At 42.3% G+C, this 72089-nt stretch overlaps 1 protein-coding gene and 2 long non-coding RNA genes across 9 annotated transcripts; 1 reads left to right on the top strand and 2 right to left on the bottom strand.

The window, feature by feature from the left end:
- Window positions 1–14616: 14616 nt before the first annotated feature.
- On the bottom strand, window positions 14617–21734 carry LOC117497580. The gene is made up of 6 exons (XR_004557441.1): window positions 21651–21734; window positions 19123–19379; window positions 18825–19022; window positions 18601–18691; window positions 15387–15556; window positions 14617–15160 (listed from the first exon to the last, which is right to left on the bottom strand). It is a non-coding gene; the product is annotated as an uncharacterized LOC117497580 (long non-coding RNA).
- Window positions 20799–25748, top strand: LOC117497578. Of its 4 annotated transcripts, XM_034149547.1 has the most exons (5): window positions 20799–21740; window positions 21832–21966; window positions 22451–22516; window positions 24355–24553; window positions 24978–25748. In XM_034149547.1, exons 1-5 carry the CDS (start codon window positions 21636–21638, stop codon window positions 25280–25282), a joined length of 810 nt encoding a protein of 269 aa, XP_034005438.1. In that variant the 5' UTR covers window positions 20799–21635; the 3' UTR covers window positions 25283–25748. The 4 variants fall into 4 exon arrangements, 2 of the variants coding, with proteins under 2 accessions (XP_034005438.1, XP_034005439.1); XM_034149548.1 differs by lacking the exons at window positions 24355–24553; window positions 24978–25748 and having other exon boundaries at window positions 21832–22025; window positions 22369–22515; XR_004557435.1 differs by lacking the exon at window positions 22451–22516 and having other exon boundaries at window positions 21650–21740; window positions 21832–22025; window positions 24355–25748.
- On the bottom strand, window positions 23014–32339 carry LOC117497579. Of its 4 annotated transcripts, none has more exons than XR_004557440.1 (10): window positions 31916–32339; window positions 28537–28843; window positions 28342–28443; window positions 27845–28034; window positions 27642–27697; window positions 27419–27531; window positions 27119–27207; window positions 26799–26993; window positions 23870–23959; window positions 23014–23778 (listed from the first exon to the last, which is right to left on the bottom strand). It is a non-coding gene; the product is annotated as an uncharacterized LOC117497579 (long non-coding RNA). The 4 variants fall into 4 exon arrangements; XR_004557437.1 differs by having other exon boundaries at window positions 26799–27015; XR_004557438.1 differs by lacking the exon at window positions 31916–32339 and adding an exon at window positions 29199–29620 and having other exon boundaries at window positions 26799–27015.
- Window positions 32340–72089: the final 39750 nt, after the last annotated feature.

The following is a 72089-nucleotide window of genomic DNA, read 5'->3' on the forward strand; positions in this document are numbered from 1 at the left end:
TTGGGTCATAGGTTCCTCAACAAGAGATCTATCAATATCTGTGTACCTCCACCATTAAACTGTCCTATTCTGCACATTTCTTATTCTATCTACATACATCTTATAAGAGTATAATAAATATGTATAATATCGGTTAAAATAAGTGCTTCAACATAGTTAACATTGCAGGAAAGTTGATTGTCGAGTCCCAAAACAAACCATGCAATATATTAAAGTACTTTGTCAGGCTTAATATAGATACCCCCAAAGCTTTTTGCTTACATGTATATAAAAGAAGACCTTAACCTAAAGTATTATTTAATGTTTAAATAAAGCCTAATTAGTTTGTCTGTTTTGCACATCCTCCTATTAATATCTTTGTACATCCGGCACTAAACTGTTTTATTCTAGATACCATTTACAGTATCTTCTTGATATTTTCTATTCTATATTTCTATCATTGACCTTCTACTTTCCTCCTATTTTGTATATACTCTTAATATTTAAATGTTTTCAGAAAAATATAACACATTCAAAAGTGCTTTACAAAAATGAAAGACATTACGAAAAAGGCATTTTAAACAGTCATTAAAAAGCAACCCAATCTACCTGCATTGCATGACTCTAAACGTGTAATAACGTGCTTTAACCAGTAGGAGGTGCGGGTTAAAAAGCTGTCAAGTTTACAGTGTTAACAAAATAAAATATACTGCTGTTTCTGGTTTAGTTTACGACGGATATATTCTGTTATTGTTTTGATATTTGTAACAGAAAAGCGATGTAAAAAACCCACAGCAACACAGAAAAGATGGTCTTAACATGACCCAGCGGTCTATAGTTAATAAAAAACAATAATATCAAAACAAAATATTACTACTAACTTTATTGTGAAATTAAAACAGAACGGTAAAACAATAGTTTCTGGTCTATTCTGAGTCCCGATCTCTGTAGATAAATAAAGAAGTACGACAGATGTGTAATGTTTAATGCAGCCGAACCATTTATTACAATGCATTCATGTGATGACTTTCAAAGAGTAAAGCAAGCACTGCTGAATAAAGTATGATTTTATCTTTTACGAAACGTTTTTTATATGGAATGCAGTTGGAGGTCAACCAATCACAGAGCTTGAGAACTAATCACGGGGTTTGTCAAACAAAGCACATGGTGTAGTCCTACACGATAGCTGAGGATTCTGGGTAGTGTAGTGTCTTCTGCCATCCTAAACTCCGAAAAAATATTTGTTTCTCCGAATCGAAGGGGGAAAAATACAAAAGCATTGCACACAATTTAAACCAATCAATGTTGTGTAATGAACAAGGATAATCTGGTGTTTTTGAGTTGATGAGTAGTGCAGATATCACTGTCAAATCAATCGACAGTAAGGAGAATAGTTACTTCCGGGTGTAAAATCCTCCGTTATCCAATGGGAATGGACGCTCACATTGCCTTTAACTGCCGCCGACATGAACCGATGCGGTGCTTCCCTGAGCGTCAAATACCGCCGCCGACGGGAATACATTGCAATCAGTTAAAAGCTCTTTGCCTCCGTTTATAAAGCTGAAGGAGCCTCTGCGCGTCCCAACTGCACGCCACGGGACCCTGACCAAGCGTCGCTCCTGGACGTTTAGGGAGTGAGAGTGTGTTGCACGGGCAGCGGCGGCGAGGGCTCTAGTGTGGCTCGTCGCCATGACGACCACAGAACATCTCGAGCATGTGCTCTCAGAGTGTTTCTCAGAGTGTTTCTCAGAGTGAGCGCGTGTGTCTGATGGACAGATGGATGAGCAGGCTGATCAGCAGAGGGTACACCCTGCAGTTCGCCTCTCGCCCCCCACAGTTCAATGGGATACAGGAAACACTCCTGTCATCCCAGGAACAGTGTCTTGCGCTCCAGAGCTGCAGGAACTCCTGTTGAAAGAGGCTGTTTCCAGGGTTCCTAAAAGGGAGGAAAATCAGCCTTCGTCCCCTCATGGAGAATATTCATGTTATGCTATATTCCAGGGACTGTGATGCGCCATTCGCATGGCGCAATAGGTTATTATCTGAGCAGGTGTGTCTGTGCTTCTAGTACCGGGCGGACCCAGTGGGGCGCAGACTACATCTTGCTTCGCCCTTAACCCAATAGCGATAGCCTTAGAGGGTGAAGCCATATACTCATAGAACTGAAGTTACCTACTGTAACTCCAGCTTCTATGAGTATTGGCGTAGCCCTCTAAGTGCTGGGCCCCACTGGCTCCACGAATAGCTGAAGAAAAGTGATGTTGTGTGGGAGCAGATTGTCGGGCCTCCTTCCTATTTATACCGGAAGGGAGCCCGAGGGTGGGGCCCACCTTGCGGGCGGGCGTGGACTACAAGTGTTTCAGTGCTGCGCGGGTGCGCAGAGGATCACCCAATAGCGATAGCCTTAGAGGGCTACGCCTATACTCATAGAAGCTGGAGTTACAGTAGGTAACTTCAGTTTATAATATTATCACCGTTCCAAGCAAACGAGGGCTTTTGTTTTGAAATCACTTCCGCGAGTTTCGCCCCGCCCCTCGCTCCAATGACCATTAGACCATTTAGTAAGGTAAAACAACAAAAACAAAAAGGCCTCTCAGACGCTCTTCCGCTAACTTGTGTAATAAAGAAAAACAAATGGACCGTAGATACACGGATTAGGGCGACACCATCTGGTCACAACTTTAAATATTTGACCATGTTTATGTGCAAATGAAAAACTCTCACTGGTGCAGAACCTTTTTCCTTAAGTGAGTCTCTTTTCTTTTCTGACTTTATGGGTATTTCACTTTATATTAAATACATAACAATAAGAGTGCAGAACATCTAATACACTTCACTATGAATCCAGAACAATACAACTGCAGGAGTATGGATAAAGCCAGATGTTTGCATGCATTTTGATCGATTTGGGCAGAATCCAGCAGAGTGGATCGTGCTGTTCATCCTATGTCATCTATATGTAAAGAAACAAGTCTAAATATTTAAGATAAAGCTGTGAAACAATTCAAACTCTTGTGGCTCCTTCCTGTCTTCCTACTGGGTCTTTCTTGGCTTTGTTCTGGCTATCTTCGAGCTCTATTCAAGTTTTTGGAGTTTTTTTCTAGCTCTATCCCTGATCATTTTCAGAACCTGAAGGCTCTATACGGACTATCTTCTGGTTCTCCTCTGGATCCATCCACTATCTCTTGTCTCTGTCCAGTGAATTACACTTGTGTTACTGGAGCAGGTAAAGCATACAACAGATACTTTCAGCATTATCGGAGCACGAAGTGGACGCTTGGATGAAACACAGCGGACTTCTAAACAATGAACACCCGCAACTTGGAAGAAATAAAGTTGGGTTTCATGCGTTCTAATATTGCAATGCAAACCCATGATGTAATGACAGTAATTAAGAATAATTTAGTCATTGAATGCTCATTTCAGTAGATTTAATCAAAGAAAACATAAACATATTGGACATGGCCTCAAGACTGTAACCTCTTCACATTCTGTTGAAATAGTCAATTACTAGCCATATCTCACACATTGCTGTTTTGAATCACTAATATGTGTGTTACGAACCCACTAGGGATGAGTAAGGTAACACAGACCAGATGGTTTTGGTATTATAATAGGGTTTTAATGAAATAACACAAAGGTGTACAACAAAAAGGGAGCAAAGGTAACCTAAGCTAAACAAAGAAGCCAAAAGGGTGCAAGTCTACTGCTAATAACAGAAAAAGGACTCTAAAACATGAGCCTAGTTATCACACCTGAGATCACTTCCAATCAGCACTAATGGAAGGAGCTGCAGGAAAACACAGCTAACAAAATAAACTAAACACACCACTTTAAACACATATATCAACACTCGACACTAAGCACATATATCAACACTCGACACTAAGCACATATATCAACACTCGACACTAAGCACATATATCAACACTCGACACTAAGCACATATATCAACACTCGACACTAAGCACATATATCAACACACGACACTAAGCACATATATCAACACACGACACTAAGCACATATATCACACCAAACACAGTCTGTAGTGTCCACGACACAAGAGCAAAAGGTATGAGGCGTCTGATCGCAGCAGAGCCTCCCGAGTGATAATTGTCCCCAGGCTTTGTAGTAATCTCCGGAAGGTGTGCTCTGGGATTGCAGAGCGTCAAGCCTGGCGTGCTCCAATCAGCGTCTTCGGAGGAGGACCAGGAGATGACAGCCAACGACATTGGGGCAACCACACAGCTCATTTACATATTACACACAGCTGCAAACAATCTCAGACAGGTTAACGAGCAGACAAAAACAGCAGCCGTAACATGTGGATGACAGTTGAACTGGATGATGTAACATCTATGCCATCTGCTGGAAAGAAGACGTATCGCTCTGTTGGCGTCGTTTGGACAACAAAAACAGAATGAAGCTCTCATACCATAAACAATCTTTGAGTCCAGACCCCGTCCTGCAGAGAGCACACAACCCAACAGCACGTTGATGGTCTAGCATCACTTTACAAAACGTTTGCATTAAGACACTAAGACTAGCTGGTCCCTTGTAAAGGTGAGTCCACCTTAAATGAGCAGTGGGTGATCAGCAGGTGAAGGGCAGGACACGGGAACTTGGTCCTGAGGAGATGTAACGATTATTAAACAAGAAATAGTCGAGTCAAGGGGTCGAAGAAATGAACATTTGTGATTATTAGCTAATCGGTTACAGGTGGGTGAAAACAGGCTGAGGGAGTAACGTATTACATAACGTAACGGCATCAGGATACAAAATAGACAAATGTATTCCCTTACCAACACACTTGGTCTTTTTAAACGATTACGCCATTGAAATCTTTTGTCACAAACTTTGCAGATCTATATTTCCTCTCCTGTGTGGATTCTCATGTGTGTCTTTAAACTCACACTCTGTGAAAAAGCTTTCTTACAGACTGAGCAGCTGAGTGGTTTCTCTCCTGTGTGGACTCTCATGTGTGACTTTAAACTTCCACAATGTGAAAAAGCTTTCTTACAGACTGAGCAGCTGTGTGGTTTCTCTCCTGTGTGGATTCTCATGTGTGTCTTTAAACTTCCACTATGTGAAAAAGCTTTCTTACAGACTGAGCAGCTGAATGGTTTCTCTCTTGTGTGGATTCTCATGTGTGTCTTTAAACTTCCACTATGTGAAAAAGCTTTCTTACAGACTGAGCAGCTGTGTGGTTTCTCTCCTGTGTGGATTCTCATGTGTTCCTTTAAATGTCCACTCCGTGAAAAAGCTTTCTTACAGACTGAGCAGCTGAATGGTTTCTTTTCAGCACTACGTTGTGGATCACTGACAGATTCATGTCTATTTTTCAGTGAGTTTGAGCCTGACGCAGGTTCTCTGGTCTCTTTCCAATCAGCACTGTCTTCAGTGTCAGGTTCAGAAGAGTCTCCAGTGTCAGGTTCAGAAGAGTCTCCAGTGTCAGGCTCAGAAGAGTCTTCAGTGTTGTCCTCAGTCTCTGGTTGTAAATGTCTCTCTGGATCTGAGCTCCTGGCTGGTTCTGGTCCTCCACAGTCCTCTCCATCAGCTTCTGTTTCCATGTGTTCAGTTTGTCTTTGATGAGGCTGAGAGGACTGAGGTTTCTCTTCATCATCTTCACTCTTCACAGGGTCAGGAGTGAAAGTGGACTTGGTGACATCAGCCTCCTCCAGCTCCTGAAGCTGCTCTCCCTCCTGACTGATCCAGAGTTCTTCCTGTTCCTGCTTAATGTGTGGGGGGGGCTCTGGGTCCTGCTGGTCAGGGAGAAGCTCTTCTTTAACCACCACCAGCTGCTGGACGTCTGCAGGAAACAGGAAACACACAGTCAGAACAAACTGTTAACCTGTTAAGTTCTGAGCCTGTTTTTCAGGTCTCAGGCTCGAAAATGACATTCCCAGAACAAATGACCATATCTTCCCTTCTAAAAGGGTTAAATTAATAATCTGTTTTCTCAAAGTAATGATAAACCTGTGAGTTGGATGTAGAAAAGTCAGAATCAATATAGATGATTTTTATTTGAAAGAAAATTCAGATTTTACATAGTAAAAAACTGTAAATTATAGTGTCCGTCCAAAAATTCTTTTTTACTTATAGTGAAAACTACCCTTGGATGATGGTAAGGTAGACTAAAAGCTTTAGGAATCCAAAGTACAACATATAATAAGTACCCTGTATCAAGATTGATGCAAAACAAGTGACATTTGACCTTTTTAGAGAGGTTTAGCAAAAACCACCCCACCTCTGAGGTGATTTGGGTGAAAATTGTTTTTTTTCCATATCTCTGGCCCCCCTTGGTCGATTTTGATGGTTGACACCTCTTTCTGACCGTTAGAGCCAATAGAATCGAAGGGGGAGGCCCCCACACACACTCGTTGTGAAAACAAACGGTGGGGGCTTCGCGCATGCAGGTTTGCACCAGAGTGAAGCGATCTCTCGCTCTGACATCTGGAAACGAAAAAGCAGTTTTATTGCTTATGGATTATCAAAAATAATCTGAGTGTTGAGGTGGGCACCCACCGATTCTGTGTCTCCAGGAGATGCTAATCGAGGGGTTGGCTGTGCATCTAGGATAAGTAATAAGGGAGTTATGAGTGAGTTTAGGTGCAGTGATAGGTTAGCATTTTTTCGCTCGTGGCTAATTCAGAGGCTGAGTGTTAGCATTGTGAGTTTTTTTGGGGAAACATTTTTTAAAAGATCAGTTTGCTGAGTTTCTTCCCGTTACTTGGATATAAAACATTCAGTTTATGAAATACTAAGATTCCTTAGACGTTGTTTCCTGCAAATGACGCGTTTATCCGCCCGGTACCGGGGGGGCGGTGCGTAACAGGTTAAGTGTTAGCATTTAAAAATCTCATCACCATTACAATGGGAGACATTTTGCAGCCCTAATTAATGCCTTTGTTTTTATATTTTCACATTATCTTTCTTAGTCCCACCTATTGTGTATTTGTGTTGGCTCAAGTCACCTCATGTAGCCCCGCCCCTTTCCACTTCCAGTTCAAAATGAAAAAGGGGTTTTTCTTCTGGCGTAGCATTAGCTGCAATGTAAACAAGGAATTGTATTTGGGATCGTTCACAGATACACTACGCCTACAGTATAGAATTACAATACTCTGTTACAAATAAAAAATCCTGTATCCAAAGTATTGACAGAACATTTGACGGCACCTTCTTATGTCAAAGTAATGACGGTGCAGTAAAATGTTCCCTGTCAGTGTTTCATTTATGTTGTTTCTTGATTATTGTGTATGTTGCATCTTACTGCTGTACATGTTCAAAGTTGCGCTTGTATAAATGATTATAGATGAGGGAACCTGCTCAATATTCAAATATGTGTTTTTTATATACCAGTCAAAAGTTTGGACACCTTCTCATTCAATGTTTTTTGTTTATTTAAATGTATTTCTACTTTATAGATTAATACTGAAGACATCAAAACTATGAAAGAACACATATGGAATTATCTAGTGAACAAAAAAGTGTTAAAAAATCAAGAATATGATTTTTATTTTAGATTCTTCAAAGTAGCCCCCTTTTGCCTTGATGACAGCTTTGAACACTCTTGGCTTCTCTCAGTCAGCTTCATGAGGTCGTCACCTGGAATGGTTTTCAATCAACACGTGTGCCTCGTCAAGAGTCAATGTGTGGAATGACTTGCCTTCTGAATGTGTTTGAGACCATCAGTTGTGTTGAGCAGAGGTAGAGTTAGTGCACAGTGGAAAGCCCTATTTGACTGCTGTTGTAATCCATATTATAGCAAGAACCACTCAACTCAGTAAAGAGAAACGACCGTCCATCATCACTTTAAGAAATGAAGGCCAGTCGATCCGGAAAATGTCAAGAACTTTGATCGTATCCTAAAGTGCAGTCGCAAAAACCATGGAACGCTATGATGAGACTGGCTCTCATGAGGACCCCCCGGGAAAGGAAGAGCAAGAGTTACCTCTGCTCAGAGGATAAATACATCAGAGTTACCTCTGCTCAGAGGCTGGTGACACTGTTGGTGATTTATTCAGAATTCAAGGCACCCTTAACCAGCATGGCTACCACAGCATTCTGCAGTAGCCGAAAAATAACAAAAAAAATGTAATCTGTGGAAGCCGTAGTACTGTAAAAAGCACGACCAATCATTTGAGCCGGCCCGGCTAAAATAACTGGATGGCCTACCTGCCTGTCTGCACTGTTGGTGATTTATTCAAAATTACCTTTAATGTGGTCCTTTATAGTTTTGATGTCTTCAGTATAAATCTAGAAAGTAGAACCAATTTAAATAAATAAAAAACTTCGAATGAGAAGATGTGTCCAAACTTTTGACTGCGTCTAATACTAGTGTATATCTCTCTCAAAATATATATATATATATATATATATATATATATATATATATATATATATATATATATATATATATATATATATATACAGATACATATACAGAATATATTATAAATACATGTTGGCAATAATTGATTGATGAGATTTTACATTAATTTATATTAATGTTTTAATTACTTAACCTGTTAAGCCCGAGAGACCCCGGCACTCCCGCAACATCATGCAGGAAACAGTGTCTGAGGGCATGTTCATAACGGGAAGAAACTGATCTAACTGATCTTTTTTTTTTTTTCAAAATAAAACCCACAATGCTAACACTGAGCCTCTGAATTAGCAACGAGCGAAAAATGCTAACAGATTACTGCACCGAAAATCACTCACAAAACCTTATTATTTATCTTTTCTGCACATCCATGACATCGATTCACATTAGAGGAGGTGAGGTCCCCCCCTAGAGGAGAGGTCCCCGTCCCCCCCCCCCCACACTTAAATCATGTCCACATGGATAGGAAACTAAATACATTTGCACACATCTTGTGTCCATATCTTATCATATGTACGGCCCTCGGAGGATGTTGAAAAAATTGAAATGGCCCTTGAGAGGAAAAAGGTTCCCCACCCCTGCTTTAAAGTGATGTTTAAAACTCAGTTAATGCTCATTCACTGGAGCTTCCACAAACAACATAATTATTACATTCAAATTAAGTACATTATTCAAGTTTACATTAACTGTGGATAATAACACAATCAATCTCTCTCTCTCTCTCTCTCTAACCAACTAGTGCCTACATGCATGGGTAATATTTAAATCAGTACATTAAATGGCATATTATTCAATGTATGTATTTTTATAAATATATTTATTTTGGTAGGTTTGCTCTTCCGTAATAATTATAATAAGGTACATGTGTCTAATAATACTTGCATACTTTTACTTAAAGGGGACCTATCATGCAAAATGCACTTTTGATCTGATAAAAACTGATCAGCCACGGCCATTGCCGCTCGAAAGCGCTGGAGACGCTCTAGTACAGCGGTTTTCAAAGTGTGAGGCGCGCCTCCCCTGGGGGGCGCCAGAGAGCTTCAGGGGAGGCGCAGCGTGAGAAAAAAATAAAGAGAAACAATGAAATCTAGCTCGTTAACTTCAGCTAACTTTATGCGAGCGGCAACATGGATCGATTTTTAGTGAAGTTACCTAAAGTGAGAGAGGAGACAGCGTCTGGCCACCCCAGTTGGCAGCTTTGTTTTGAAATAAAAGTTGTGGCTCATCGGACATTTATCAGAGAAAATCCCTGATGTCCGAGTGCAAGTGAATGCAGCACAAGACGCGAGCCTTGTAACCCTGGCGCGAGCGAGGAAATGTGATTGGCGGCGATTTCATTTGAACGGGCGGCAGAAAACGAGAAGCATTCGGACCCAAGTACACGGAAGGAATAAGGTATTTGCGGTCTACAATGACAGAGAAGAGACTGTCAAGTTTGGCTGTACTCAGCATTGAATCAAAACGCACTAAAGCTTTGGATGTTAATACGTTTGTGAGGCGTTTTGCTGAACAAGATGGTAATCGCCGCATTCAGCTGTAATAGGCATGCCAACTTGATGCTCTGCTCACGGATGACTCGAGCATTAAAAACTGTTAAGATGATGACCTTACGTGTGTACATATATTTTTTTCTTTGTGGGGGTCTGCCCTGAGAAAGTCAAATAAGATGGTGTGTAAAACTACACTGCCCAGACAAAAATAAGTAACCACTTTGATTTAACTAGGCCAGTAGGTAAGGGCATTCTACTGGATAATAATACCCCTGCATTATAGCAACAACAATAATAATAATAATAATAGCAATAATAATTGGGAGGGGGGGCGCGGCTGTTCTTATATTCTCTGAGGGGAGGCTCACCTTCCCACACTTTGAAAACCCCTGCTCTAGTACATATGCCAGGCCTGTAAGTGGCGCTGTAGTCTGCCACAAAAGCAGCGAAGAAGACTTCCCGCCCATAGTTACCATGGTTACCCTTCTGTTTATTCTCCGCTGTGGCTTTCTTTCTCCCTCCCCTAGGCAAGCGTTTGCTCCCGCTGCTTTAATTCAATGCAATCCCTCCCCGTCGAGGCAAGCACTGTAATTCTCTCCGGTTAGTCCACCAGCAGATGACAAACACCCACCTCTCCGCCTCAAGCCACAGCGGAGAATAAACAGAAGGGTAACCATGGTAACTATGGAAAGTCTTCTTCGCTGCATTTGTGGCAGACTACAGCGCCACTTACAGGCCTGGCATATGTACTACAGCGTCTCCAGCGCTTTCGAGCGGCAATGGCCGGCCGTGGCCCAACCCCACATTCCCCTGATAGGTGGAGAGTTGGCCCAATAGCCGTAGCGCCACTTCTGTGTCAGTAAAGTGTTCAAATCTGGATCAGTTTTTATCAGATCCGTTGCAGCCCCTTTTTTAGAGATTTGGGTATGGAGGAATATAGAGAGGGTTGTGTTTTCTGACACTTGGTGAGTTCCCTGGAACACCGGGGACACATATTCATGTAGAAAAGACGTACAAAAGTGCATTTTGCATGATAGGTCCCCTTTAACTTGTAATGGAGTATTTTCACAGTGTGGTGTTTGTACTTTTACTTCAGGATGTACTACCTGCAGCACGTGCTGATAAAGTGTCTAAAGTGTTGTTAATGTGATAAAAAAGTGCTACTGAAGAGTTTAAAGTGTTAATGGAGAGTAAAGGGAACAGACCTGCTCTGTGTATCCGAAGCTGAGGCTGTAAAACAGCGTCCAGTAGTTTCTGGAGTCTCTTGTTCTCCTCTTTGGAAAGAGACAGCTCCTCCTCGAGCTCTGCTATTGTTTGTTCAAACAGAGCAAATATCTCTTCAGTAGTGAGTCGCTGCTTCTTCAACGACAGCAGCATTTGGACTTTACTCATGTTTCCTAGATCACCTTTTCCTGCAGACTCCGTTAAACACACCGTTTCTCTCTCCATCAAACTCTCAATCTGACTAGTGTTGCTAACGTGTTTCCAGCTAGCATGCTAAGCTAGCTCCTATAGTCCGAGGTAAACGCTCCAGAAAAAAGAGCACAGAGTCCATTCAGAGGTTGATCCAGACACACAGATGATGGATCAGTAGTGCTGGAGCTCACACACACTTTCTCAGGAACAGAGATGCGGCTTTCACACCAGCGCTTTTCCCTTTCTAGCTCCGAGCTAGAGCTTTTCTGGTTCAGCTCCGGTTTCCCTTTTCTGCTCCCGCTTTGTTCACACCACTCAGAGCCGGTGTAAGTACCATATGTGTTCCATGTGTTCGCCCTACCATATGTGTTCGGGGTCCGTCGGTTACCAATGACGTCACGCATTGGCTGTACGGTAACCCAAGAGGACATTTTACACGGTCAAATTCCGAATGTATTGAAACTCCAGACTCAACGTAAGAGCTTGAGCCTCTTCGGGGGGTGCTAACATTTAAACATACACTTCATTCTTTACTTTGCCCGTTATCATATGTAGAAGATAGGCATATTACTTTTTTCTCCGTCATGTTGTTTCCATAGTAACAACTTCAAAATAAATAAATCTAAATAGATGTGTGTTCTAGACGAAGGTACGTTTTAACCGTTTGTTTTTTAGTTCTAATTGAAACTAATAATAAAACAGAAACGGGCCGTTTTTTTGTTTTTCAATTTTGCCCCAAAACGAAAAAACGGAAATTCAGCTCGTTTTTTCGTTTTTCTGTTCTTACTGTTAAAACAAGTATACCACTCAATGTTTCGTTTCCATAAGTGGGTGCGTCTCCAGCGCCTCCTTGCTTCTGATTGGCTAGTGTGCCCTATGCTTGCGCTGTTTGATTGATTGATTGAAAAGTTTATTAACAGCTTGTATATTGGGTACAGTACAGTACAGTACAGCTCAAAACATACAATTGTTAAGGGGATGCAGACCAGAGAAAGACTTTCGTCTTGTTTACATCAGGGTCCCCCATTTCCAATTCATCATATCATTTAAGACATATAAGACATATTTGACATACAGATGGCTTATTTACAATTTACATACAGGTGGTTTTTTACATACAGATGGCTTATTTACAATTTTCATTTTAGATTTCGTTCTAATACATCCTAACCGGACATTTAAGACATACCAAGTCTACAGATATACAGTTAGTAACAGAGTCTAAAATGCGAGTATATACATAGATGGGGGGGGGAAGCTGTCCATTGTACGACAGGTTGAGATTTGTACCATTACCGGGGCCAGTTTTGCAATGCTTTCCCCCGAAGGTGCTCTTTAAGAGAGGTTTTGAAGGTAAGTATAGTTTTACTTTCCTTTACAGTTGTGGGAAGAGCGTTCCACCTTGATGTGGCATAATTGCGATATGTGTATTCCCCTTTTTTTGTGCCAAATCTGGGTTTTACATGATTTGTGGAGCTCCCTCTGGTGTTATGATCATGGTATTCCTTGACCTTTGGGAAGAATTTTGACATGTACATGGGTACCATAGAGGTGTAGTGGATCTTGTAGACCAGGCCCATTGCAAGTAGCTGTACTCTGTCGTCTACTCTAAGCCATCCTAGGTTGTCAAAGTGGGCAGAGGTGAGGTGGGTTCTAGATGAAAGGTCAAGCAGTAGTCTGACCAGTTTATTTTGCGATGTTTGAAGTTTTATTTTTAGCGCCTTGGAGGTGCTATGGTACCATGACGTGCAAGCATAGTCATAATACCCTTGAATGAGTGCTCCTGCCAGAGTTTTCAGGGTGTTTTTGTTTACCAGAGAGGAGATCCGGTATAGGAATCTAGTTCTTTGATTGACTTTTTTTATTACATTGGATGCCATTTTGTCACAGGAGAGGTTTGCCTCAAGAATAGATCCTAGGTATGTAATTTCCTTCTTACTTGTGACAATAATGTCACCCACTGCAACTGAGAAGTCGTCGGATTTGCTGAGATTATGTTTCGAACCGAAGAGAATGGACTCTGTTTTACCCAGGTGTAATGATAATTTATTATCGGCGAGCCAGGTGCAGATTCTGCCGAGCTCGGAGCTGAGGGTTTTTTCAACCTGCAATCTGCTCCTGTCAGAGACCAGCAGGGCTGAGTCGTCCGCGAACAGGAACAAGTTGCAGTCACATGCTGATGACATGTCATTTGCATAAATTAGGAACAGTAACGGACCTAATATGCTTCCTTGTGGAACACCACAGCTCACTGGGAGGGGGGGGGACAGAGTACCGTTTACCTCCACCATCTGTTCTCTCCCCTCCAGGTAGGATTGCATCCAGCTCACCGATAGTTTGTCAAAACCAATTGCTGTACCCTTCAAAATAAAGGTTCTACGTCTTTGCCTTTAGACTGCGTTACAAATATACGTATATTATTATGTTCATACATGCAGAAAGTACAGAAGACAGTCTGTCCGTATGTCTGTCTTTCTATGTATATATCTGTCTGTCTGTCTGTCTGTCTGTCTTTCTGTAACTATATTTTAGAGTTTAAAGCGTAGCCACTTTTACTCCACTACATGTATTTAAAACCTTTAGTTACTTTAGAGATTTGGATTAATTATGTGACATGTAATCAACACTTAAATCAGACTTAAGTTCCTCCTGGAGTAAATCCACAAGCTACCCTGCAGTATACAAAGTCATTCAAACTAGCTGCACCTTTACCAGCTTTGAGAACACTTTCATGATCAATCATTATAAAAACATATCATATATATTATTCTGAAACGGACCAATCTGCACAATGACTACTTTTACTGTCGCTACTTTCACTATATTTTGATGAGAATACTTTTCTACTTTCACTTGAGGAACATTTTGAATTCAGGACTTTTACTTTTAACAGAGTATTCCTACACTCTGGTACTTCTACTTTTACTCAAGAACAAGATCTGAGTACTTCTACTTTGACTCAAGTACAAGATCTGAGTACTTCTACTTTTACTCAAGAACAAGATCTGAGTACTTCTACTTTGACTCAAGTACAAGATCTGAGTACTTCTACTTTTACTCAAGAACAAGATCTGAGTACTTCTACTTTGACTCAAGTACAAGATCTGAGTACTTCTACTTTTACTCAAGAACAAGATCTGAGTACTTCTACTTTGACTCAAGTACAAGATCTGAGTACTTCTACTTTTACTCAAGAACAAGATCTGAGTACTTCTACTTTTACTCAAGAACAAGATCTGAGTACTTCTACTTTGACTCAAGTACAAGATCTGAGTACTTCTACTTTTACTCAAGAACAAGATCTGAGTACTTCTACTTTTACTCAAGAACAAGATCTGAGTACTTCTACTTTTACTCAAGAACAAGATCTGATTACTTCGACAACCTCTGATTAATGGCTGATTTCCAAATGTTCTGTTGGTGCGTGGATGATAAAATAATAGCGTTTGATTGTATTGCCTTACGTATGCAGCTATTTGCCTGTGTTTAGAAACATAATTAAACATACCATGGACACACATTCAAACAATTCTCCATGTATTAAACATTGCAGATGAACAATTAACAAGTCATACAGCTAAAGAAAACTACAACAATTATTTTCTGTATGATGATATCATGGAACCTGGAATTTGAACACACACCACTTAACAATAAACAATAAACTTAACAATAAACTTAACAATAAACGACTGAACTGCTGTCCACTTTAGGGTAGGGCACTTAAAGCATCCAGTGCTGCAGACAGTCCAGCAACCTGGGTATACACTGGCTCCTGATCCCTGCACTTAAGGCATCGGGGAGATGTTATCCTCCACTCCTCCACACAGAGCCTGCATCCCACGATGCTTCGGCAGCAGGAGGAAAACATGGGTCCAGTCATTGTTTCTTTAAAAAGAAAAAAGACAGGTTTTTAAAGATGTGCTGATAGTTACTGATTGATGTCATGGACTGTATTTCTGAAGCATGCACTCAAACTGAGAAAGATACTGTTGAGAAATAGATTTGAAAAGATTAACTTAGAATAATATGAAAATCCGGCACCGATAAGTTTTATTTTTTAAATACTGTTTGTTACACTGAGCATTATTCAAAGAGAGGATGAAAGCGATACCTCTGCAGATCAAACAGCTCAATGCCTGTTTGACTTCTGGCCTTGGTACCAAGTCATGGCTGGCTGCCACTATGTCAGAAATCTTCCTGGTGACTTCTTCCAGGCCTTGGGATGCATCCAGCAGTTCCTCCACCTTGTTGCTCAGTGTGTGGACTTCAGATACCTCATTTCTGTTTTTGTCACAGTTTGAAAATAGTTTAAGTATTAGCAGTCATTTAAGATTTGTTCTTCTTTTTATTAGAGATAAAAGAAAGTTATCTGTTCCATGGCAAATTAGATGATGCTAAATAAACAAGAGCGTGTGGAAACATTTCATTTCTTGAAATTACATTTAAAGGATATTGTTTATAAATGCTGATTGTAGAACTGATGTTGACTGTGACTCTTCATACCATGTGCTGACCCACAGAGTGCTGAGGTGTGCTACAGTGAAGCCCATGCTTATGCATGCCTGCCCCAGATGGCAATGGCGCGTTTCCACTACAGCCCGCAGCCCGGTTTAAGAGGGCTGTGACGTCAGCGGCCCGTTTGTGGTTGCGTTTCCACTTGGCCTAGTACCGGCCGGCGGGTCCTAATTCACAGTTTTTCTGGCCTCATAAAATCGTGGGGCCAGGGTCAAAGACAACCGGGCTGAGTTTGTGACGTCAACGCTCTCGGCTGCTGATTGGTCGGAGAGAATCGTCACAATCGGCGCGCAAGATAATCCATTTTTACAAACAGCATTTTTGTTAACAGAGGAGCTACAACAATGGCAAAGAAAAGCACACCATGGTCGGTCGAGGAAGTGACGACGTCCATTATATTGCAGATGATAAGGTCCAGCGGGTGCTCGACGGGACAACTCGCAATATCAAAGTCTTTCAGGAGGTCTCTACACAGACACTGGCGTTACTGGAGTCTGCATGGTACGTTTTTGCTAACGCTCTGTTATTTGCTTGAAAGCTTTGTGTCCCTGCTTTGTGTCCCTGCTTTGTGTCCCTATCTGTTTTAAAGCTCACTTCTAACAAATAAGTCTATTTTATCCTTACATTTATGTTCGACAACCCATGCTTTTATGGAGCCCCGAAGGCTAGCTAGGCAGATAGCATTAGCGAGAGCTATTGTTTGCTAACACCATATGTGCCATTGTTTACGTTCAGTTTGTCTTTTCTATAGTTGTTGTTGCTATTTATAGTATTGTGCTGCAGTAGTTTGTGGAATTTACAAGTCATGTTTCTGTTCTAGATGATTACATTGGGACTAGCGAGGAGGAACAGTTCCGAACAACGTCCTCTGCATCAACAGCACAAACCGAGGAGGAGAGGATCTGGCCCTGCAGGAACGGCAACTGGCCCAGCAGAATCAATGCCATGTCTTATCTTATTGCTTGTTGATAAATAATTGCACCCACCAGCGATCGCACAGAAAGATGGCATCATCTAGGCGTCCCTCTGCAGTCAGAAATATCATAAACACCATCGTCCACAAAGCACTGTACAGGGGTTTATGGATTTAAGAGAATACTTATCACAGTGAAACCTTTATCATCTGTTGCAATTAAAGCAAATAAGAGAATAAATACTTGGTTAAATAAAACATTTTAACTCTTTAGCAGGACAACTCTGCATACTGTTTGAAATTGAGTTTGCTAGCTTGAGGTCCTCCTCTAAAACATAACATTACATAATGGTATTAAGAATACATGTAGTAAAAATTACTCAATTGTAATACCCTCGTTGTGCTAGACTCAAACACATTGCTTATATATTTCAAAGAGAAGAGAACAAAAGAAAACACCTATACAAAGAGAGCGGTGCACAGCGCTTAATATTTACTTGCACTATATTTCTGTTGATCTGGGTTATTGTGTTGCACTGTTGGAGGAGCCTGTGACCTAAGATGTTCATTGTCATAACTACACTAGCTATGTTCGTATGACAAAATAAAAAACCTTGAACCTTGAGGCTGTGTCTTTCAGACAAACCATCATAATCATATTATTTTATGCTGTGGATACTTTAGCCTCCATCCATGTTAACAATTTTTTACACTTGCATTTATGAATATAGTTCTGTTGTGTTTTACACTTTTGTATTTATGTTTATAGTTTGCTTTGATATTTGCTTAATTTATTAGATTATTGTTATTATGGGGCAGTACTGGTGCTTGAAATTCAAATATTTACTAAATAGTCAATTCTGATAACATTTTTTTGGTTTAAATAATTTGACAAACACATGTATGTGAAAAAGAAAAGATGTATTTATGTTCAATACAATACAATGAATATTTAGGTATTACATTATACATTCTAGGTATTCAGGTAGCGCATCAGACCCTCTCGTATGTCCCTGCCCTCCTCTGCACTTTGTGCCACTGCTACCCCTGGTAGACGTAGGTTTTCCTCAGGCATCCTGAAGTTCTCCACTGAGTGTGTGAAAGATGGAACAATCACATTCCACCACTCGGTAGCTCGGTCGGTAACTTCTGAAATACACAAACAAAAGCATACATATTTTAATACGTAAAAGTGGTAGCTACAATTAATTAAATACTTGAAATACTTTGGTCGTATAGGGAGCGTGAGCCTAAACACATTGCGTTAGCTTACCAAGTAGCATTGTAGTTAGTAGTGATTCGAGTCGTCCTGTAGTCTCTGCGGCGTAGGAGGACTGCCCGAACTCTCGCGTCAGCTTCTTCTATACCTCGTCTTGCTATACGTCGCCTCTTTCGAAACAACTCTTGTCTATTTCTTGTGATAATAAACCACACAGCAAAAAACAAGCAAACGATCGCTTTCACATCTTCACAGCCTCCATTGTTGTGTCGCATTGAAGATGACGTCACGGCAGTTTTAAGCAGCGTCGCTCCGCCTACACTGTTACTATAGATACTACCCCAGTTCCTAAACTGTAATGGAAACGCGCCATAAAGTGAGCTGGTCCTAACGAGGCCAATCGCGGCCCAGCCATACCGAGCGGGGCCGAGCGAGGCCGTGTAGTGGAAACGCGACATATAGCCCTTGAGCTGCAAAAATGCTAAATGGCCAGAAAGCAGCCTTTTTCAAATAATGAGAGGCTTTTGCCAGTCTGTTGTTAGCGAGTAAAATAAAGTGAAATGCTGCACATCGTGACCCTTCGGTTTGAGCCCTTCTTTACACATTACATTATTTCCCCTATTGATAGACCAGTTCAAACCTTCTCCAGACAAAATCAGTTTTGTTATCCAACCACACCTGCTTCTTGAGCTTCTTCGACGCCATTGCCTGAAAGCAGAACTCTCAACAGCATGGATCTTTCTTGCATTCGGCTTCCAGTACAAAGACCCTTTATGAGAGAAATAAAGAGTCAAGACACGTGAAAATAAAATGTTAAAAGGGGCACATTGTTGTACTGATAGCACTTTCAGACCCTTATCTTTTGCACAAATGAAAATGAAATATAGAATAATTATATTTACCAGTTGTCCCTTCAGACGCAACGATTTCATTCCCAACGGTGTCTGTAAGGATGTACTCCTCACTGTCTCCCATGGCCACATTCACTTTTCCTGTGATCAGTGGAACCTCAGATCAGAGCCTCTGATTCAACACATCTGATCATGACCACCCTTGTGGAAACAATCTTTCCATCCATTATGTCTGACACATGTATTGACCTGTAATGCAAAAAGAACAGTGACACACATTTAGTTAGCAACATGGACTAAAACGTAACTTTCTAAAGCATGCCAACGTATGAAATGGGCATCTCATTACCTTTGAAATGACCGAGCGGTGCTACTTGATCTAGTCAACTGACTCATGTTTGCAGTAGACATTGGCTGACTATGACGAAAAGCAAACGGCCGTGACTCAGCTGGCTCTGTCTGGATCCTTTGAGTCTCCCCAGTTGTGTCCCCATGAACCTCATAATGACCGTGATCAGAGAGGTCCAGGGAGCAGAAACACCCACTATCCAAAGGAAAAACCGCAACGTTGGCGGCATCAGTGATGAAAAGGCTACCTGCGTTGACCTAAAAGAAAATAACAGGTTATTTATATTTCACAATTTCCTTTGAAACAATCACTACATTGTTCTCTGTCTTTCCATGTGTGTCCTTGCATCATTTCTTCCTTTGTGTCGTTTCAATGGTGGTAGTGGTTTATTCATTGTATTAAAAAAACATGCAGTTAATCCTCCAGATTATTTGTATGCCAACACAACCTATATCAGACCTCAGTATCAATCTAAATGTCAATGACAAGATTAACGCCTGTACAACTGATATCGTTTATAAATAAATGTCTTGCTGGACTGTACGACTAAATTGTCTCAGGGCTGTCACCAAGTAAATGCTGTTTTTAAGTTATTAAAGTTTCTTCTTGCTTCGCTTCTGAAAAGTTCAATTATAGTTCTGCAGTTATTTGTGCAAAACAGTTCATATAAAATAATTATCATTGAATCTTTTCACATTTTTGTGCACCAAATGAAGGAGGGTGTAGTGGTAAGAATATCGATATATTAGTATGGATAAGCACCAGTATCGGTATCGATCAAATCCTAATAATATCCTTCCCCATTTACAATGTGATATCTAAATATTGTTTTGTTTTTAAATTGAATGATTAACTGACTCTCTCGTCCAGATGACTCGTAGCTTTATTGCTATTGAAACAAGGTTAGCTTGTTACACGTTAACACACCATGTGCCTGTTCAATCAATAATTAATCACAGATCTCTTAAAAATACCTGAAAAATGCGGCTGATTCTGTCGACGCGCATGTCGTCTATTTTAAGAGTAACTCGCTGGCTGCCTCTGAAAAGAAAGTATGACTCCATCTCCGTCTTTATTGTTAACAATATATTGCTATCGCCGTGTCCGACAGTCGTTCTTGGCGGTATTAAAAGAGGGTGTGGTAAATGTACCATCAATTTACACCAGGACTACTGCGCATGACAGGAAAGTTTGATCGCGGGAAATATAGTCACCCTCCTTAATAATAATAATGGAGTCCAGTTTGTTGGCCTACAGAGAAGTTATACAAAGTATGATAAAAGATGGTTATACTGATCAAAATGTATCCGATCATCTCCAGTATGAATGTGGCTTAACAAAAGGGTTCTCCCAAACAAACATCCGTCGCTTTTGTACCCAAAATGGTATAGGCAGAGAGCGAGTGCACGATTCCCAACTGGAAGTAGAGGTTGCTAAAGCAGCTGTTGAGGTGAGGTAGGCCTATGGTTTAATCCAGTGATGTAAAGTAATTACGTAGATCAAGTACTGCACTTATTACTTCATAGTAATAGAGTGGTGCAGTGACGCGTCCTAAAACCCGGAAGTAAGTTCCTTCTGGTTCCCTCGACAAAAAAGCAATGCAATTTCTCCATAGGATTTTGGAAAATAGCTCGAAATAAAGTCTGTGGTTGAGACACATTTAAGAGACGGATCACGTTTTGTTAAATCGGATAATCTCCACATGTCTACCCTACTTTTATCATTTTAGAATCATAAATCGAATCGAAAGATTTATGATTTTAGGACGCGTCACTGCACCACTCTATACTGTTGGGTTTCGGGATGCTGGGAGGAGTAAATGGCCAGAAAGAATCCAAGAAACTTCTTGTAAAATTAACAGGGTTTTAATTATAGTAAACATGACGTTCCTCTGAGGCTGCGACGGGAGAGGGGCCATATAAACGTTTCAAATCCGATTATAAACTCTATTGACGTAGCTAAACATCCCTTCATAAGCATTTAAATAGCTATATACATGATTGTTAACCATATAGTAACAGTTGATATGTTAGCATCGATGAGTGGCAGTTGGAGACGGTGTGTTTAGTATGTAACGACACGCGTTTTTATCCATCTCTTCACTAATGCTGCTTGATATGCTACATCCTACTGTGAATGCTAAAAACAATGCAACTTCCGGTTCCGGAAGCTACTACCCCCGATATTGGTCCGTGGGGGAACAATACATCAGTGGACTAAAGTTCCGGTTTAATTTGTATATTGATTATTCTCACAATACAAACAATTTTAACGAGCCCTGAATTATGGGTTTTCTTTGAGACGTAGGAGCTGAGTTGAGGCTTAACAATGATGTGACAGAAATACTCACTAATAACTTTGGACATAATTGTGTAAATAATAATGAGATAACTATTCTGGGGGTTTTTGGTTTCAATTAGAACTAAAAAACAAACGGTTAAAACGTACCTTGGTCCTATTTAGTTTTAGTTTTGTGTTTACAAATTCAGACTGGACCAACATATGGAAGAAAAATGATGACTGGTTACCTGGCCTCAAAAGGAATCCGAGCATCAGAGGGGCGTGTTGGTCGTGTCCTCAGAGAAACGAACCAGCCATATCATGCAGATCGGTATCGTGTAGGTATTATTCAAAACATCTAGATTTTCCTGTATTGTACATTGCTGTGAACATATTGTGAGAACAATAACATTGTGTTTAATTCCTCAGAGATTAAGGAATTTAAATCCAGTGCCATACAGTGCAGAGTACATGGGTCACAAATTGCACATTGACCAAAACGAGAAACTGGTGATGTATGGGGTGACCCACGTCCTTGCCGTGGACGGATTCTCCAGCAACATTGTAAGCCACTCCACCATGCCAGTGAAAAACAACCTGACCATATATCAAGAGGTTTACCAGTAAGTTTCAGTGCCCTGTTTCTGTTATAATAATATAGTAATAACCTAATAAAAAGGTTGCAAACAGCAGACAGTAAATAATTTAGTAAACGTTTAGTTAAATAAAAACACAATGGCTAAATGTAGCTTTATTTGAACTGTTTTATTTGGGAAACATATTGTAAATCGAATACTTCTTAAACTACTGACAGGTAACCACTGTATATTGTACGTTACTTGGTAATTGATTGATGAGATCAACATTTTAACTGCGTAAACAATTCGCTTTAGCAATGCTTAGGTTGTAACAACAAACATGAAATTCTGTTACATGTCATAAGACTTTTGTATTGCTGTTTTGCAGGAGTGCTGTCCTACGATATGCAATGTGGGACCAAATCCGAGTAGACCATGGAAAATAATTCTACTTGACTCTTTTCATGCAGGAGAAATTGGCAGACTACCGGAATAACACAGGCAGACAGCCATACATGCAAACAAAGTCAACACAGGCCAGTTGTTTTTTTATCTGAATTACAATCAACGTGTTCATACATGACATGTTACTTGTTAGACGCTTTTATCCAAAGCGACTTACATACTCAATACTGTGGACAATCCCCACATCGCCATTTCTGTCTTTTACTCCTCACTTTATCTGCTGTTGTAATCATGTAAATTACCCTGTGGCGAAACAAATAAAAGATTTCTGATCTCATTATTCACCCAACTGCTAGCTGATAAAGCTGTCAATAGACCCATGGCGTTCACTAAACTTCTCTAGGGGACTGCTAGCTTTTTCCTATGACATATGTGGCAGTAGCCGCAGAGGGGAGGATAGGTGAATGTATTTGTTCAAGTTGGTTTGATTACACCATTCACAATTCCGACAACGCCACCCTGGGAGTTTCACCCAAGGAAATATTAACACTTTTTCAGAGGACACATAGGTTGGAATACTAATGGAGCCAGAGACGTGGTTTCAATTTATCAAAAATATACAATTTTATTTAGCACAAGTCAATAGTTTAAAATGCAGTTTAAAACAGTCGCACAGGGCTGTAGCACAAAGGGAACAAATGAATTAGGGGCTGAGGCTTACCAGTGGGGGGATAGGGTCGACGAGTGAGTGGAAGGATCCCCAAACAAACCAAACTTAAATCACCCCAGTCATACGTGCAGGAAATCAAATCCCGGGGGAGCACATCACACACAAAAGGAGAGAGGAAAACCACCACCTTGGACACCAGCACCACCACCTTCAGCTCTCAGTAACTAAGTAGGGGAACAAAGAGGGAAATGCAGTTAATGGGGGCTAAATAAGTAAATCAAAGTAATAAACACAATAGCAAATATGTTCTCATAAACAGATAACTTGTGTAAACATTTAAGAATAAAACAAATCACAAGAGAAAAGGTTCAGTTAAACAAAATAAACAATTAACTAGAATAAAATAAACAAACTAATTTAAATCAAGTTGGCCAAAGTAAGGACAAGTTATAGGGGGGAGTTAGCCCCAGAGTTCAATGACTTCCACACTTCGAGTGTCGGCCCAAGCAAGGCAGCAGGAAGGCGTTCAGTTAAAGCAGCACTTTAACTGGTGAGCGAGCCTCCGCAGTAGGCGACGCAAAGCTGGCCAGAAGCAGCAATCAGAAGCAGCAATATAGCAGCAGTAGCCCAAACATTTAGGCAGGACCAACAGCAGTTGTGCGGATAAATACACTTTCTCCGGTGAAGCAAAACAGCAGATGTCCCTTAATCATTGGATTGGCCCTAGGTTTATGAATAAATACAAAGACAGCGTTAATATCAATAAAAGTAATGAGGTGGATTGACCAAAGAGATGGCCGTACAGCGCACATACCGATCAGGCTTTCCTATCGATGACGCAGAGAGGAGAGAGCTTCATGCTTTCTATGGCTGCGTTGACAGGCTGCACCCGGAGGATCCTCCACTAGGTGAGGCAAAGCAGGGCTAAGTATCAATACGCTGGCAAATTGCAGAACCTTTCCTGAAGCGAGCAATGCAACTGCAACATACCTGCACCGGAAGCAAACACGGCAAACACGCAAGTGGGGCGGGTCTGTGTACCAACAAACAAGAGACAGCTAGCTAGAAACCTCTGCCCTTTTATAGGGTGCCCCCTGGTGGTGATATGCTCACAGGAGCCAAACGAGGAGAATATGCTTTACAAGGGATTAGGACTCTCATCCTGCTACACATAGGAGAGATACACAGTACTTTTGAACTGGATACAGGAAATGGATCAAATACAAAGCCGGAAATTGGGAAATTACAATGTGCTCTCTACATTTGACTCTTCTCATTTTTGTTTACTTGAAATGACAGAATCATATTATAGAAAGGATGTGGCCAGAGGTAAACAACAGGGTAAACTACCCTCTGAAAGGCGCACTCAACCACCTTGTTGACCAGGAGGAACTAAACCTTGAAGACAACATCACACGATATTGTGTGTCCACTCTTACCTGTCAGGTAGCCAACATTGGACTTGCCCGGATGGTGCAGTCCTGGAACAGAATCCAAGGTTTGGATAGCAGTTTTCAGAATGTTACTTAAGCCCCATAACAAATGACCTTCTTTATGCATTTTTATAAGTTGTACTTATATCCTACATTTGTTTCTCTCTGTATCCCCTTTTTTACACTAGGTTGATGGAAATGTTTAAATGTGGCATGTATATATTCCAATATTTCAATAATTGTCTGAGTAAAGACATATCTAATCTAGTTTATAGATTGCTCTTATTGCATGAAACATATATATCTGGTAAGTACATAAACAGTCAAATTAAAAACATACTTTTTAAAGTTTGTAAGAAGTGTACTAATAGCACAAGTAACATTTGTTGTAAGGGCAGGCCATGATTACACGCTGTGTGAGGTTCATTGATATGCATGATATGTAACATTACACTAACAATGGCCACTTATTTGTGCTTTTCTTTTAAGGTAAGGGTATCCCAGATCAACTTGCTCATGGTGGATGCCCAAAGAGACTGCCTGCAGATCTTTTGCCTGAAGCTACAGATGCTGCAGACTGCTATTACCAGGAAGTGGGGTCCTCTCTGACACGAGTGTCGCTGTTTGGGAGAAACCCATTTGCCACTGTGGAGCACCAGACAGCAGCTGAACAAGAATTTGCAACGAACTATGCGGACATTGCTGAACTCTTTGAGCGTGCCATTCATAACCAGCCAGCACCATTCCAAAACGGGATAAAGGATCTCATAGACATTGTAAGAAGATACGTGTAAAGGCAAGTGCAGGGATCAGGAGCCAGTGTATACCCAGGTTGCTGGACTGTCTGCAGCACTGGATGCTTTAAGGGCCCTCCCCTAAAGTGGACAGCAGTTCAGTCGTTTATTGTTAAGTTTATTGTTAAGTTTATTGTTTATTGTTAAGTGGTGTGTGTTCAAATTCCAGGTTCCATGATATCATCATACAGAAAATAATTGTTGTAGTTTTCTTTAGCTGTATGACTTGTTAATTGTTCATCTGCAATGTTTAATAAATGGAGAATTGTTTGAATGTGTGTCCATGGTATGTTTAATTATGTTTCTAAACACAGGCAAATAGCTGCATACGTAAGGCAATACAATCAAACGCTATTATTTTATCATCCACGCACCAACAGAACATTTGGAAATCAGCCATTAATCAGAGGTTGTCGAAGTAATCAGATCTTGTTCTTGAGTAAAAGTAGAAGTACTCAGATCTTGTGGTAAAAGTAGAAGTACTCAGATCTTGTGGTAAAAGTAGAAGTACTCAGATCTTGTTCTTGAGTAAAAGTAGAAGTACTCAGATCTTGTGGTAAAAGTAGAAGTACTCAGATCTTGTTCTTGAGTCAAAGTAGAAGTACTCAGATCTTGTACTTGAGTAAAAGTAGAAGTACCAGAGTGTAGGAATACTCTGTTACAGTAAAAGTCCTGCATTCAAAATGTTCCTCAAGTAAAAGTATAAAAGTATTCTCATCAAAATATAGTGAAAGTAGCGACAGTAAAAGTAGTCATTGTGCAGATTGGTCCATTTCAGAATAATATATATGATATGTTTTATAATGATTGATCATGAAAGTGTTCTCAAAGCTGGTAAAGGTGCAGCTAGTTTGAATGACTTTGTATACTGCAGGGTAGCTTGTGGATTTACTCCAGGAGGAACTAAAGTCTGATTTAACACTTGATTATATTTCACATCATTCATCCACATCTGTGAAGTAACTAAAGGTATTAAATACATGTAGTGGAGGAAAAGTGGCTACGCTTTAAACTCTAAAATATAGTTACAGAAAGACAGACAGACAGACAGACAGACAGACAGAAAGACAGACTGTCTTCTGTACTTTCTGCATGTATGAACATAATAATATACGTATATTTGTAACGCAGTCTAAAGGCAAAGACGTCCCTGCTGAAAAAACCAGCATGGACCAGCATGATCCACCAGCATGGACCAGCATGGACCAGCATGGACCAGCATGGACCAGCATGGACCAGCCTATGTTGTGTTTTGGTCACCAGCATGATCCACCAGCATGGACCAGCATGGACCAGCATGATCCACCAGCATGGACCAGCATGGTCCATGCTGGTGGATCATGCTGGTGGTACCACGGTACCACGGTCTTTAATAATTCATCCCCGGGGCCCCGTTAATACCGGGGCTCGGTACCCATCCCTAGTTTTAATTATTACATCATCAATATTACATTTCAAATAACCAAGAACTTGGTATCGCACAAAGAGCAAGTGGCTAGTGCTGCTAAGAACATACCTTTCAAACCCCATAGCTTCTGCAGGGTGAGGGGCTGCCTGGTGGTCTTGGTGGTGGGGCATTCCTTTCCAGTCAGGCTCCTTTCCCCTAAGGTGTCGGTGCCCCAAAACGCCACAGCCAACTCCTTCACGAACATGGAGTCCCTTGTGTTGTTTTTTATTTTTGCCCAGACCTCTGGACGCACTGGAATCTCCCCTTGCAAGTGAATGACAACAATCTGAAACATCAAATGTGTCCAGTAGCCTATACATAAAAGGTAGACACCAATATGAGACTGAGGAGCAAAAATAAAAAGGCTCCACTATGGAAATAATATATACCTTCCCATGCGGCTCGCTCTTTGAAGGGGGATTATTGGGGTGTGTGGGTGTCCAGGGTGCAGGCTCACACTGGGTCTCAGATTGTTCTTCTACAGAATGTGAATAAGACAAAGAAAGGACAAAAACATTTCAACAATAGTATAAATTCATATGCGTATATCTTGATGGGCTGATTGTTTACACATTTCACTGCCATCTTGTCTGTTTCTTTTATTGCAGTTGCTGATGAAAGTTCAAATGCAAAATCGATCCAAGACTGTCATTATTATTTGCTTGCAATTTAAAAACAAATGTACTTACTTTGTGAAAATACCTGGTTTAATAGTTTATCCAAATGAATGTTTAGATGTGCTGTCCTGTAGGTGGAGACTTCCCCTTCCAGCTCAGCTTTGGAATCCTCCAATTTAGCAGATCTTTATAATGTAATGAAAAATAAAATGATCAACAAAACAGCCTTTTAGCCTACCACCAGTCAAATCTGTTGTTACCCTATGACTGGTAGAAACACAAACATGAAATGTACCTTCTGTATTAACCGTCTAAAGATTAGTTCCTGTTGTAATTGTGCAGCTGTATTATCTGGGAAATAGAAGAATCGGATCAGGATTCGGTATTAGCAGACAATCAATATCAAATGACTCGGATGGTTATTAGCATCAGCATCTGATCACCTTTGTCGACTTGCAGCCTAAATACAAAGATAACTCCTCTCCTACCACTGCTTACCTCTATTAAGCCTTGGTAGAACTAGTGTCCTAGTCATAGGGTCCAGGACTGACTGAAGACATGTGGAACAGAGGACAGGCATCGTTTGATGTACAGGGAACTGGAACTTTGAACAGGTGTTTTCATCTTTTCTGCCTGAAGATTCTCAAGTTCTTGATCAGGTGTTTGATGTGGGCTGGCATGATCCTTTCTGCAGCGATAAAGAAAGACAACAAAGAAAACATTGTTAATAATAGCAATGATGGTAACAACAATAATATTAGTATAACTATTTATATAGCACTTACACAATTGCAAAGTGATTCTCACTACAAAAATAAAGAACAAAACAATATCATCAATCCAAAAACTAAGCATTAAAGAAGTTCAGTGACAAACATCCTCTAAAGTAAAAGACCAAATCATGTGAAGCTTGAAATCGTTCAGTCTTTACAATGCACTGTTGGAAATGACATTCCAAAGGCTGAATCCAGACTCAGAAATAACTGGTGCTTTACCTGATACTGGAGAACACGTTCCACACGGAGCAGCAACCATCCGGCTGGGCCTTTTGCTGCATCTTCTCCCTCTCCACTGTTTCCAGTACATCTCTACTGCCTCTTTCCAATAAAACAGAAATGCCCCAAAAAATCATATTTAAAAAGTTAAAAACAATAACTTACTTTTGGCATTAAAATGGATTTGAATCTCACCTTTTTCCTGGATGTCAGGAAGGCCAGGAAGTCGTTCCCTTCAAGTCCACAACCAGTCTTCTCTTTCTTTCACCCTCCGAAAATCTCCCAGCATGCACCAGGAAGAAGAAGAAGAGGAAGAAGCAGAAGATGCATTTTTCAGAACATTTTCCTTAAAAATAAGAAAAACATACCGATTTCTTTTTGAGAGCATCCATTTCTGTGGATTCCCCTTCACAATGATCAACATCAACTACATCTTCTTGGATCCTTGGAACTCTGATTCGTTTTGGAGGATTTGATGTTGAGTCCTCAATCTCTTGGGTTTCTGTCAAAAGGTAAGTGAAGCTAACGTTAATGTTTAATGTCCATGGTAATGATTTCACCTTACTTTAATTTCGGTAGTTTACGTCAACGTAACGAGTATGCCGTTAAAGTAAGCGGCTTATTCTAACGTTAAAGTAAGCCAACGGCTTATTCTAACCGTTAGAGTAAGCCATCTTAACGTACTAGTAACGTATATATTATATATATAGGCTAATATATATATATATATATATATATAACATATATATACGGCTTATAAGTCTGCATACTCTAGCCGTTAGAGTCTAACGGTTAGAATAAGCCGTTGGCTACTCGCATATTAATTATTAATGTTAAGGTAGCCTAATTATTCGTACCTTTCACAAGCAGAACCTGGCCGTTGAAATATGTTTTCTTCCCAAAGAATGGGATAGAGGATGTCCGCTTGATATGTTTTTAGGTTGAAGTTTTGGATGTTTGTTATAGGTAGCTACAATAGCCTTAAATCCGTCCGTGTATTTCACATAAGAAAACATCCTGGCTGACAGATGTTTCGGGCCGAACGGATTACTTTTACACATTCTTGGCCTCACGCGCTACCTATTTCTTTTGCGCACGAGACACTGCTCTGGAATCTTGAATTCTAGAATGTTCTTCTAAGAGCTGTCATTATAGCATGAAGCGATGTCAATCATCTTATTATGTAATGCAGTGGCGGCTGGTGCATTTTTCTCCAGGGGGGAACCAAAATGTAAGCAAACTTATACACAAACTCATATTACAACGCAGGGCTAGCTCAAAGGCACACAGCACTTGATACAGTCTATTATTTTAGTGTGTAGTGCCGAGAGAAGGGAGTCGGAAGCGGTGCATCGAAGGTGCAAATCTGTACTTTACTGAGCAGCAGAAATGTACATGCTGTCGTGTCGCAGCACGAGAACAGAAGAGAAAGTGAAAGAGGAGGACACACAGTAGGTACCCCGGAGGTACCGTCAACATATATGTCCGGGCGGAAACAATACCCCCAACCTGTAGTTCCCGGATTGAATTATGTAACCCCAGTGTATGAATCAGTGATCACTACACAAGCCCCCCCAGAATTCAACCATGGACACAATCCTCGCGTCGGGAGGAAGCACCACAGGGGCCGAGGAGGGCGGGCCATGGAACGGGCCGTCGGAAGGGGGCCGCAGGAGAGGGTAGGGGCCCCAACGAAGGCGAGGGCATCCCCACCGGAGGGCGGGCGGCGGGCCGGAACGGGCCGTCGTCAGGGGGCCGCAGAAAGCAGGGTCGCTGTGTCGAGACCAGGGGACGGGCGTGAGAAAAAAAAAAAAAAAAAAAAAAAAAAACCCGGTGGTCCCCAGCAGGGAGGAGCACTGCCCGGCCGCAGGCGAAGGCACAGCGGCGGCGGGCACGAAGTCCTCGGGAGGAAGGAGCCGTGTCCCCGGGAGGAAGGAGCCGTGGACAGGGGAGAGGCCAGACGGGGCGCCGTCGAGGCGAACCGTGAGCCGCGGTTAGAGGTGAGGCCAGGCAGGGCCCCGAAGCGCACCACCCACGGGCCGATGAAGGCATGGGCGACGTCCGGAACCGCCGAGGCGAGGGAAGAGGCGAGGCCAGGCAGGGTCCCGAAGCGCGCCACCCACAGGCCGATGAAGGCATGGGCGACGTCCGGAACCGCCGAGGCGAGGGAAGAGGCGATGCCAGGCAGGGTCCCGAAGCGCGCCACCCACGGGCCGATGAAGGCATGGGCGACGTCCGGAACCGCCGAGGCGAGGGAAGAGGCGAGACGGGGTCCAGAAGCGCCCACTGTGTGACGTCCGAAGCCGCCGTCGAGGTGGTGAAAACAGCGAGAGGGTCCACACGAGGCCGACCAGACATGGTCGAACCTCCTCTCAGACACCAGAAAAAGCTCAAAAATGGTCGTCCCGTCCACGAACAAAAACAGGTGGGCGAAATAGCGAGAGGATCCACGCGAGGCCGACCAGACATGATCGAACCTCCTCTCCGGCACCACAAAAAACAAAAACAAAAAAAAAACAGTCGGATGTCGATAGCCGCCGGTAGCTGCTAGACATCGTCAGCCGTTGCTAGCAGTCGTCGCTAGCCGCTGGTAGCAGCTAGCCGTTAGCTGTCGTGGCTAGCTGTCGTTAGCCGTCGAGGCCAGCCGGTCTCGACGGCCGGTAGTCGCTGTCGTCGTCGTCCCCGGAGCCCCTGCTAGGCGGCGTGCCCTTACCAGGGAAGGTGCTGCAGCTTGCAGTGGCAAGCACCATTGGGGTAAATCGCCGGGCGGCCAGGAAGAACCGGCAAGCTTCTTCGGCCAAAGCGTGGGGCTCAACACTAGCCGTGTTAGCTAGCGCAGCCTGGACATGCAGCCGCATGTCCCGAAGAAACAGCCCCACGAGGTAGAAGTCGGGTTCCTCCATACCTAGCAGGTCGTGCATCGTCTCCTCGTAGCAGGAAGGCTTGCTGCCCTCCAGTGCCGAGACGAAGCGGGAATGGTGAGCGACGTTCCCAGCCATTCCGTGGGGCGCACCGAGCCTCAGTCCGAGCGCACGAGGCAGCCACGGACGTCTCCAAGAATCTCCGGCATTTCGAGAGAAGCTGCGCTTCTTGCCGTGTTCGAGTCAGTCTCGGATCCTTCGCGAGACTTATGTCAGGGTCACCAATGTAGTGCCGAGAGAAGGGAGTCGGAAGCGGTGCATCGAAGGTGCAAATCTGTACTTTACTGAGCAGCAGAAATGTACATGCTGTCGTGTCGCAGCACGAGAACAGAAGAGAAAGTGAAAGAGGAGGACACACAGTAGGTACCCCGGAGGTACCGTCAACATATATGTCCGGGCGGAAACAATACCCCCAACCTGTAGTTCCCGGATTGAATTATGTAACCCCAGTGTATGAATCAGTGATCACTACAAGTGCCTGTTTTTGTCAACCTCCTTATTATGCTTAGGCTACTGAGTGATCCCTATCCTGTACCCTCATTGGACAGCTGTGTTTACTTTCCTAAACATGGCTAGTCGCATAGCATCATCCATGTGGACTCTAGTTTGTTCATACTTTTAGTTTTTTCTGATATGTGCTTTAAGTCACTCACATCTGTCTGGATCCATGCTGGGTCTGGTCCATAGACTGGTCTGATCCTGACGTTTGAAAAAGGGAGGCAGGGGAACATAACATATAGCACTGGTGTTGCTGCAGGTAGTTAGCCTTCTTGCTAAACCAGCTCCTTGAAAAAGAGCGTGTACTGCCTTCCTCTGTACAACTCCTGCCCTGCCTATGTCAGGCTGATCAGGTCCGAGCTCTTTTACTCTCAGCTTTCCCTCCAGTGTCCTCGTCTCAAAAGGGTGTTTCTTTAAGTGATTAAACATAACGTTCCTTCTCCATATTTGCTATCTAGTTTTGTTTACACTCCGTCTCCGTCTACTCTCTCTCATTCAAACGTCAATCACTCACTCTGGCGCTTCTGCTGCCCCCTAGTTGTTGGCGGTGTCAACAGCTGCTCATATCTGTTGTTCTGTACGTTATAACGTAGCAGAACAACAGATAGGAGCAACAGATATCAAACTCAATAGAAATAACTTATTTCTATTGAGTTTGATTACTCTGAATCAAAAGTAGCCCTTGAAATGTGTTTAAACAGAAACCTGTGTTACAGTGGAAAGCCTATATCCTATACAGCCTAATACAAAGGCCTATACTATAGGCCTGTGTACTATACAATGCTGCTTACATGGTTGTTATAAAAATAAAAATGTATAATACACAATATTCAGACACAAAATATACACAGCTTATATTATAAGATTTGCTGCATTGCCAATACATTATTTTCTAAAGCTGTCTGCTATTTTTCCATGTGCTAACTTCCAATATTTGCGTGGGATTCTGTATCAGAATCTAACATTTCTTGAAAAGAGAGGTTTCACTTAATGGTGATAGTTTGGATAGATGGATTGGGATTCCCCATTTGAAGGCACTGTTTCTGGAGTCCTTAATATAAGACGTTGGAACGATTTCTTTAACTCCGTCGTCCAAGTATTTAACGTAGGCAAACATTTTTGCTTAATTGATGGTTTGATGTGGTTGCTGTGTGGGTCAGTCCAGAGCCCTATAATATACATTCTACATAAAGAAGCAGGTAGATTACAAATAAATGCATTTGATGCTCCCAGTTATTTGCATTATCCATCCTATTATATTGTTGTCTTTTTCCACATTTAGGTGCCAGTCACACTTGTTACTCTGGGGAGAATTCTGGAGGCAGGCGAGACCCCACTCCCCGGAACGTTCCTTGCTCGCCTAAACCAAGACCTGGACAACCCAGGTGGACTTGGGGCCTTTAGCATTGCCGGAGAGGATCAGGAGGGGACAGGGAATTCTGGAGCGCCCCCGGGAAGAGATGTGGGCCAGATTTGTCAGAGATGTAAATACATGCTGTGTGGGTCAGTCCAGAGCCCGATAATAGAAATTCTATTATAGATCTCTGGATCAGTCGAACATCTCCTGTCTCTCAGCCAATCACAGAGCGAATGTAACTATACAGAGCGGGAAGCGCGTGAGCTGAGGTCTACCTCAGCTTCCCGCGGTTCACGCGCTTCCCGCTCTGTATAGTAAATACCATAGACTGCATCTCTCTTACATATTTTGTCTGTGTGCAGTAGACGTCGTATATAGATATATAATGCTTGCAATGTTTTGAACTCTAGCAACACAGATAAGGTTTAACTAATTAAATTATACTAATCAGTTTAGAATATCCAAGTTTCTTTTTTGGCAAATAAATTACTTTTATCTAAAGATATTCTTTAATTATTTAAATATTGCCATACAGGAATGAAAAGTCAATAAATAAACATGTTAAAACTCACACGTTTTTGTTGTTTGTCACATGTTGTTGCACGTCACAAAGCACAAAGATTCCAGAATGTAATGCTTACAGGTCTTTGGTTTGGTTCCCATGAGTCTGTCGTGTCTATTTTTCTCAGACCCTTTGTTGATCAGGCAAAAACATTGGCATCCAAAGGTGTCTTGGAGGGAAAATGGAACCTGTGTGAACAGCAAAGCTGTTGGACTTCGTTGCTGTGTAGACTCAAAGGCAAGACCTACAATGCAAAACACCCGAAAACACCACACAGTTTAATGGGTACTTTTGGTTGCAGCTTCTGTCTACATCCTGGTACTCTAATAGAGAAACAGGTGACAGGGTAGAGCAGAAATTCATGACTTAAAAGAAGGGTGAACAGACGCACATTTGTTGCTTTTCCAAACGCACATGAGAGGGAGTAGTATTGCTCAATGGTTGTTATACTGTAGCTTGTATTTAGCTGTAATATTCCTGAAAGCACCAGCTAGAACTATGATCAGCTTCACTGTTAGGTTTCCCAAACAGTGCACAACACAGGAGCCGATGGAGCTGCTCAGTCAGTTTGTGGCCGTTTCTCAATGTCGAGTAAACCTGCTGCAGAGCCACTATTTCAAGTAGACTACGTCATCGAGTGGCGCCGAATGACTGTTTAAATGCATGTTAAATGCCCAGCATTCGGCGCCACTCGATGACGTAGTATACTTGAAATAGTGGCTCTGCAGCAGGTTTACTCGACATTGAGAAACGGCCATTCTGTCTGATCTTTAAGTTGTGCCTCTCTGTGAATACTCTCACTTTGAGATATTACATCAATACAATTGATGAAGCAATAACAATATTTATAAATAAGTCCAGCTTTGTAAATATGAGGATTTGCTGTTTTTCTGTTTTATATCATTGTGTATGTAATGTCTATGCCTCTGGACATTTGAATTGGTATTTTCTTACTGTTGTGTAAAAATAACAGTTAAGCTATTCATCATCGTAAAAGCAATGAACAGATTAATTGATAACATATGAATGTATAACTCCATCATTGAGGTTATAAACTATACTTAGTTAATGAGCCAGGGGGTTGGTTGTGCCAATGTAGATGGACCATGTCTCATAGTGACTTTTTAAAGGTCTATAGTTTTGAAAAATGCATTATAGCATTGCAAGAATATAAGCTTTCTATATGCTATTACTCCTTATTTCAACCCTATATCATTGCAATTCTACATTTATCAGAGTTTTAACTCTTTAAATGTTTGTTTACGTAATGCCATTGCTTGTGGGGTATTTTTTCTTTATGGAATAGATCAATGATTCGCAAAAACAAAATGCATTTGTATTTGTAAAGATAAACATGAAAAATTGCTATATATGGTCGAAAATAGTAAAAAGCTACATTTTGAAGTCATGTCATAATTACTTCTTTCACACCATGTTACAGCATGGACCAGCATGAAGTCCATGCTGGTCCATGCTGGTCTGCCGGTTTTTGCGCCGGCAGACCAGCATAATGACCAGCTTCACCAGCAAAGACCAGCATGGACCAGCATGGACCAGCATGAAGTCCATGCTGGTCCATGCTGGTCCATGCTGGTCCAAGATGGTCCATGCTGGTTTTGCGCCGGCAGACCAGCATAATGACCAGCTTCACCATCAAAGACCAGCATGGACCACCATGGACCAGCATGGACCAGCATGAAGTCCATGCTGGTCCATGCTGGTTTTTTCAGCAGGGAAGCCAAATTACACTTAAGACGTATACAACTGCAACAAAAGTAACAAACACAATGCGATATCCTTTTCAATTTCAAAGAACACAAATTGGGTTACATTAACAAATAACTATAAAACAACACTACTGTAGAATAACAAAATGAATGCCGTGAATACACCGAAATACACGTGTTGAAGCGGTTCGCTGCTGATTACTACGCCCCCCCGCGCGGGCCGAATATTCGATTATTCGCTGCTGATTACTACCGAATATCCGGAGCCCGAAAAATGGTATTCGGGACAGCCCTAGACCATTCTGCTTCAGATTGTGGGCTACAGCCAGTTTATGGTAGCAGCACGTTAACAGCTTCATCCTTTGATCAGACCCCCGGTATACCCCAGTCAGCGCCCCCTAGTTACACCAATCAGCGTGCGATTACCGTACAGCCAATCACAATGCGTGACGTCATTGGTAACCGACGGACCCCTAACACATATGGTAGGGCGAACACATGGAACACATATGGTACTGACACCGGGGTTGCATTCGAATAGTCCATTTAGTTTAGGAACCTTCCTAACGGAGTGAAATGACCCGGAAGTCCCTCAGTGGCAGCCATGATAAGTGCCGTTCCAATTCTCTAAATTAAAAGGAAAGGAGGTTTCAAACTTCCTTTATAACCTCCTTTAGCTTAGGAACCACTGGACCTCCCTAACCGACAGGAGAGGAGAAAATGCTGCCTCACAATGCCTTGCGGCCACGGCATTTAAGACGAGGGAATGTCCGGTCGTTCACGGAAACAACCGATCATGACGGACAAACGAAGATCATGTAAGTTACCGCTGCTCTCTTAAGCTTTTACATTCTTACGCCATAACTTGGCAAAATGCTTATATGAAATGACTGTTGTGAAATGATCCAGGTAAAGTTAACATCGTACTAAAACCTTTATGCTCAGTTTGCATTAGGCTATTTAATGATTAGTTTCCAGCGTTGTACCATGCAAGCCTAATATGATGTATTTATTTCAGTCACAGATGCAGAAACCCGTGCACTAATTAGTGCAAGGGTGAACATGGAGCACATGTTTAGTGGCAAACGAAATGCTGCCAAATCAGGCTGGGAGTAAGTACATCTATATGTGTCTGATAAAATGTTTGACTAAATGTGCATGGTGAATTAAGATCATTTGTAACTAAAGGCAGGTTGTGAAAGACATGGGTCTGGAGGGCCAGGTGACTGGTCCACAGGCCTCAAAGAAATGGGACAACCTGAAGACAAAATACAAGGTAAAGCAAAGCACATGGCTGGGCACTGCGGTGGGTTAGTGTTTGTAGATATTATGCTACAGACTTAAACTGGCGACCCCAGCCTCCTATATAAAAATGTGGATTTGCTTAGTTGATTACACTTGTTAACATTTAAGGCGTAAGCAATTACACATTTAGAATTAGTACAATGTTTCGTTTGGTGTGCATTTAAATACTAACTAAGCACTTATATACTAACAAAGGACTGGCTTATCTAAAGCCAGGTGAGTAGCACTTGAAATGTTTTGGCTCTATGAAACCTAATGTACTTATATGATTCTGGTTTCTTGAAGTTTGTATCTTATTGGTCAAATGCACTTATTGTAAGTCGCTTTGGATACAAGCGTCAGCTAAATGCAATGTAATGTAATGTGCTTTTGCCCTCACTGCCCTTTAACTAACAGTCTGTTATCTGTGTTGTCAATAGGAGTTAAAGAATCCCCCAGACAGGAACAGACGGGGGAGAGGCCTCAGCAGCTACCTGGCCATGGTTTGAGGCCATGCATGAGGCAATTGGGGGAAGGCCATCAATTCAGCCTCCCACCCTAGTTGCCTCATGCCCGATGTCAAGCCATGGCCAGACTGCTGCTGAGGCCTCCACCTCTGCTGAGGAAGGGCCTTCTCAAGTTTCCCTCAGCAGTGAGGAGGAACCCGTGCCCTCCACCAGCTCCCAACCACCTCCTAAAAGGCCAAGGCGGAGAAGCAGCGTTTTGGCCTTCCTGAAAAAGCAGGCAGAGAAGGACGAGGCCCGTGATGAAGCGCTCTATGAGCAGAATGAGCGGCTTGTACATTTGATTGCAGAGCTTGTGAAAAAAAAAAAAACAATAAATGTGTAACTTGTTGAAAACACTAAAGTGGAGTTCTTCAGTAGATGATTTGGATAACACTCAGAAACAGTGCTTCAATAAACAAGCACCACAAGTCATAGCAGCTTTCTCAAATACAATACAACAGTTACTTTCAACAATATTTGTGCTAAAAATGCTAAAAAATGACTTGTAATGACAAACACTACATGCAAAATGACAGACCCACTCCAGTGAAATATATCAGCCAAATTATTTAACAACCAAAAACTTGCCTCAGAGGGCTTTCTAATGTGTACAGTGTACGACACCCTCTGTCCTTAGACCCTTGCAGCCAATGAGGAACAACTCCCAAAAAAAAACCCTTTTAACAGGGGGAAGACATGGAAGAAACCTCAGGGAGAGCAGCAGAGCAGGGATCCCTCTCCCAGGACGGACAGACGTGCAATAGGTGTCGTACGTACAAATAAACATGACCAAAATAAAACATAACGGGGTGAACATCAACAAAAAAGATGGAGCTTAGTTGCTTCCAACTGGAAAATGCTGCTGCAGCAGGAGTAGCAACAATCCAAGCATGGCAACCTGCACCACAAGAGACACAATAACGTGCATTAGTAACATGTATTTATGGGGAATGATTGCATATTAAAAAAAATGAATGATGTACGAAAGCCATTAATGTAGTTACTATATAACGAAATAATCATGCTCATTTAGGTGTGGAGGACGCTGATGTGGGGCTGACACGTGTGCTGCCAGTCTGTCCCTATAGTGCTGACCAGCATGTTCATCCCTCTGCACAGGTCCCTGTGGAGGTAGCAGATCCTCTCCCTCAGTTGGCTTCAGGATGTCTGCAGCAGTGAGGCAGATGTTGTGGAGCACTGCACACACTGCTATCACCTTGGGGGAAAAGCTGTGATCCACTTCCAGGGCCTTGAAGAAGATCCCTCTCCACCGTGCCTTCATCATCCCAAAAGCCCTCTCCACAACCGATCGGGCTCTGGCATGGTGTCGGTTGAAGCGTGCCTCCACTCTACCCCTCAACGGTTCCCGGTATGGTGTGATGAGGTTAAGAGGTTCCCTCAGGCACGGGTAACCTCCATCCCCCACAATGTAATGGCCAGCTGGTGGGTAACAGCCCCTCACAAACACTGGACTGTTCCTGAGCACCCTGGTGTCGTGGACCGAACCAGGGTAGCCAACAACAATGTCCAGGAATTTGCCATAACTGAAGCTGGACAGAGAAGAACAGTTTCCTGTTCAGGTAATCCTGGGCATGGGGGCTATTGGGAGCCTTGATGCGGATGTGGCATCCATCTATAGCTCCCACACAGTGGCTGAAGGCTGGGCTGTTGGCAAGGCGATGAAAGCCATTGCCAACTTCAGCACACTGTGCCTGTGTGGGGAAATGGATGACATTCTCCAACAGACATAATATTGCCTCACACATCCTGTGGACAATATCAAAAACTGTGGTCTTGGGCACATCAAAAACCCTGGAGACAACCGAATAGGACAACCCATGTGCCAGCCAGTAGACCACCAGGAGGACCTCCACATGCTGAACCCAGCCATGGCTCTTCTCCCTCCTGAGAAGGGTCCTCAGGGCCTCAATGGATTCCCTCGACAGGCGGTAGTCTAATGTAAGGTCTATGGACTGATCCATATATATTTGTATTACAGGGACATGGTGGTTGAGGTTGGCATAGATGTCGATCCTCTCCTGTAGAAGACAAAACAGGTGTAAATAGTAAAAGGTTGAAATACATCAATATTGTGGCTGTCTTTTTTTTGTATACAATGATGCATATTTGTTGTGTAAGGCAAGCACATGGGAGGAGATAGCCTTCAAGTTTGCTCTAAATAACCAATACTGGAAATATGTTTGTTGGCTATAAACCATAACACAATTTTCTGTCAGAAAGTCCTCAAAGCTAACTTCACCCAAGTACACAAAAACACATGAAATATACAGGAACAGTTTCAGCTATACTCTTGATAGTATGTGCAATGTAAGCATGCTCTGTAATATATGATTAACACCTGTATCAGAATCCACTTACTCCTTGTAAACACACTGCCAGCCTCTGCAGTCGTGCTCTCCTTCTCTGAATATTTACTCCGTTGTTTTGCAACGCAGCAGCCACAAGCTCCATTTCTGCCATCTTGCTCTGAAACTGTGATACTGCCCACCTGCTCTTATATAGGACACTAATAGGGTCATTCAGCAACATACTATTCAGCTGGGTGGTTATTCATTGAGTGCAACAGTGTTGGGCCTGTGCTCATTTGATAGTAATGTCTTTGGGTAAACAACTATTTTGTCCCATAACACATCAATAAGCCAATACAGCTTCAAATCTAATTGAGACTTTTGGCCATATTTAAATTCTACATGTTATAAACTTAAGAATGGTGATATGTACAGCAATACAAATGTAGGTCTAACGGTACGTCTCCACAGCAGCGTTAAAAAAATCTTGGAGGTGGGCGTATCTGAAGCATGAGGATTTTTTGCGATCAACCAATCACATGAATCTCCCGCCCGCGACATACGAAGCAAAAAAGCCGAAGTAAACTGGATATAAACTCCCCAAACAGGCGAAAACCTACCACTGTCTCTGCCACCTCCCTCCATGCCTGGCTCCTCCGGTTTATATCCCGGTAGGTCTGGTCATAAAGCACCGGGTGATTGATTCGCTACCGCTAATTTCTCCTCCATTTTTTGGAATATGAGGAAATGACCTGCGGTATGTCTCTCCCAGCATACACGCCGTTTGATTGGCTAGAGCTTGAACTGTCAGATTTGCGTACACGGGATTTGATTGGCTGACGCTTCCACCTCAGCCTCAAAAGTTGAACATTGTTCAACTTTGAATCCTCAAAATCCTGAAAATCTCCGCTCGCCTGCCCACAATGCAGTTCGGCGAAAAGTGAGGGAAAGTGACGTCACCCCATTCAAAGTGAATGGGCAGAAGCGTTTCAAGATTTTTTTAACGCTGCTGTGTAGACGCACCGTGACACGGTTTCCATCAATTGTTTTGTATATTGCCAGGAGGGTGAGGTGAGTGAGTGTGTGCAACAATTATCAATGTGACAACGATTTTCTTTGACTTTACTTATTTGTTTTAATTTCAACCATAATGAACAACATATTGTTCACTGTTGCACACGTTCATGAAGCATAAAACAACACAATAACAGCGCTTATTAATGATGCGCTTACAGTAGTCCGCTTTCGGAAAGTTGTAGTTCAGCAGACGCACATTTATGACCTCCGCTGGCGCATCATAAACACGTCGGATAGTGAAAGTGCAGTCGGATTCTCTAAAGTGCCGCAGTCTCTTCTCCTAAATCCTTTTGAATTCTCCTATCCACTATCCCTTAACCCCATGACCTTTCACTCCGAGGTCAAGGAATAGACGATAGGGTTAGAACTTAGGAGCTGTTTTTTTGGACTATTCGACCGCAACCCGGGGTTGCGGTCGAATAGTCCATTTAGCTTAGGAACCTTCCTAACGGAGTGAAATGACCCGGAAGTCCCTCAGTGGCAGCCATGATAAGTGCCGTTCGAATTCTCTAAATTAAAAGGAAAGGAGGTTTCAAACTTCCTTTATAACCTCCTTTAGCTTAGGAACCACTGGACCTCCCTAACCGAAAGGAGAGGAGAAAATGCTGCCCCACAATGCCTTGCGGCCGCGGCATTTGCCGTCACACAACAGTCGGCCGTTCACGGAAACAAGCGATTATGACCGAGAAATGATATCATGAAAGTTACGGTGCTTATTAAGCATTTTAAAAACGTATGTGGTAAGTTGCCAAAGTGCTTTGTTTTGAACGTTCATCAGTATTATAATCAAAAAGAGAAATATGAACGTTAGTTTTTACTGAAATGATCAAATAAAGTCAACATTTCACAGTCTTTACTGAGCTGTGTGGGGTTTGTTCAACTTTTAAAAGATGTTTGAATGGTGATATACACAGTGATAGATGTTAAGGACTAACGTTTATAATAAATACATTTGTATTGATTTTAAGATCTTTTCATACACTCATATGTATTGGGATCATTTGTATTAATGTGGACCGGAGGGAGAGGGTGACGAGCATAAGTTTCACTTTCCTTTTTTATTTCAATTCCAACTTTGGTCATGAAGAATATGTTTCTCTGTTGTCCCCGTTCATAAAGCATAAACAACAGCATCAGAGCACGGTGCAGAGTCTCTAGATGAGTTTACAGTAGTCCCTCGTTCTTATTAAACATCCATGTTGTAGTCCGCTGGATAGAAAACTGTAGTTTCCATAGTTTCCCCACAGCAGCAGGCGCACATTTATGACGTCTGCTGGCGCATCATAAACACGTCGGATAGTGAAAGTGCAGTCGATTCTCTAAAGTACCGCAGTCTCTTCTCCTAAATCCTTTTGAATTCTCCTATCCACTATCCCTTAACCCCATGACGTTTCACTCCGAGGTCAAGGAATAGACGATAGGGTTAGAACTTAGGAGCTGATTTTTGGACTATTCGACCGCAACCCGGCTCTGAGTGGTGTGAACAAAGCGGGAGCAGAAAAGGGAAACCGGAGCTGAACCAGAAAAGCTCTAGCTCGGAGCTAGAAAGGGAAAAGCGCTGGTGTGAAAGCCGCATCTCTGTTCCTGAGAAAGTGTGTGTGAGCTCCAGCACTACTGATCCATCATCTGTGTGTCTGGATCAACCTCTGAATGGACTCTGTGCTCTTTTTTCTGGAGCGTTTACCTCGGACTATAGGAGCTAGCTTAGCATGCTAGCTGGAAACACGTTAGCAACACTAGTCAGATTGAGAGTTTGATGGAGAGAGAAACGGTGTGTTTAACGGAGTCTGCAGGAAAAGGTGATCTAGGAAACATGAGTAAAGTCCAAATGCTCGAGGAGGAGCTGTCTCTTTCCAAAGAGGAGAACAAGAGACTCCAGAAACTACTGGACGCTGTTTTACAGCCTCAGCTTCGGATACACAGAGCAGGTCTGTTCCCTTTACTCTCCATTAACACTTTAAACTCTTCAGTAGCACTTTATTATCACATTAACAACACTTTAGACACTTTATCAGCGCGTGCTGCAGGTAGTACATCCTGAAGTAAAAGTATAAACACCACACTGTGAAAATACTCCATTACAAGTTAAAGGGGACCTATCATGCAAAATGCACTTGTGTACGTCTTTTCTACATGAATATGTGTCCCCGGTGTTCCAGGGAACTCACCAAGTGTCAGAAAACACAACCCTCTCTATATTCCTCCATACCCAAATCTCTAAAAAAGGGGCTGCAACCAAGCGGCAAACTCTGGGGAAGAGCCTGGACGCCAATACGGAAGTGCCACAAACTGCAGTTCATATATTGGCCGATAGGCGATGACTGCAGAAAGGAGCAATTTCCATAGACCCCAATGTTAAAATGCCCATTTTCACAGCAGAAAAAAAACGTTTCTAGCCCTGGCTCCAATACATTTTATTATGTATATAGTTAGATTCCACCTTCGTGATTATGAATCTGTGAGTGAATTGTTTTCTAACGCGACCCTTTTATTTATATTAGGTCTTAAAGTTTTTGCATAAATTAGGGCGTGGTCACATTGAGTGACAGCTCTGTCAGGTGACTGCTGCTGTTAGCTTCTTGTCTCTCTGCTAGCTGCTCCGTCCGTGAAGCTACAGGGACTCTGCCTGCCCAGTTCATCCAGGGAACACAACTTGATCCCGGCCGTGTTTGTTTGTTCTTCATGCTTATATATCGGACTATTGTGACTCGCTCTGCGGTTAAAACAGACGGTGCATGAATGCCGTTTTGCGGTAAGTGAAATTCGAGTACTTTATTTATGTGTTTATGATACGTAATGAATGTTAAGGCTTGGGTTTGCGTGTAAGCGAGTGGTAGCTATGCTCAAGTATGTAGACAAGCTAACGTTGAAGTAGTGTATGTGAAATCAACCTCACAATAAGATGTGTGTATATTACAATTATTAATGTCATATTTTCAAGATGATTACTTAGATATTACAATATGGTTGGTTGAGCTGGAGTTCATTATTGAGTTTACACGTTAACGTCACAGTCATCTGAAGAACGAACCCAAACGTTGTTGTTTTTATTAATTGCATTACCAAATTGGTATCAAATAAACAGTAAGCATTGGTAACACAACTTCCAAAGTTACAGTAAAATAAAAAGAACCCTGACTCGGGCAATACACAATCCAACATGTTCAACAGAAGAGAATAAGTTATATTGTTTGTACACATGGTTCTTTACATATATATCTGTTTGTTTAAAGTTTCCAGGTGATGCAGACAGGCTGGACCAGAGAGTGAGAGACAGAACTGGACTCCTCACAGCAGTGAACTTCAGCACAGGTACAAATACTCTTTTTTCATACTGTACAAAGAATCAAGAAAGATATTGGTTTAAATAAATGAAGTATTGACTTTAATACACTGATATACATTCCATTAAACAATACTAAATACTAGATCACCTACACATCAGTGAAGTTGAGGGTTTTTTCCATGCAAAGGGTTACATTTAAATGTTAACAAGCAAGTCAGCTTTCTAATTTAAGGTATTGAAGGCAAAGCTATTTAACACATATTGAGAACTGCTATTTATCTCTCAATATTGTCTGTAAAAAACGTGGTAAAAGTTATGATTTCAGTGAGAGAACAGAGCAAGCTTCTACAGTTGCACTAAGTTTTGATAACAGTTCAATATTATTTTGATAATAAAATATATTTCAATGTTGATGAATTTCATACTGTTCATTCATAATCTGATTGTCTTTGTAGCTCACTGTTGAAATAAAATAAAACATGACAATTACAAAATAATTATATCTACAGCCCCTAAACACAAACACACCTCTTTCATAAATAACACACTTGTTCTGCAATAATATGTTTTATGTTTCCTGTAATTTTTGTTAGGAAAGGACATGCCTGAAAGACACGACTCAGCATCTCCTCTTTCTCTGAGGGTCAAGAAAAACATCCAAGAGGAAAATTAAAAGCTGATGTTATGAGATGTTAAGACCAGTACAGGACATTCACTAAGAAACTACTTTTATTGTGAAGTCAGCTGATCGAATGCACCTATTTCCACATCTACACTCCATCAGCTGATTAATTCTATTTGCCTCACTTTATGAGCTTCACAACATGTACCTTGTACCGCAGAGTTTGCAACGCAAATAAATGGGGCCAATCTTCAGTCGGATGTGAATGTGTAATCTAACATTTTCAGTAAGAATAATGGACAAAAGGAGTGCAAATACAAATTCAATTTATTGAAATCTGAACCAAAAGTTAATCAAACATGTTTTAAATAAAAAAGCACATATGGACAGAAGGTGTAAACCTATTAAATGTATAAGTAAACACATTTAGTCAAATAAAGTGACAGACAAGGCCTGTGCAGTTGGTATCAGCTATGCATGGGCTCCTCCATCAGGTCTGGTCCTCCTCACAGAGGAAAGACCCTCAGTCCTCTCCAAACCAACAGACAGGACGTCCATCACACGGAGGTTTCTCCCTGAAGTCTCTGCAGCTCTCTGGACACCACGCTGTCTCAATCCGTCCACACTGAATATGAGAGGGGAAAATGAAAATAATAAATGCTTTAGACAATAAGAAATATAAAGTTGACTGTTGAGTTGCTCAGTTTTTTTAGATTGTCAATACTATTACTGTATAACTAATATCCCAGGTTAAGACGCACCTTCAAATAAAGATTGGTCTTTAAATACATTTTGTCTTTTGTATTGTTTGTCTAAAGTCAAGGATCTAGAACTGGTACTTATAGTTTTAATGATACAGTCTGGTTATAATGCTGTTTGGAGGAGGCCTCACAGGTAAGAGCACTAACTAGCTATCATCACATGCACCTTAGCTTAACTTAAATGTATTAAACGTATAATTAAGTGATAGCAAAATATAAATAACTAATGTCATACAAACATATTAATATTTGCTTGATTCCAGTGTTGCATTTAGCACATTGCATACAAACGTTAAGGGATTTTAAGATTCTGAAGTATTATGCTAAAAACTCAATAACTTAGATTATTATTTATAGTTTTGCTGAATAGTTTCATGTCCGCTTACCTTAGAAACGTAAAATGTGACGGCAGTGTGCTGATGGGGAAGCATGTTAGCTTAGCTTCTTAGCTTGAGCTAGCTCTGTTACTTCCCAGCTGGAGGCAGAAGGTCCTGCCTCGGCTCCGCCTCTTTGCCCTTATTTGGAGCAGGCGGGAGTTAGACTCAGACGTCACTGTCGAGCCGTTAGTGGCCGACTCCGCCTACTAAGGGCTTCTCGGCAACTCTGCAGAATCCTATGGGTGACGTCACGGACCCTACGTCCATTTATATATACAGTCTATGGCTGCAACGGATCTGATAAAAACTGATCCAGATTTGAACACATCACTGACGTCACAGAAGTGGCGCTACGGCTATTGGGCCAACTCTCCACCTATCAGGGGAATGTGGGGTTGGGCCACGGCCGGCCGTTGCCGCTCGAAAGCGCTGTAGACGCTGTAGTACATATGCCAGGCCTGTAAGTGGCGCTGTAGTCTGCCACAAAAGCAGCGAAGAAGACTTCCCGCCCATAGTTACCATGGTTACCCTTCTGTTTATTCTCCGCTGTGGCTTTCTTTCTCCCTCCCCGAGGCAAGCGTTTGCTCCCGCTGCTTTAATTCAATGCAATCCCTCCCCGTCGAGGCAAGCACTGTAATTCTCTCCGGTTAGTCCACCAGCAGATGACAAACACCCACCTCTCCGCCTCTTCCAAGGAACGAGGGGACCGTGCGGCAGAGTTTCAGTTTCAGTTTCTTTCGCCGGTCAAGATGTCCGTTAAAGTTTAAATCTTCCGGACAAAATTAGAAAAGTGCCGGTCAAAGGTCTTCTTTGTTATTTATTGAGCTTTAAAACAAATGAATAACGACTCTATATAATAAAACACGGAGGACGGAGATCTCTTTTTCTCCCCCTCTTCTGACAGCCCAGCAGCTGATCAGAGCACGTCTCCCCTCTCCTGCAGGGGGGCGTGGTCAGCAGAATCAGACCCGTAGACAGCAAACAGCACATAGAGCGAAATGAGGCATGGCTAAAATGCATGATCTGTTTGGTATTTTGAAAACAGAAACGTATAAATATACCTTATATAGGTATGGCCCTACAATATATCATTTAAATATAGCATGATAGGTCCACTTTAAAGTACTGCATTCATATCTTATTTAAAGTGGACCTATCATGCTATATTTAAATGATATATTGTAGGGCCATAGCAGCGGGAGCAAACGCTTTCCTCGGGGAGGGAGAAAGAAAGCCACAGCGGAGAATGAACAGAAGGGTAACCATGGTAACTATGGGCGGGAAGCCTTCTTCGCTGCTTTTGTGGCAGACTACAGCGCCACTTACAGGCCTGGCATATGTACTACAGCGTCTCCAGCGCTTTCGAATGGCAATGGCCGTGGCTGATCAGTTTTTATCAGATCTGTTGCAGCCCCTTTTTTAGAGATTTGGGTATGGAGGAAAATAGAGAGGGTTGTGTTTTCTGACACTTGGTGAGACATCTAAAAAATATGTCATGTGTATTATTGCTACACAAACATTATATTGCAGTTTTAGTGTCGCCAACTCCGTTTCTAATACGCAAAAAGACTGCAAAATGCGTCATTTTTAGTATTTTCGATCTCTCCAATCCAGACGAGAGATCTCTCTCCCCCGTCTGTGTGCGAGGGGGCGGGGCGGTTTACACACACGCAGCTGCTACATGCAGCAACACACACACACGGAGGAGATGGCGGAGAGAACGCGCTCCGAGGTGTGGTTAAACTTTACCCGTCTCGCTCGTTGCCTAAAGTGCAATAAGAGTTTAGCATGTCAGGGCGGTAACACGAGCAATTTGTCTAAACATCTTGCAAAAGTGCACCACGTTCAGACGGAGGAATGCACCGGGTTCGACTGTCTTTCTAGTAGCGCTGTAGCCCCATCCACGAGTAACGTTTCCACGTCAGGTATATTATGTATGCTAGCAGCAACACACGGAGCTAACTCAATGATTCAAACATGGGTTAATGATTAGAGGGAACTGAGTTATTTAGTTTGTTAAAGTTTCAGCCATTCTGTTCACAGTTCTGTCATCAGATTATTTAATATGATTTGTTAAAACGTTGTTTCTGTTGATGTGAAATATTATGTATTTCATTTAAATAAAAAGCAATGTTAGTTTTGTTCACAATTAGTTAATTTTCATTTAATCGTTTATTTGAATAGGGACAATGCACATTAATGAACACTTTAGACAAATAATGCTTCAAGTGTAAATATGCCGGATTTTAGCTTTGAGCTAATTTTCATCCGTAGTCCCTGACATACAACATATAGTTAGTTTACCTCATTTTTCTCTCCAAAAGAACCGATAAGAGTACCGTTAAAAGACCGGACCGATAAGCGGTATCGATAAAAGTAGTAGTACCGTTAAAACCTTAACGATACCCATCCCTAGTCATAACAAAGAGTAAGTTATTTTTACCCGTTATAAACTACTACTGTTTGATGAGAAATCAAATCATGGTTTGCTATATATGAATGATATGTTATAGGAGCAAATAATTCAGGGAAGAAAGGATAGGCCTACTAAGTATTTCCATTAAACTTTATTTTTAGAAATGTACAAAATGAACGTAAATATATATATATACGGTATATCGTCAATTACTCCCCGTTGTCGGCATCTTGCTTATAGCAGCCGGGGCTTTTTGAGACGATGCCTCAGTGTGGTAGTCCAGTCATGTATTGTCCGGCAGGATCTGGCTGGACGGTAGATCGGTAGCATACACGCTACGCCAGCTATAATGTAATTACGTTTCGCGACTGACCGAACGGTAAATCACCAGGAGTATACTGTCTATGACTATTTCGTGTGTGAATGCAGACATTATCCAGCTATGAGGAACATGTATGTAAGGCGATCTGCTAATATTGAAGTTGATATATGGAAACGCTAGCAACTTAGTTAGCACAGTTAGCACTGGCTTAGCAGTCCGAAACATGTTTACACATTTAAACAGTCGTGGTAGCTACCTTGTTTGATAAATACACAAATAACAGACTTACAGGTTATGTACCCGAATCTTCCCCTGCTCCAAACGGTCCAAACAAGCTGTGCATATCCGGCCTCAAACTGGGCAATGTTTTGGAAGCTTTCGTCTGTGAAATGCCGGTTCTTCGAACCTCTGGAGGAACAGTGTTAAAAAGACATTTCAACCACTGACTTCGTCGTGGTTCTTCCGTTGGTAGGACAAACAGCTCAGATTTCTCCTCACATTTCAGGAAACAGGTCCTTGGCAGTGGCATGACTGGATGATTGTGAACTGAACCAGAGCTTCCAACAGTAAATGTTAGGCTGGCAGAGGGTGCGGCCAGCGCCGCTGGGTGTGGCCATAGCTCTTCGGGATTGGTCCATTTCGTTCCGGGTACCGCATGACATCAGGCGGTACCCGGAAGACTCAAATGGGCAGTGACGTATCTCCAACGAGGCGTTTTGGGGAGGTATTTTCTGTGTTAGAGTTTTACTCGCTACAGGGTGTACTTTGAGGGTTTTGACTCTGCACACCGTTTACATGCAGAGAAACCTTCATAACACAAGGGGACGGGTAATAACCGGAAAAGCATGACATGGGAGCTTTAATGTACTGATTTAAATATTACCCATGCATGTAGGCACTAGTTGGTTAAATGTGACATACATTGATACTTTAGTTTTAATGTGCTTCTTTATTCACCTTTTCTTTTTAAATGTGTAAAAGCAAATTAAAAACAAATACTTTGGATTAATTCAAATTGCGCGAGAATAATTCATAAAGAAATCATTGAATAAATATTAGGGATGCTCCGATCGATATCGGCCGATACTCACTCTCTACCGATCGATCGGTGCTCTCTAAAAATGCCGATCGCGAGAGCCGATCGCATGACGTAAAATGATGACATAAAATACATGACACTTTTCTGTGTGCGCGCAAAACAAGCTCGCCAAAATGGCTTCACCAGTCTGGCAGTATTTTAAGGTGTCCGAAAAAGACAGTAAAATAGCGGTGTGCAACGTGTGAGAAGCAGAAATCCTGCAGCTCCACCCGCTGTGACGGACCGGTGAGCGGAGCAGAACACACACTGAGAGTTAGACCTAACACACTTAGCTATTTGATCTTCCTCTGGAACAAGCTGAACTAGTTATACATATGTTTATTCTTCACTGTCGGGTCACTCATTACTGGATCAGTGAGCAGTGAGCAGAGAGAGAGAGAGAGAGAGAGAGAGAGAGAGAGAGAGAGAGAGAGAGAGAGAGAGAGAGAGAGAGAGAGAGAGAGAGAGAGAGAGAGAGAGAGAGAAGAGCGCAGAGCAGATAGAGAAGAGAGAGAAGAGAGAGCGAGAGATATAAGATAGATGTCTGATATCTATGAGAGAGAGATACTCTCTCTCTCTCTCGCTCCTATCTCTCTCTCTCTCTCTCTCCTATCTCTCTCTCTCTCTCCTCTCTCGCTCTCTCTCTCTCTCTCTCTCCCCCTCTCTCTCTCTCTCTCTCTCTCTCTCTCTCTCTCTCTCTCTCTCTCTCTCGCTCCTCTCCTCTCTCTCTCTCTCTCTCTCCTCTTCTCTCTCTCTCTCTCTCTCTCTCTTACTCTCTCTCTCATGCTCTCTATCTCTCTCTCTCTCTTCTCTCTCTCTCTCGCCCCATTCCTTCTTTTCCTTTCATTTGAATGTTAATAATTATGTTGGTGTTGTTGTGGAAGCTCCAGTGAATGAGCAGTAACTGAGTTTTAAACATCACTTTAAAGCAGGGGTGGGGAACCTTTTTCCTCTCAAGGGCCATTTCAATTTTTTCAACATCTCCGAGGGCCGTACAAATTATTGACCTCTGCTTAAAAATACTAAAATCACAAGCCCATCATTTCACCTTTCTTTCATGCTGTGCAAAGAAAAAGAAACCTCTGAATCCAGATATCTCACCATGACTCGCACGTGCACGGTGTGGCATGACCACCACAACAGAAAGATATGGACACAAGATGTGTTCAATTTAGTTTCCTATCCATGTGGACATGATTTAAGTGTGGGGGGGGGGGTGGACCTAACCTCCTCTAGGGGGGACCTCACCTCCTCTAGGGGGGACCTCACCTCCTCTAGGGGGGACCTCACCTCCTCTAGGGGGGACCTCACCTCCTCTAGGGGGGGACCTCACCTCCTCTAGGGGGGACCTCACCTCCTCTAGGGGGGGACCTCACCTCCTCTAGGGGGGACCTCACCTCCTCTAGGGGGGGACCTAACCTCCTCTAGGGGGGGACCTCACCTCCTCTAGGGGGGTCCCCTCGATGCATGCTCCCCCGGGAAGATGTGTTTTTAAATATTGAAGTTAAAGCATCAATCTGGTGCACTTTGAGAGCAACATGAGGAGCTCTATGGATACATCTCTCAACACCCATATGAAACTGAACTGGAAACAGATTTAATTTTTCTTTATGGATATTTTACAAATCACTCTCCTTTCAAACTGTATTCTTGTTTATTAATAACAACTTGTTTTTACTGTCATATAGTATTTTATACCTGTTTTTTACTTATAGTGAAAACTACCCTTGGATGATGGTAAGGTAGACTAAAAGCTTTAGGAATCCAAAGTACAACATATAATAAGTTCCCTGTATCAAGATTGATGCAAAACCAGTGACATTTTACCTTTTTAGAGAGATTTAGCTAAAAAAACTCCACCTCTGAGGTGATTTAGGTGGAAAATGGGGGTTTTACCGTTTCTCTGGAACCCATTGGTCGATTTTGGTGATTTACATCTCTTTCTGACCGTTAGAGCCAATAGAATCGAAGGGGGGTTTTCACATAGACTCCAACGTTAACACAAGAAGGTGGGGGCTTCGCGCATGCAGGTTTGCAGCAGAGTGAACCTATCTCTCGCTCTGACATCTAGAAACTGAAAAGCAGTTTTATTGCTTATGGATTATCAGAAATCATTTCAAAGGGACACATACACATTGGATTAACATATGGATTAACTTCAGCAGCGTTTTTATCGTTTTAATGCCATTGAAGACCACTTTTGAGCAGACTACGACACAAGGTAACCATGTTAGCATTTTTAGCTACCTAGCGCCACATGTTTTGATGTCTGTTTTTGTTTATAAAGTCGCAATTTCGTATAATTGAGTGATAATGAGGGTACCCATCGATTCCGTGTCACCTCACGATGTGAATCGATGTCATGGATGTGCAGAAAAGATAAATAATAAGGTTTTGTGAGTGATTTTCGGTGCAGTAATCTGTTAGCATTTTTCGCTCGTTGCTAATTCAGAGGCTCAGTGTTAGCATTGTGGGTTTTATTTTGAAAAAAAAAAAAAAAAGATCAGTTAGCTCAGTTTCTTCCTGTTATGAACATGCCCTCAGACACTGTTTCCTGCATGATGTTGCGGGAGTGCCGGGGTCTCTCGGGCTTAACAGGTTAAGTAATTAAAACATTAATATAAATTAATGTAAAATCTCATCAATCAATTATTGCCAACATGTATTTATATATATATATTTATATATATATATATTATTTTTTTTTGAGAGAGATATACACTAGTATTAGACGCAGTCAAAAGTTTGGACACATCTTCTCTTTCGAAGTTTTTTATTTATTTAAATTGGTTCTACTTTATAGATTTATACTGAAGACATCAAAACTATAAAAGAACACATTAAAGGTGTGGTAGGTAATTCTGGAGAAACCGGCTCGAGTGCGCTAGAATTTGAAAATACACAACCGGAAAAATCTGCCACTTCCTTATAGAGCCCCTCCTCCAACACACACGAACGTGCACATGACCAATGAGGGCACGAGATAAGTTTGTGCACAGATGGAAGGCTGACAGGCAGGTAGGCCATCCAGTTATTTTAGCCGGGCCGGCTAAAATGATTGGTCGTGCTTTTTACAGTACTACAGCTTCCACAGGTTACATTTTTTTGTTTTTTTTCGGCTACTGCAGAATGCTGTGGTAGCCATGCTGGTTAAGGGTGCCTTGAATTCTGAATAAATCACCAACAGTGTCACCAGTCTCTGAGCAGAGGTAACTCTGATGTATTTATCCTCTGAGCAGAGGTAACTCTTGCTCTTCCTTTCCCGGGGGGTCCTCATGAGAGCCAGTCTCATCATAGCGTTCCATGGTTTTTGCGACTGCACTTGAGGATACATTCAAAGTTCTTGACATTTTCCGGATCGACTGGCCTTAATTTCTTAAAGTGATGATGGACGGTCGTTTCTCTTTACTGAGTTGAGTGGTTCTTGCTATAATATGGATTACAACAGCAGTCAAATAGGGCTTTCCACTGTGCACTAACTCTACCTCTGCTCAACACAACTGATGGTCTCAAACACATTAAGAAGGCAAGTCATTCCACACATTGACTCTTGACGAGGATCACGTGTTGATTGAAAACCATTCCAGGTGACGACCTCATGAAGCTGACTGAGAGAAGCCAAGAGTGTTCAAAGCTGTCATCAAGGCAAAAGGGGGCTACTTTGAAGAATCTAAAATAAAAATCATATTCTTGATTTTTTTAACACTTTTTTGTTCACTAGATAATTCCATATGTGTTCTTTCATAGACTTTTCTACATCCAACTCACAGGTTTATCATTACTTTGAGAAAAAAGATTATTAATTTAACCCTTTTAGAAGGGAAGATATGGTCATTTGTTCTGGGAATGGCATTTTCGAGCCTGAGACCTGAAAAACAGGCTCAGAACTTAACAGGTTAACAGTTTGTTCTGACTGTGTGTTTCCTGTTTCCTGCAGACGTCCAGCAGCTGGTGGTGGTTAAAGAAGAGCTTCTCCCTGACCAGCAGGACCCAGAGCCCCCCCCACACATTAAGCAGGAACAGGAGGAACTCTGGATCAGTCAGGAGGGAGAGCAGCTGGAGGAGGCTGATGTCACCAAGTCCACTTTCACTCCTGACCCTGTGAAGAGTGAAGATGATGAAGAGAAACCTCAGTCCTCTCAGCCTCATCAAAGACAAACTGAACACATGGAAACAGAAGCTGATGGAGAGGACTGTGGAGGACCAGAACCAGCCAGGAGCTCAGATCCAGAGAGACATTTACAACCAGAGACTGAGGACAACACTGAAGACTCTTCTGAACCTGACACTGGAGACTCTTCTGAACCTGACACTGGAGACTCTTCTGAACCTGACACTGGAGACTCTTCTGAACCTGACACTGGAGACAGTGCTGATTGGAAAGAGACCAGAGAACCTGCGTCAGGCTCAAACTCACTGAAAAATAGACATGAATCTGTCAGTGATCCACAACGTAGCGCTGAAAAGAAACCATTCAGCTGCTCAGTCTGTAAGAAAGCTTTTTCACAGAGTCGAGATTTAAAGATACACATGAGAGTCCACACAGGAGAGAAACCATTCAGCTGCTCAGTCTGTAAGAAAGCTTTTTCACAGAGTGGACATTTAAAGATACACATGAGAGTCCACACAGGAGAGAAACCATTCAGCTGCTCAGTCTGTAAGAAAGCTTTTTCACATAGTGGAAGTTTAAAGGAACACATGAGAGTCCACACAGGAGAGAAACCACACAGCTGCTCAGTGTGTAAGAAAGCTTTTTCACATAGTGGAAGTTTAAAGGAACACATGAGAGTCCACACAGGAGAGAAACCACACAGCTGCTCAGTCTGTAAGAAATCTTTTTCACATAGTGGAAGTTTAAAGACACACATGAGAATCCACACAGGAGAGAAATCACACAGCTGCTCAGTCTGTAAGAAAGCTTTTTCACATAGTGGAAGTTTAAAGAAACACATGAGAGTCCACACAGGAGAGAAATCACACAGCTGCTCAGTCTGTAAGAAATCTTTTTCACAAAGTGCAAGTTTAAAGAAACACATGAGAATCCACACAGGAGAGAAATCACACAGCTGCTCAGTCTGTAAGAAATCTTTTTCACAGAGTGCAAGTTTAAAGAAACACATAAGAGTCCACACAGGAGAGAAACCACACAGCTGCTCAGTCTGCAAGAAAGCTTTTTCACATAGTGGAAGTTTAAAGGAACACATGAGAGTCCACACAGGAGAGAAACCACACAGCTGCTCAGTCTGTAAGAAAGCTTTTTCACAGAGTGTGAGTTTAAAGACACACATGAGAATCCACACAGGAGAGAAACCATTCAGCTGCTCAGTCTGTAAGATAGCTTTTTCACAGAGTGGACATTTAAAGAAACACATGAGAATCCACACAGGAGAGGAAAAATAGATCTGCAAAGTTTGTGACAAAAGATTTAAATGGCGTAATCGTTTAAAAAGACCAAGTGTGTTGGTAAGAGAATACATTTGTCTATTTTGTATCCTGATGCCGTTACGTTATGTAATACGTTACTCCCTAAGCCTGTTTTCACCCACCTGCAACCGATTCGCTAATAATCACAAATGTTCATTTCTTCGACCCCTTGACTCGACTATTTCTTGTTTAATAATCGTTACATCTCCTCAGGACCAAGTTCCCGTGTCCTGCCCTTCACCTGCTGATCACCCACTGCTCATTTAAGGTGGACTCACCTTTACAAGGGACCAGCTAGTCTTAGTGTCTTAATGCAAACGTTTTGTAAAGTGATGCTAGACCATCAACGTGCTGTTGGGTTGTGTGCTCTCTGCAGGACGGGGTCTGGACTCAAAGATTGTTTATGGTATGAGAGCTTCATTCTGTTTTTGTTGTCCAAACGACGCCAACAGAGCGATACGTCTTCTTTCCAGCAGATGGCATAGATGTTACATCATCCAGTTCAACTGTCATCCACATATTAGTGATTCAAAACAGCAATGTGTGAGATATGGCTAGTAATTGACTATTTCAACAGAATGTGAAGAGGTTACAGTCTTGAGGCCATGTCCAATATGTTTATGTTTTCTTTGATTAAATCTACTGAAATGAGCATGCAATGACTAAATTATTCTTAATTACTGTCATTACATCATGGGTTTGCATTGCAATATTAGAACGCATAAAACCCAACTTTATTTCTTCCAAGTTGCGGGTGTTCATTGTTTAGAAGTCCGCTGTGTTTCATCCAAGCGTCCACTTCGTGCTCCGATAATGCTGAAAGTATCTGTTGTATGCTTTACCTGCTCCAGTAACACAAGTGTAATTCACTGGACAGAGACGAGAGATAGTGGATGGATCCAGAGGAGAACCAGAAGATAGTCCGTATAGAGCCTTCAGGTTCTGAAAATGATCAGGGATAGAGCTTGAAAAAAACTCCAAAAACCTGAATAGAGCTCGAAGATAGCCAGAACAAAGCCAAGAAAGACCCAGTAGGAAGACAGGAAGGAGCCACAAGAGTTTGTGTCTTTACTTTTTTAATATTCAAGCTCTTCTCTTAAGATATTAGAACTTCCTATCTCAACATGTATCCTTTTATGCATTAAAAAAACCTTACATTTTTGCTGGTAATTATTGAGATTGTTTCACAGCTTTATCTTAAATATTTAGACTTGTTTCTTTACATATAGATGACATAGGATGAACAGCACGATCCACTCTGCTGGATTCTGCCCAAATCGATCAAAATGCATGCAAACATCTGGCTTTATCCATACTCCTGCAGTTGTATTGTTCTGGATTCATAGTGAAGTGTATTAGATGTTCTGCACTCTTATTGTTATGTATTTAATATAAAGTGAAATACCCATAAAGTCAGAAAAGAAAAGAGACTCACTTAAGGAAAAAGGTTCTGCACCAGTGAGAGTTCTGCATTTGCACATAAACATGGTCAAATATTTAAAGTTGTGACCAGATGGTGTCGCCCTAATCCGTGTATCTACGGTCCATTAGTTTTTCTTTATTACACAAGTTAGCGGAAGAGCGTCTGAGAGGCCTTTTTGTTTTTGTTGTTTTACCTTACTAAATGGTCTAATGGTCATTGGAGCGAGGGGCGGGGCGAAACTCGCGGAAGTGATTTCAAAACAAAAGCCCTCGTTTGCTTGGAACGGTGATAATATTAAAAACTGAAGTTACCTACTGTAACTCCAGCTTCTATGAGTATAGGCGTAGCCCTCTAAGGCTATCGCTATTGGGTGATCCCCTGCACTCCCGCGCAGCACTGAAACACTTGTAGTCCACGCCCGCCCGCAAGGTGGGCCCCACCCTCGGGCTCCCTTCCGGTATAAATAGGAAGGAGGCCCGACAATCTGCTCCCACACAAACAACTTTTCTTCAGCTATTCGTGGAGCCAGTGGGGCCCAGCACTTATGCCCCTTTCACACCGGCGCTTTTTCCTGTTCACACCGCAGCGGCGCCGCCTCTTAGCTCCGGTATGCGGTTCACTTCCAGCTCCAAATTATTGTGGGTCTAGAGGCAAGAGCTTCGGAGCTATGACGCGGCGTCGCTTACGTCTCTCTTACGTCGTGGCGTGCAGGAAATGTGTACCTTACTTTGACCATCCGTTCGCTGTTATTGATCATTGTGGAGAGCAGGCAGACGTTTTGTTTGTTATTATAGCAGCTATCGGATGGAATCAATACATGGGCTGCACAGGTTGTCATGTCCGACTATCACAAGTAGAATCATAATGAAAAATACGCCGGTAAAATGTGCCTGTAGAAAACGGCTTAGCAAGTAGTCAGTTTAGCTTCGGTTGCTATGCTAACATCACCCATGTTATACCCAAGCGGCAAACTCTGGGGAAGAGCCGGGACGCCAATACGGAAGTGCCACAAACTGCAGTTCATATATTGGCCGATAGGCGCTGACTGCAGAAAGGAGCAATTTACATAGACCCCCATGTTAAAATGCCCAATTTCACAGCAGAAAAAAAAGTTTCTAGCCCTGGCTGCAATACATATTATTATGTATATAGTTAGATTCCACCTTCATGATTATGAATCTGTGAGTGAATTGTTTTCTAACATGACCCTTTTATTTATATTAGGTCTTAAAGTTTTTGCATAAATTAGGGCGTGGTCACATTGAGTGACAGCTCTGTCAAGTGACTGCTGCTGTTAGCTTCTTGTCTCTCTGCTAGCTGCTCCGTCTCCGTGAAGCTACAGGGACTCTGCCTGCTCAGTTCATCCAGGGAACACAACTTGACCCCGGCCGTGTTTGTTTGTTCTTCATGCTTATATATCGGACTATTGTGACTCGCTCTGTGGTTAAAACAGACGGTGCATGAATGCCGTTTTGCGGTAAGTGAAATTCGAGTACTTTATTTATGTGTTTATGATTTCAATCAGCTACGTAATGAATGTTAAGGCTTGGGTTAGTGTGTAAGCGAGTGGTAGCTACATCGGTGCTAACGATGCTAATCTTAGCCTCCAAGTTAACTTAAAACCATAGACTGTATATATAAAGGTTAAAATGAAATAGACAAGTGTTAAGCGTTAAGTGGGATAGTACTGTAGAACAAAAGGCTTCTGTTTGAGGTTGATAAAATAAGGTCATCCTTGTGACTTAGAGAGATATTTGATTATGTAGGTAGGAACTGTTAAGGAATAATTCTTCTAGATATCTAACCTTTTGCTCTGTGAAGTTTTATGATCTACTCTGACGTCTGTTATTTCCTTTAAGGAAAGGCCTTGGTGCCATATGTGTTGTTGTCACCGGTTTGTGACCGGTCAACTTGTCTGGCACGAAGGGTAATTGTTGTGAGAACACTGAGGCACTTCTTTATCGGTGTTTGTGGGCTCGAGGATGTGAAATCCTTGAGGCCATGAGTGTCGGACGCAGGTTGCTCAGTGTTCCCAGCTGTTTAGTCTACTCCTTCAGAGATGTTGATTTCTCTCTGTGAACCAGTTAAAAGGTCTAACATAGAGAGAGGCTCTTCAGAATTGACGTGGCAACTCTACCGTGTAGTCAGAACCTCTGACTCTTTGATTTGTGATGTGAATCCTCCGGCCGAATACTCTGAATAAACCCATCAGTGTTTGACATCAAAGCTCCAACTCTCACCGTGTCTCCTTCCTGAGTCGGTGACTCCATGCATTACTACACAGAAGTTTCCTCCACAGTAACTGTATGCATCGCTAAGGTTAATTGGCTATGCTCAAGTATGTAGACAAGCTAACGTCGAAGTAGTGTATGTGAAATCAACCTCACAATAAGATGTGTGTATATTACAATTATTAATGTCATATTTCAAGATGATTACTTAGATATTACAATATGGATGGTTGAGCTGGAGTTCATTATTGAGCTTACACGTTAACATCACAGTCATCTGAAGAACGAACCCAAACCTTGTTGTTTTTATTAATTGCATTACCAAATTGGTATCAAATAAACAGTAAGCATTGGTAACACAACTTCCAAAGTTACAGTAAAATAAAAAGGACCCTGACTCGGTCAATACACAATCCAACATGTTCAACAGAAGAGAATAAGTTATATTGTTTGTACACATGGTTCTTTACATATATATCTGTTTGTTTAAAGTGTCCAGGTGATGCAGACAGGCTGGACCAGAGAGTGAGAGACAGAACTGGACTCCTCACAGCAGTGAACTTCAGCACAGGTACAAATACTCTTTTTTCATACTGTACAAAGAATCAAGAAAGATATTGGTTTAAATAAATGAAGTATTGACTTTAATACACTGATATACATTCCATTAAACAATACTAAATACTAGATCACCTACACATCAGTGAAGTTGAGGGTTTTTTCCATGCAAAGGGTTACATTTAGATGTTAACAAGCAATATGACTGTCAGCTTTCTAATTTAAGGTATTGAAGGCAAGATATTTAACACATAGTGAGAACTGCTATTTATCTCTCAATATTGTCTGTAAAAACGTGGTAAAAGTTATTCTTTCAGTGAGAGAACAGAGCAAGCTTGTTTTAATAACAGTTAAATATTATTTTGATAATAAAATACATTTCAATGTTGATGAATTTCATACTGTTCATTCATAATCTGATTGTCTTTGTTGCTCACTGTTGAAATAAAAAAAAACATTACAATTACAAAATAATTATATCTACAGCCCCTAAACACAAGCTCACCTCTTTCATAAATAACACACTTGTTCTGCAATAATATGTTTTATGTTTCCTGTCATTTTTGTTAGGAAAGGACATGCCTGAAAGACACGACTCAGCATCTCCTCTTTCTCCGAGGGTCAAGAAAAACATCCAATAGGAAAATTAAAAGCTGATGTTATGAGATGTACCAGTACAGGACATTCACTAAGAAACTACTTTTATTGTGAAAACAAAGTCAGCTGATCGAATGCACCTATTTCCACATCTACACTCCATCAGCTGATTAATTCTATTTGCCTGACTTTATGAGCTTCACAACATGTACCTTGTACCGCAGAGTTTGCAACGCAAATAAATGGGGCCAATCTTCAGTCAGATGTGAATGTGTAATCTAACAAAATGTATAAGTAAACACATTTAGTCAAATAAAGTGACAGACTAGGCCTGTGCAGGTGGTATCAGCTATGCCCAGCATGGGCTCCTCCATCAGGTCTGATCCTCCTCGCAGAGGAAAGACCCTCAGTCTGTTACGCTCACCGGTAGCTACAGGAGTGAACTCACAATGCTGAACACAGGACGATGAAACAGAGCTTTTGAGGTAGAAAAAGGTTTATTAACCAAAAACCTAATATTGAGCCAGACGAGGGATTTAATATCCTATAAACCCAAAGCCAGGGTTTGTCAACTGAGGTGGTGCGGATATGCACGGAGATACTCTGGCGAGGAGAGCCGGGGAACCAGAGCTGGCGAGAGTTGACAGGAAGGAGCTGGTGTGCGTGGAAGCACGAAGGTACACTGGCGAGGAAAGCCGGGGATCCAGAGCTGGCGATAGTTGACAGGTTGGAGCTGGTGTGCGTGGAAGCACGGAGATACTCAGACGAGAGGTACGTGGCTGGATGTGGCAGGCAGAGGAGTAGGCAGATGGATTCTGACGGAGAACACAAGGGTTAGATTTGGCAGGAACACAGAGAGTTAGTTTTACCATAAACTACATGTACCAAGTCGAATTACCAGCGAGGTGAAACGACGAACTGGTGAATACTGGATGAGAGAACCGGGCATATAAGCAGGTGAAGGTGAGTAGTGTAATCAGGATGATGAGCAGCAGCTGCGGAGGTGAGTTGGCGGGAATCAGAAGTGGGTCAGCCACACCCAGCCAGGGAGACAGACACACAGACAGACAGAACGAACATAACAAACATAAAACAAAGAAGAGAAGAAGGAGGGAGATACTGCAAATCCTCACACAGTCCTCTCCAAACCAACAGACAGGACGTCCATCACACGGAGGTTTCTCCCTGAAGTCTCTGCAGCTCTCTGGACACCACGCTGTCTCAATCCGTCCACACTGAATATGAGAGGGGAAAAATGAAAATAATAAATGCTTTAGACAATAAGAAATATAAAGTTGACTGTTGAGTTGCTCAGTTTTTTTAGATTGTCAATACTATTACTGTATAACTAATATCCCAGGTTAAGAGGCACCTTCAAATAAAGATTGGTCTTTAAATACATTTTGTCTTTTGTATTGTTTGTCTAAAGTCAAGGATCTAGAACTGGTACTTATAGTTTTAATGATACAGTCTGGTTATAATGCTGTTTGGAGGAGGCCTCACAGGTAAGAGCACTAACTAGCTACCATCACATGCACCTTAGCTTAACTTAAATGTATTAAACGTATAATTAAGTGATGGCAAAATATAAATAACTAATGTCATACAAACATATTAATATTTGCTTGATTCCAGTGTTGCATTTAGCACATTGCATACAAACGTTAAGGGATTTTAAGATTCTGAAGTATTATGCTAAAAACTCAACTTAGATTATTATTTATAGTTTTGTTGAACAGTCTCATGTCCGCTTACCTTAGAAACGTAAAATGCGACGGCAGTGTGCAGATGGGGAAGCATGTTAGCTTAGCTTGGTAGCTTCAGCTAGCTCTGTTACTTCCAGCTCGGAGGCAGCAGGTCCCGCCTCGGCTCCGCCTCTTTGTCCTTATTTGGAGAAGGCTGGAGCAGGCGGGGGTGGAACTCTGACGCCACTGTCGAGCCGTTAGTGGCCGACTCCGCCTACTAAGGGCTTCTCGGCAACTCTGCAGAATCCTATGGGTGACGTCACGGACCCTACGTCCATTTATATATACAGTCTATGGTTATACCAGAGAAACTTTCATAAGAGCGTTGTGATGCCAAACAGCGTCAATTCAGACTGACACACATTCACTTAAGGGGAACTGGGGATATGTACCAGCTGCTTGTGTGACAGTCAGACAGTGAATACTTTAGAGCCGTGTGAGCTAACCCGGAGCTAACGGGAGAATAAACTCCCGTGGAAGAGCAGCCAGCACTGCAGCGGTCGCTAAATGCCGCTGAAACACATTAATAAACAATGAACCACGGCACTCTGGAGAAAAGTATAAGGTTGGAGAAGTCGTTATTTAATTTAATCTGGCTTCGTATGATTAAAAGCAACACGATCATCGACCCAACGCAGTCCCCCCCCCCGTTGTTGTTGTGAGGTGAGCTCCATTGGGGAGAAAATCAGCGATGTGAACGGTGACGTCATGACGCAGCAGCGGCAGCTGGGCGGTGTGAACAGAGCGGGAGCTGAAAAGGGAAACCGGAGCTGAACCAGAATAGCTCTAGCTAGGAGCTAGAAAGGGAAAAGCGCTGGTGTGAAAGCCGCATTAGAGGGCTACGCCAATACTCATAGAAGCTGGAGTTACAGTAGGTAACTTCAGTTCTATGAGTATAGGCTTCGCCCTCTAAGGCTATCGCTATTGGGTTAAGGGCGAAGCAAGATGTAGTCTGCGCCCCACTGGGTCCGCCCGGTACTAGAAGCACAGACACACCTGCTCAGATAATAACCCATGCCTATTGCGCCATGCGAATGGCGCATCACAGTCCCTGGAATATAGAATAACATGAATATTGTCCATGAGGGGACGAAGGCTGATTTTCCTCCCTTTGAGGAACCCTGGAAACAGCCTCTTTCAACAGGAGTTCCTGCAGCTCTGCAGCGCAAGACACTGTTCCTGGGATGACAGGAGTGTTTCCTGTATCCCATTGAACTGTGGGGGGCGAGAGGCGAACTGCAGGGTGTACCCTCTGCTGATCAGCCTGCTCATCCATCTGTCCATCAGACACACGCGCTCACTCTGAGAAACACTCTGAGAAACACTCTGAGAGCACATGCTCGAGATGTTCTGTGGTCGTCATGGCGACGAGCCACGCTAGAGCCCTCGCCGCCGCTGCCCGTGAGGCAACCCAAGGTGGGCCTGGACCGAAAAGGGCTGCGAGGGAGCCTCCACACGCTGCGTTTCACTCCGGCTCTCATCATGCAGCGCGTACACGCTCAGGGGATGAGTGGAGGTGTATGCAGTGCTGTCCACATGAGGCGTTATAACGGCGCTCATGGGCTTATTATGACCGTGTGTAGGAGGCGTATCTCGGACAGAGGAATGCCGCGAGCTCTGCAGGTTATTAACCGATAGATTAAAAACTGCAGGCTTTTGCAGCGAGCCCTGACGCCGTGGCGGGTGCTGCCGCTGGGGGCGCTCAGCAGGCTGGAGCCAGCTGACATGCTGCCCTGTTCCGCAGCAGTTTTCATGGCCTCCACCATGGCGTGGAACTGGGGTCCAAACAGCCCGTCCGGGCTGATTGGACCATCCAGCAGCACTTTCCTTTATCTCCTCCGAAGCCTCGGAGGGCATGGAGGGCTGCTCTGATAGTCTCACTATGGAGTGAGACAGCAGAGCGATGTTGTTCGCCGCTGCTGACGCCTGGAAGGCACACTGATGCATCCGGTCAGTCTGGCGGACGACAAACTGGTCCCCGGGGGAGGAAAGCAAGGGACGCCGTGGGGCGACCTTGCTGGCCTGCTTCACCCCGAACAATGCCGTGAGGTTCGGCTCCAGGGGAGGCGCGGTCGGAAACCAACATCCGTTAACCAACATCCGTTAACCCCTTAGTGAGGGGGACGTATGAGGACACCGGAGCCTTCAGGCTCCTAGGGGCTGCCGCCGCTCCCTCCTGGCACTTCCGGATGGCCGGGAAGCGCGGCCAGACCGGGTCACTCCTGGCAGTCTGTACCCGGGAGAAACACTCCTGCCACCGGCAAGAGAGCTCTCCTGAGCCGGGGGGACGATGAGAGCTCTCCAGGCGGCTGCCTTTTCGATGATCTCCGGCAGTTCCTGCAGGATCCCGCCTATCGACGGCAGAGCCGTCCGGGGGAGAAACGGGATGGGGTAACCACACGGTGATCCTTGGATGGAGGCGGGGTAGGAGTCCTCCGACTCCTGCCCAGCACTCGGATCCAGGAACTCAAGGCTGGTCCACGGAGTAGGACTCCTGGACTGGCCAATCATCCTCCTCGGCCGCAGTAGCGAAGAGCGTCCGCTCTTCGCTGTCTGTCGGCCAGAGGGAGACGGGCACAATGACAATGAGCACATGACACGTGCTGGGCGAGAGCTGCGTGCGCGTGCTCCGACCCCATCCAGGATTCGTCTGGCATGAGGAGCAAACTCTAACAGAACCCTGTGTACTCATGTTTAAGGATCTTTTTCGAGGTGGCTCTTAAAAGAGCCTTTACTCTTTAGTGTCTCTCCCGTGCTTCATTACCGGGGTGCTGAAGAAAAGAGGGAGCAGATTGTCGGGCCTCCTACCTATTTATACCGGAAGGGAGCCCATGTTGTTGTTCCACTGACTGAATGATGAGGTACGGAAACATGTTGTTGTTCCACTGACTGAATGATAAGGTACTGAAACATGTTGTTGTTCCACTGACTGAATGATGAGGGACTGAAACATGTTGTTGTTCCACTGACTGAATGATGAGCTACTGAAACATGTTGTTGTTCCACTGACTGAATGATGAGCTACTGAAACATGTTGTTGTTCCACTGACTGAATGATGAGGTACTGAAACATGTTGTTGTTCCACTGACTGAATGAAAAGGGACTGAAACATGTTGTTGTTCCACTGACTGAATGATGAGGTACTGAAACATGTTGTTGTTCCACCACTGACTGAATGATGAGGTACGGAAACATGTTGTTGTTCCACTGACTGAATGATAAGGTACTGAAACATGTTGTTGTTCCACTGACTGAATGATAAGGTACTGAAACATGTTGTTGTTCCACTGACTGAATGATGAGGGACTGAAACATGTTGTTGTTCCACTGACTGAATGATGAGGGACTGAAACATGTTGTTGTTCCACTGACTGAATGATGAGGTACGGAAACATGTTGTTGTTCCACTGACTGAATGATAAGGTACTGAAACATGTTGTTGTTCCACTGACTGAATGATGAGGTACGGAAACATGTTGTTGTTCCACTGACTGAATGATAAGGTACTGAAACATGTTGTTGTTCCACTGACTGAATGATAAGGTACTGAAACATGTGGTTGTTCCACTGACTGAATGATGAGGTACTGAAACATGTTGTTGTTCCACCACTGACTGAAAGATGAGGTACTGAAACATGTTGTTGTTCCACCACTGACTGAATGATGAGGTACTGAAACATGTTGTTGTTCCACCACTGACTGAATGATGAGGGACTGAAACATGTTGTTGTTCCACCACTGACTGTATGATAAGGTACTGAAACATGTTGTTGTTCCACTGACTGAATGATGAGGTACTGAAACATGTTGTTGTTCCACCACTGACTGAATGATGAGGTACTGAAACATGTTGTTGTTCCACCATTGACTGAACGATGAGGTACTGAAACATGTTGTTGTTCCACTGACTGAATGATGAGGGACTGAAACATGTTGTTGTTCCACTGACTGAATGAAAAGGGACTGAAACATGTTGTTGTTCCACTGACTGAATGATGAGGGACTGAAACATGTTGTTGTTCCACTGACTGAATGATGAGGTACTGAAACATGTCGTTTTTCCACTGACTGAATGATGAGGGACTGAAACATGTTGTTGTTCCACCACTGACTGAATAATGAGGTACTGAAACATGTTGTTGTTCCACTGACTGAATGATGAGGGACTGAAACATGTTGTTGTTCCACCACTGACTGAATGATGAGGTACTGAAACATGTTGTTGTTCCACTGACTGAATGATGAGGTACTGAAACATGTTGTTGTTCCACTGACTGAATGATAATGTACTGAAACATGTTGTTGTTCCACCACTGACTGAATGATGAGGGACTGAAACATGTTGTTGTTCCACTACTGACTGAATGATAAGGTACTGAAACATGTTGTTGTTCCACTGACTGAATGATGAGGTACTGAAACATGTTGTTGTTCCACCACTGACTGAATGATGAGGTACTGAAACATGTTGTTGTTCCCCTACTGACTGAATGATAAGGTACTGAAACATGTTGTTGTTCCACTGACTGAATGATGAGGTACTGAAACATGTTGTTGTTCCACCACTGACTGAATGATGAGGTACTGAAACATGTTGTTATTCCACCACTGACTGAATGATGAGGTACTGAAACATGTTGTTGTTCCACCACTGACTGAATGATGAGGTACTGAAACATGTTGTGGTTCCACCACTGACTGAATGATAAGGTACTGAAACATGTTGTTGTTCCACCACTGACTGAATGATGAGGTACTGAAACATGTTGTTGTTCCACCACTGACTGAATGATGAGGTACTGAAACATGTTGTTATTCCACCACTGACTGAATGATGAGGTACTGAAACATGTTGTTGTTCCACCACTGACTGAATGATGAGGTACTGAAACATGTTGTTGTTCCACCACTGACTGAATGATAAGGTACTGAAACATGTTGTTGTTCCACCACTGACTGAATGATAAGGTACTGAAACATGTTGTTGTTCCACTGACTGAATGATAAGGTACTGAAACATGTTGTTGTTCCACCACTGACTGAATGATAAGGTACTGAAACATGTTGTTGTTCCACTGACTGAATGATAAGGTACTGAATCATGTTGTTGTTCCACCACTGACTGAATGATGAGGGACTGAAACATGTTGTTCCACCACTGACTGAATGATGAGGTACTGAAACATGTTGTTGTTCCACCACTGACTGAATGATGAGGTACTGAAACATGTTATTGTTCCACTGACTGAATGATGAGGTACTGAAACATGTTGTTCCACCACTGACTGAATGATAAGGTACTGAAACATGTTGTTGTTCCACCACTGACTGAATGATAAGGTACTGAAACATGTTGTTGCTCCACTGACTGAATGATGAGGGACTGAAACATGTTGTTGTTCCACTGACTGAATGATAAGGTACTGAAACATGTTGTTGTTCCACTGACTGAATGATAAGGTACTGAAACATGTTGTTGTTCCACCACTGACTGAATGATAAGGTACTGAAACATGTTGTTGTTCCACCACTGACTGAATGATAAGGTACTGAAACATGTTGTTGTTCCACCACTGACTGAATGATAAGGTACTGAAACATGTTGTTGTTCCACCACTGACTGAATGATAAGGTACTGAAACATGTTGTTGTTCCACCACTGACTGAATGATGAGGTACTGAAACATGTAATTGTTCCACCACTGACTGAATGATAAGGTACTGAAACATGTTGTTGTTCCACCACTGACTGAATGATGAGGTACTGAAACATGTTGTTGTTCCACCACTGACTGAATGATGAGGGACTGAAACATGTTGTTGTTCCACTGACTGAATGATGAGGTACTGAAACATGTTGTTGTTCCACCACTGACTGAATGATGAGGTACTGAAACATGTTGTTGTTCCACTGACTGAATGATGAGGTACTGAAACATGTTGTTGTTCCACTGACTGAATGATAAGGTACTGAAACATGTTGTTGTTCTACCACTGACTGAATGATGAGGTACTGAAACATGTTGTTCCACCACTGACTGAATGATGAGGTACTGAAACATGTTGTTGTTCCACTGACTGAATGATAAGGTACCGAAACATGTTGTTGTTCCACCACTGACTGAATGATAAGGTACTGAAACATGTTGTTGTTCCACCACTGACTGAATGATGAGGTACTGAAACATGTTGTTGTTCCACTGACTGAATGATGAGGTACTGAAACATGTTGTTGTTCCACCACTGACTGAATGATGAGGTACTGAAACATGTTGTTGTTCCACTGACTGAATGATAAGGTACTGAAACATGTTGTTGTTCCACTGACTGAATGATGAGGTACTGAAACATGTTGTTGTTCCACTGACTGAATGATGAGGTACTGAAACATGTTGTTGTTCCACTGACTGAATGATAAGGTACTGAAACATGTTGTTGTTCCACCACTGACTGAATGATGAGGTACTGAAACATGTTGTTCCACCACTGACTGAATGATGAGGTACTGAAACATGTTGTTGTTCCACTGACTGAATGATAAGGTACTGAAACATGTTGTTGTTCCACCACTGACTGAATGATAAGGTACTGAAACATGTTGTTGTTCCACCACTGACTGAATGATAAGGTACTGAAACATGTTGTTGTTCCACTGACTGAATGATAAGGTACTGAAACATGTTGTTGTTCCACTGACTGAATGATGAGGTACTGAAACATGTTGTTGTTCCACAACTGACTGAATGATAAGGTACTGAAACATGTTGTTGTTCCACCACTGACTGAATGATAAGGTACTGAAACATGTTGTTGTTCCACCACTGACTGAATGATAAGGTACTGAAACATGTTGTTGTTCCACTGACTGAATGATGAGGTACTGAAACATGTTGTTGTTCCACCACTGACTGAATGATGAGGTACTGAAACATGTTGCTGTTCCACCACTGACTGAATGATAAGGTACTGAAACATGTTGTTGTTCCACCACTGACTGAATGATAAGGTACTGAAACATGTTGTTGTTCCACCACTGACTGAATGATAAGGTACTGAAACATGTTGTTGTTCCACCACTGACTGAATGATGAGGTACTGAAACATGTAATTGTTCCACCACTGACTGAATGATAAGGTACTGAAACATGTTGTTGTTCCACCACTGACTGAATGATGAGGTACTGAAACATGTTGTTGTTCCACCACTGACTGAATGATGAGGGACTGAAACATGTTGTTGTTCCACTGACTGAATGATGAGGTACTGAAACATGTTGTTGTTCCACCACTGACTGAATGATGAGGTACTGAAACATGTTGTTGTTCCACTGACTGAATGATGAGGTACTGAAACATGTTGTTGTTCCACTGACTGAATGATAAGGTACTGAAACATGTTGTTGTTCTACCACTGACTGAATGATGAGGTACTGAAACATGTTGTTCCACCACTGACTGAATGATGAGGTACTGAAACATGTTGTTGTTCCACTGACTGAATGATAAGGTACCGAAACATGTTGTTGTTCCACCACTGACTGAATGATAAGGTACTGAAACATGTTGTTGTTCCACCACTGACTGAATGATAAGGTACTGAAACATGTTGTTGTTCCACTGACTGAATGATGAGGTACTGAAACATGTTGTTGTTCCACTGACTGAATGATGAGGTACTGAAACATGTTGTTGTTCCACCACTGACTGAATGATGAGGTACTGAAACATGTTGTTGTTCCACTGACTGAATGATAAGGTACTGAAACATGTTGTTGTTCCACTGACTGAATGATGAGGTACTGAAACATGTTGTTGTTCCACTGACTGAATGATGAGGTACTGAAACATGTTGTTGTTCCACTGACTGAATGATAAGGTACTGAAACATGTTGTTGTTCCACCACTGACTGAATGATGAGGTACTGAAACATGTTGTTGTTCCACTGACTGAATGATAAGGTACTGAAACATGTTGTTGTTCCACCACTGACTGAATGATAAGGTACTGAAACATGTTGTTGTTCCACTGACTGAATGATGAGGTACTGAAACATGTTGTTGTTCCACAACTGACTGAATGATAAGGTACTGAAACATGTTGTTGTTCCACCACTGACTGAATGATAAGGTACTGAAACATGTTGTTGTTCCACCACTGACTGAATGATAAGGTACTGAAACATGTTGTTGTTCCACTGACTGAATGATGAGGTACTGAAACATGTTGTTGTTCCACCACTGACTGAATGATGAGGTACTGAAACATGTTGCTGTTCCACCACTGACTGAATGGTACAGTGTGTGTTATTGAACAGGAGTGATGCAGGAAGTCTCACTGTGTGCTGTCATGTCTCTCCAGGCCACCAGGGGGCGGAGGCCGAGCCGACAGGAGGACATTGAGCTGGATTATGATGACTTGGGTGTTCCTGCTGAAGAGGAAGGAGCTCCGGGAGCAGAGTAGCAGCTCCAAGGAGCTCCTCTCACACACATGGGTTCATCAGCTCTTAGAGCTTTTAACCAACGTTAGAAAATATAGCTTTCACTCTGAAAGTCACCAGCAATGTGTTAGTGCCTCATGTTTCCTGACTTCCTGTCAGCTCCAAGCCCATTGGTTCCCACTGAAGATGAAGATCTTTAAAAAACATCACAAGTTAGTTTTATTATGAAAAGTCAATGCAGTCGGTGCAGTTTGAAACCACAGACACACCAACCCAGGCCGCTCAGGAACTAAGTTGGCCAATTAATGCCATATATTAATGTTCAAATATCCTCTAGAAACAGTGTTACAATCCCCAATGTTTTAATCTAATGTAGTGATTCCTGAGATAACAGGAGGAACGCGTTACAGCGCCACCTAGTGTTGGATTTGTAGACCTCGAGCACAACAATGTTTTTTTATATTCAATCAACAAATAAGACAAAGTACAGTTTATAAAATCTGAGGTTTTTCACAACAATTCATCTGATCAGCGAGATGGGATATTTGATCCCCTTGTGGGTCACATGGGTCATTTCAGCAGCAGGACCAGATTTAGCTGAACAATATACAAATAGGAATTGAGCAAAAGTAAATAGTCCAAACACTTCTTATTTCATAACAATGCTGATGTTTTTTCATTGAACATTTTTATTTCAGAAGAATTCAGCTTGATTTTGGTCTGAAGAGATTGATTGTATTTTGTAAAAAAAATAGCTTTTTTAGAGAAATCCGAATATATTTGTAATTTGCCAAAATGTAAAATAATAAAATGCAATAACGTGCTTTAACCAGTAGGTGTCCCTTTCTATCAGCTGTGCACCGTTATGGCGTAAATACAGCATATCTACCAATTGGATCAAATATAAAAGTCAGCCGAATTAGTATTGATACTGCAAGGAGACGTATTGTGTGAAAAGAAATGTAAGATGTTGTTTAATTGCTTATATATTTAAGATCCACGTCAAGTTTTCAGTTTTGGCGGCAGTTCCTGTTTGTCTAGAAGTCTTGTCATCAGGGCAGAGTTAACTACGGCAGATATGTCATATTTAATGCAGCCGAAACGTGTATTACAATGCCGTTATGTGATGACTTTCAAAGAGAAAAGCAAGCACACTCGGAATAATGTATTATTTAATTTGTTTATACAGTCTATGGTTGCTACAGAGGATTGTGGGTAATGTCATGTCTTCGGCCATCCAAAACTCATAGAAAACGACTTGTTTCTCAGAATTGAAGGGGAAAACGTGACAAAAGCATTGTACACACACTAAAACCTATCAATGTCGTTTAATTAACAAGGATAATCTGGTGTTTTTGAGTTGATGAGTAGTGGAGATATCACTGTCAAATCAATCGACAGTAAGGGGAATACTTACTTCCGGGTGTACAATTCTCCATTATCCAATGGGAATGGACGCTCACATTGCCTTTAACAGCCTCCGACACAAACAAATGCCGTGCTTCCCTAAGCGTCAAATACCGACGCCGATGGGAATACATTGCAATCAGTTGAAAGCTCTTTGCGTCCGTTTATGAAGCTGAAGGAGCCTCGGCGCGTCACAACTGGACGCCACGGGACCCTGACCAAGCGTCGCTCCTGGACGCTTAGGGAGTGAGAGTGTGTTGTTCACAGATACACTACGCCTACAGTATAGAATTACAATACTCTGTTACAAATAAAAAATCCTGTATCCAAAGTATTGACAGAACATTTGACGGCACCTTCTTATGTCAAAGTAATGACGGTGCAGTAAAATGTTCCCTGTCAGTGTTTCATTTATGTTGTTTCTTGATTATTGTGTATGTTGCATTTTACTGCTGTACATGTTCAAAGTTGCGCTTGTATAAATGATTATAGATGAGGGAACCTGCTCAATATTCAAATATGTGTTTTTTATATATCAGTCAAAAGTTTGGACACCTTCTCATTCAATGGTTTTTGTTTATTTAAATGTGTTTCTACTTTATAGATTAATACTGAAGACATCAAAACTATGAAAGAACACATATGGAATTATCTAGTGAACAAAAAAGTGTTAAAAAATCAAGAATGATTTTTATTTTAGATTCTTCAAAGTAGCCCCCTTTTGCCTCGATGACAGCTTTGCACACTCTTGGCTTCTCTCAGTCAGCTTCATGAGGTCGTCACCTGGAATGGTTTTCAATCAACACGTGTGCCTCATCAA

This window comes from Trematomus bernacchii, unplaced genomic scaffold (assembly GCF_902827165.1).
Source record: "Trematomus bernacchii unplaced genomic scaffold, fTreBer1.1, whole genome shotgun sequence".
NCBI classification, from domain to species: Eukaryota; Metazoa; Chordata; class Actinopteri; order Perciformes; family Nototheniidae; genus Trematomus; species Trematomus bernacchii.

Bases quoted from the DNA above. Each gene is read 5' to 3' on its own strand.
- LOC117497578 (XM_034149547.1), top strand. From the start codon at position 21,636: ATGATGACTGGTTACCTGGCCTCAAAAGGAATCCGAGCATCAGAGGGG. The intron at 21,967-22,450 runs GTAAGCCACTCC...CTTTTCATGCAG, and splicing joins ACGGATTCTCCAGCAACATT to GAGAAATTGGCAGACTACCG. The intron at 24,554-24,977 runs GTTTGGATAGCA...TTTTCTTTTAAG, and splicing joins GTCCTGGAACAGAATCCAAG to GTAAGGGTATCCCAGATCAA.